The sequence below is a fragment of the Notolepis coatsorum genome (assembly GCF_963971535.1).
Source record: "Notolepis coatsorum genome assembly, chromosome: 2".
In the NCBI taxonomy this organism is placed as follows: domain Eukaryota; kingdom Metazoa; phylum Chordata; class Actinopteri; order Aulopiformes; family Paralepididae; genus Notolepis; species Notolepis coatsorum.
In genome coordinates this window covers 143794846-143866934 of record NC_140166.1, presented here as the reverse complement: position 1 = coordinate 143866934, position 72089 = coordinate 143794846, and the positions used below count along the sequence as shown (strand labels likewise).

Below are 72089 nucleotides of genomic sequence, written 5' to 3'. Positions count from 1 at the left end.
CGTTACTTCACAGGTATGATAGGGAGTGATCTTACGCAGTAGACACAGCAATGATGGATGTCCAGTCGTGATTCCAGGTTTAGGGGTGTTTATTGCTGAAGTTGCAGTTGTACATTCAATTTATTGCCAGTGTGGGTTCTGTAGGAATTATATGGTATTCTATATTTATTTGGTATTTCTTTCTGCTTCCGGTTGCTGAGCTGCTGAGCTTCTGTTACTGAGCTACTGGTACTGAGCTACTGTTACTGAGCTACTGGTAAGAACGGTGTGCTCCTCACTACCTGTGTCCTAGTTGATTACTGCACCTGTGACCCTAAATACCTAACCAGTGCTGTCAAATCTAAAACCCGCCACCAGGTGTCCAATAATAATATTACAAATAATAAATAATATGCCACCATCATAATGGCTCCTACACACCGGCCCCTAATTGTCTAAAGTGTAATGACAATTAATACTAAAATCATATTCAGGGAGCCATATTCAAAATCTACAATTTTCAATTTTCAATTTTTTTTTTTTTTTTTTTTACAATTTCATTGCCAATTTCTGAAGAAAATACATAAAATAAAAGATCTTCTTCAAATTTAGGTACTAAAAGCCTGTTCCTGTAGGCATGTTGTACATGCTGAAAGCCTGTTCCTGTAGGCATGTTGTACATGTTGAAAGCCTGTTCCTATAGGCATATTGTACATGTTGAAAGCCTGTTCCTGTAGGCATGTTGTACATGCTGAAAGCCTGTTCCTGTAGGCATGTTGTGCATGTTGAAAGCCTGTTCCTGTAGGCATATTGTACATGTTGAAAGCCTGTTCCTGTAGGCATGTTGTACATGCTGAAAGCCTGTTCCTGTAGGCATATTGTACATGTTGAAAGCCTGTTCCTGTAGGCATATTGTACATGTTGAAAGCCTGTTCCTATAGGCATGTTGTGCATGTTGAAAGCCTGTTCCTATAGGCATATTGTACATGTTGAAAGCCTGTTCCTGTAGGCATATTGTACATGTTGAAAGCCTGTTCCTGTAGGCATATTGTACATGTTGAAAGCCTGTTCCTGTAGGCGTTACTCCGCTTCTTTACACTTCAGTCTCTTGGAGCAGACATATCTTCATTATTGGTCTGGTCCTCTGATCCATCTTTTGCAGCTTAAGAAGCGGTCTGCAGTTGATGCTGAATCTGCAGGAGTTTCCTTTGTGCTCACATATCTCCATTGTTATATGTCAGTAACATCCCTTATAAAAGAGATCCTGCTTGCTACAAATGTTTGAAAACGTTTTAGTTTCATTGTTTATGTACTTAAGCACTGTAGTGCTATCCGTCCAGAAAATGGATTTGTCCAGTGGTAGCTGCACTATCTTCTTTTGTACTTGTGCTTTCCTTCTTTCCTCTATCAGACCCCTCTGTGTTGGTCAGATTGTCTTCTACTGGTTCATCCTCCACAGAATCCATTATCTCATACATAGCTTCCTCTTCTTCCTCCGTTTTGGATGCTTCCTTAGTTTCCTTGCTCTTACTTGTTGGTTTCTCCTCTTTTCCAGACATTCTATCATGTGTCTTTGTGGTGGTGTTCTTCTTTCCCCTCTCAGGGTGTTCCGTGGTTGGCTGGTCATCAACACAATCTACCACCTGAGAAGAAGCTTCTTCTTCCTGTTTTTTGACGCTCTCGTCATCTTTTTTAGAAGTGTTATCATCCTTCTCAAATGTTCTGTCCTTGTGCTTGTCCATGCCGCCATCTTTGTGCTTCATCCTTTCCTTCTTATTGTCTCTGTGTTTTGTGTCAGAGGAGTCCTTGTGGTTGCATTTCCACTTCTCCTCAGGCTCCTTCTCGGCTTTCCTTTTTCCGTCCGCCACTACACAACCTTCTTCTTGTGGTTTTCAGTCTTGATTTTCTTAGGATTGAAAGGTAAGTTTAGACAGTAATGTCCAGCTTTAATTCTTGCAGAGTGGTTTACAATATCAAGGAAGTTTACCTCTTTTGACATTTCCTCTGTTTCTTTACTGGCTCTTTCACTGAAATCCTGATTGTACTGTTTGACAAGTAACTCCAGAATAGATATTCTATTGACAGCAGCAGCAGGGCAGCCATTCTCATCCCTGATGGTGTTGTCTCCTCTTAAGGGACCATAGATGACCCACCCCAATAGGGTCCTCACAGCGTATGGTCCATCTGCCTGGCTATTGACCACCTCCCAGGGTTCCAGTACCCTTGAGGCGTTTGTGCCGATGAGGAGGTCAATGCCAGAGTCTATTTCAGGTATTGTGATATGGTTCAAATATGGCCATGGTGACCATAGTGAAGTCCTTTTGCTTTGGAATATTGTGTTGTGAAACTGGCATGGTTTTATGAGTGAACACATCAGGCAGTTGAATGAAGTTGTTTGTGTCCATCCTAGCTATTTCCAGACCGGTAATATGGTAGCTGGTCTCAGGCTTCACTTGGTTCATGGTACGGAGAAGAATATTCGTTTTTTGTCCAGGAATGTTTAGCCTTCTCATTAAGCTTTCAGTGCAGAATGTAGATGTGCTTCCATGATCCAAGAATGCATACGGTTCCAATACTGTGTCCCCCTTGTGGCTCTTTACCTGTACTGGTACTATGGAGAAGAGGGAGGTTTCATCACCGGCCCCAATATGACCACAGGTGTGAGGTGAGACGACAGCATTGTCTCCTATTGATTCCTGTGCCATTGGTTCAATGTGGAGTATATCGGGATGTTTTTGTTTACATGTACCACACGTTAAACGACTTTTGCAGTCTCTGCTTAAGTGTCCTCTTCTCAAACAGCCAAAACAGACTCCCTTTTCCTTTAAGAAGTCTATCTTCTCTCTGTGTTTTTTCTTCTTCATCTGTGGACACCGCTCCAATGTGTGATCACTTTTATTGCAGAACAGACAAGAATTATGAGAACTGATGAATACATTTCTTTTCACTCCATTTGACTCCACTGCTGTTTCCATGGGTGTTACTGTTGTTGCAAAACTGCTTCTTGGGCTTGACCTTTCTCTTGGTTTAATGATGGTTGAGGTTTTGACAGTTGAATTCTGTTTAGCATCCTGGATGTTTCCAAAAAGCGGGTCAGACAGTATTTTCACCTGTCTCTATGAAATTGACCAGGTCTGAGAAAATGTCCAAGCTCCTATAGCTCACATGCCCTGTTCCTCCATCTTTCTCTGATCTTGTATGGTAGTTTCATAAGGATGGTCCTCATGTTTGACACAACATTCATCTCCTCCATATAGGCTAGGTTTTCCATTGCATTGCAACAGCCTCTGAGGAAGAGAGACAATGCCTGCAATTATTTCACATCCTCCTGCTTGATTGCTGCCCAAGCAAAGGCCTTTTCCATGTATGCTGTTGCAATTTTGTGCTCATTCCCAAAATGCTCTTTGAGTAGATGTCTTGCCCTCTGATAGCCCTGTGAAGGAGGCAGATGTTGGCAGCTGCGGACCAGGTTTTTTGGATGTCCTCTTGTATATTGCTCTAGGAAGTGTAAGCAGTCACTGTCATCATCAGTTCTTTTCTCCACTCCTCCCTCAAATGCACTGATAAAACCTTCATATTTTAATGGATCACCATCATACACAGGAATGTCTCTTGGTGGTAGAGTGGAATACAGATTTTGCTTAACCAGTAAAGCAGTTATGTCATTCTGTCTTTGTAGCACATTGCAAATATCACCGACAGGAGGTGTAGTATGAATGACATAACCTTAAACATCCTTTTCCAAATGAATCTATATTTTCAGTTTGAACATGTTGGCTGGGGAGAGAATATTGCGTTAGAGGAGTCATAGAATGAGCTTTGGCAGGTTTATCACAAATATGCTGTTTAGGCCTCACAGCCTGTGGCAGGGAGGGAGGCTTTGTTTCCCTTTGAGCAGCAGCAGCTCCTTTTTGCCAGTCTGAGCTCCTCCCACTTGACACTCTTGAACTGTTCCTTGATCCCATCGTTTCAAGTACATGGGCCTTTGCATTTGCTGCTGCCAGCTGTGTTTCCATTTCCAGTTGTTCCAGTTGCATTCTGAATTGTTCTTGTTGTGCCTCCAGTTTATGTTTTTTGTATAAGGCAGCAGCCTTTTCCATTATAGCGGCCTTTTCGGCCTGAGCTAAAATACGAGCAGATGAGGTGGAAGATGTTTTTGATGCAATGGATTTGTGTGTGGATCTTGATTTTGAAGTATTTGATACACTGTCATGAGGTCCAATATCATCAGAATTTACATCACTCAGTCTTTCACCTTCAGTAGTGACATGTGTTTCCTTTTCAACAGTGACATGTATTTGCTGTTCCACTTCTGATAGCCACAGATGTACATCCTGTATAAAACCTTCTAGAATGTAAATTTTCGGTTGAAACCATTGGTTTTGCCTTTCAATTTCCTCTTCATGTAATGGTAAAATCATCTATGATGAATGGCTTTCCTTGGCTTCATCACACAGAGTGGTTAACTCATTCAAATGGCGTTTTACTGCATTTGCATTTTCATTTGACTTCATGAGCCCTTTAAAAACATCTCTTGATTTAGCAGCCCTTTTGACACACAAGCCTCTTGTCTTCTGACAGTTTTCAACCAACATCTCCAAGCCTTTGGCTGTATACTTGCAAACTCGTTTTTCCCTTTCAGGATCCTGTCCAACATTGCCATCTTGTGGCTGAGCATCACTATTGCCACCAGACATGTTCATTCACAGATTTCCAACAGCTTAATTCACAACTCACCCAGTAGAGCTGCGCAGGTGTTTCCAATCACCTCAATCAGCCGCCACGTTGGCTGTGAAACAATCTGTCCTTCTGAAGCCTTTGATGATGTCCTAGTTTCACTCATAGCTGTAGAGCGTCGTTCTTACTTGAATGTAACAGCAATTTTTCCTTTCCAATGTCCTGCTTTCTCTTGCCCGTAGGTATAATAGGGAGTGATCTTACGCAGTAGACACAGCAATGATGGATGTCCAGTCATGATTCCAGGTTTAGGGGTGTTTATTGCTGAAGTTGCAGTTGTACATTCAATTTATTGCCAGTGTGGGTTCTGTAGGAATTATATGGTATTCTATATTTATTTGGTATTTCTTTCTGCTTCCGGTTGCTGAGCTGCTGAGCTTCTGTTACTGAGCTACTGGTACTGAGCTACTGTTACTGAGCTACTGGTAAGAATGGTGTGCTCCTCACTACCTGTTAGTGTTGTCACGATACTGGAATTTCGACTTCGATACGATACCTTGCAAAGTATCGATACTTCGATACCATTTCGATACCAAAAAAATATATATATATATATATTTTTTTTTTTTTTTTTTTATAAACAAATTTAGCTTTTGTTGCTGGTTGATTTTCCTCAGCTTCTCTCTGGTACTATAAGAGAAGATAAATATAACACTTTTAAAACCCTTTGTTTATCTTTAGATCAAATGTCAAGTTAGACCGCGCTCTCAAGATACGACACTGGGTGCTGAAATCCCATTAAGTATTATATAAAAGAAGCAGTGAAGCCAGACCAGCACTCTCAGGTATCTTTAGATCACACATTTAAAAATAACTGTTCATCTCACTTCAATCATTTTTATTGCAGATGCAGAACATGGTATTTTCTCAAGCAGACAGATGTAAACACTGTAATCTGTGTTGCATGTACCTGACAAACTGAACTGTTTGTATTACAGTTAGTAACAGTTTTGTATTTTTATAAAGGGGAACTATCTTATAAATGGCCTTTTTCAGTGTTTAGCATTGTTTCCTAGCTATGTGGACTTATATTAATATGATCTATGTCTCTAATTATCATATTGGTGCATTCTTCCAATTCTCCTCTCACAATATTCACCCTCACTGAACTGAGTCATCTGAAAATGTGATGATTTGTGATGTCAGAAAGACACCGCTGCATGATAATGTTCAGGCGAGGCAGTAACTTACCATTGTGGTTGGAGCCCAGGCTCAAAACAGCTTAGGATCTTGAGGTAGAAAAATGCTGTTTTTGAGGACTTGATTAGAAATACAAAACAATGAATTAAAAAAAATAAAAAATTACAGAGGTGTTCCATAAACTCACAGGAATTGTGTAAAAGTGCCCAAATAGTGAAAGAAATAGTAAAATAGTTCCCAGATAACGAGAGAGAGAGAGAGAGAGAGAGAGAGAGAGGTAGAGAGAGGGGTAGAGAGAGAGAGAGAGAGAGAGAGAGGCTATGCTCGGAGCATTTTAGTAACGTTACATTTTCAACAAGATTGCTGCTATTTAAACACTTCATGGAAACGGGGTAACGTTAACCTTATGTCGACTGTAATATTGTATGACCTCGACATAACGTTTAAACGTTAACGTTACTCCGTTTCCATGCAGTAATTATAAGTGGCCAGCTAAGCTAAGGGAGCTAACGGCTAGGAGTAGCTAACGTTAGCTGATAGCTGCCTGTAACGTTACTAACAACTTATCAGCTGTTGATATTATGCGCCATCAGTAGACAACGTATCATGTATTAAACTAGAGTTAATGGTTTAATGCTTCAGTCACAGTGACGTTGAAAGAGCAGCTGTCACGAACCTCTCATTTCTTTATTGAGATCCGCGTTGGCACTGATCTCTAACACCGCTTGCAAATAGCATTGGGGCATCTTCTTTAGCTTGTCCTTCGTTGTTTACTTTAAACCCGAAGTACCTCCAAACAGCACTTCTGCTGTTTTCTTTATCCACAAGCACAAGTTGCGGATGCTCTGCATTTGCCATCTTCAGCTGCTAAAATGTTTGTCGGCTCTGTGAGGGGGAGGGCTGGAGGAGCCGGAGGGGCAAGCGTGCTCTGAACAGCGTGTCAACAACTTGCGGTAGAACACTCGCCAGCTGGTACCGATACTGCAGAAAGTATCGGTATTTCGGGAAATGAGTATCGAAACCATTTTAAATATTCAGTATCGATATGTATCGATACTTCGATATTTTTGACAACACTACTACCTGTGTCCTAGTTGATTACTGCACCTGTGACCCTAAATACCTAACCAGTGCTGTCAAATCTAAAACCCGCCACCAGGTGTCCAATAATAATATTACAAATAATAAATAATATGCCACCGTCATAATGGCTCCTACAACTCCTCTGGTTGGTTTCTGCTCTTCCCTCTGTGTGACTCCTCTGGTTGGGTTCTGCTCTTCTCTCTGGTTGGGTTCTGCTCTTCTCTGGTTGGGTTCTGCTCTTCTCTCTGTGTGACTGCTCTGGTTGGGTTCTGCTCTTATCTCTGTGTGACTGCTCTGGTTGGGTTCTGCACCTTCCCTCTGTGTGACTCCTCTGGTTGGGTTCTGCTCTTCTTCTCTCTGTGTGACTGTAGGGCTGGGAGGCCATTGAGTGGATCATTCAGAACCCGGAGAGAGAGAGGCACTAGCTCTGGTAACTAAACTGTTTCTCTCTGCTTCATCATCACATGCATCATGACGCTGCAGCCTTCCTTCAAGTCAGGACGTGTGTGTCTGTGTGTTAGGGACGTGCATGACTGACCAAAAAAATCATTTTTGAATAGTCTACTGTTCTTAAAACCATTTCACTGCCACACGATAGCCGGTTAACCCTTTCACTGTGACAATACAGAAGGTTAGCCCTTTTACTATCACACAACCGACGGCGATGCTCCATCATTAGCATCATTAGCTCCGCGGATGATGCTTTTTCCTTTTTCTTTTTTGCTTGCACACAAACGGTGCTGCCCAGGTTCTGATTTCATACAATACACACACCCACTAGGCTACTACAGCGAGCCCCACTCATTTCATATAGTGCAAATTAATTGTTCAAATGAAGACATCCAATATGATTAACCATTGTCTTACCTTAATGCAACAACAAAAAATGCGACGTTTCGCGCATCAATGATCTTTTCTGCTTTAAGTTTGTCTGTGAGATCACTTTCAATGTGAAGCTGCTTTGAAAACAATGTACATAGTAGCTCTAAAAAGTTTCCACGATTTGATTAACTCTGACTCAGTCTCATCATGCCCTTGGGCTCAGGTGATCCGTGTTATGCCCAGGCGGCATGTAACTTGGAATGGAGTTCCAGGTCTTGGCAGCTCTCACGGAGAGGGCTGATTTGCTAAATGTACTTGTCCTTAATGGAACAGCCAAGTCACCCGGTACAACAGTTCTGGTGAACCTGGAGGTGAAAAATCGGAAAGTGGGGGTGGGGCTAGACCATGGAGGATTTTGAAGACCAGACTGGCATCGGTTAGTTTGATGATGCGGCGTGATTGGTTACTGCCTGCAGTCTGGAATGTTAAACGGCCACCACACCTACTGCCATTGACACCTTGGTTGGCCGACCCTCGCGTATTGTTACCACCAGGGGCGTTTTTAGGCTTAGAAAACATTGGGGGCTTTTTTAAACACAGAAATACGCAATTTTAGAGTAATTAGAGATGAATACTGAAGAACTAGAATCATTAGAGGTTCTCAAAGTGAGGTCCATGTCCATGAGAGGGATCTGGGCAGTCCCCATAGAAAATTCAAAGTTAACAGGACCAAATCATCAGTTTCTTATTTATTTATTTAACCTTTATTTAGCCAGATAAAACATTGATCTGGTCCAAGAGGCCCCAACAGGAGTACAAATATACACATATATATACATATATATATAATATATATACATATACTGTACATACATACACACATATACACCAATAACAAAATAAAAACACAGTTAAGAATCATACACATAAGCAAATAAACAAACAAACAAACATATGCACAGCCTATGTACAAAAGAAATAAACAGTTCATCTCTAGTCTTCAAGTTTTCACTCAAATCAAAAGTATTACACAATTATCAAAACCTTACACTCAAGGAGCAAAACATATGCCCAGATTTGCACCCCTATAAGCACAATGTCAGCCTCACACTTTTTGCAAAACAATACACACAGTGATTTGCAAAACACTAAACACACTTGCATTACATTAGACACAGAATGTCAAATTACCACACATATGAGCCAATTGGTTAAACACAGCCATCAGATGCACAAACACACCATTGCTTAATTGTAGATACACCAATCAGGTTTAAGCACTATAAAAATGCAGCAGGTGAGTTCACCTGTCTTCAACCAAAATGGAAGGAGAGTGAAGTACTGTACACAGAGAACGTGAAAATATACAATACATTCACAAAACACTACACAAGACAACCAATGATGCAGACTGATGAAAATATACATTTTCTCCAATTTTCCCAAATCAGTCAACATGGAGAATCACAAAAAAAATGTTTGCCAGATCCAGCTAGGCAAAGAGATAATGTCTAGTATTTTCTGTACTCTATTTAAATTTGTTCAAAATTGTTTTTGTTTTACTGTAATTTTAACCTGTACTAGATACAGTATTTTATGTTTGTCTGATATTTGCTGAGCTTACAGTGTTATGCACATAGTAGCATGAGAACTGGGGCATGTTTTGTTGTGATTCTCCATGTTGAAATGTTGACTGATTTGGTTATATGGAGAGAAAATATATATTTGCATCAGTCTGCATCATTGATTTGGGTATATGGAGAGAAAATGTTTTTTTTTCATCAGTCTGCATCATTGATTTGGGTATACTGTATGTAGATAAATAAATTATATTTTCATCAGTCTACAGCATTGGTCTTGTGTAGTGTTTGGTGAATTGATTGTATATTTGCACATTCTCTGCGTACTTCACTTACAGTACTCTAATCACTGAGAAGTAGAATTGCTAAATGTGTTTTAGGTTAAGCACAGTAGTGTGTGTAACTGGTTCAAACAGAATTAAGTCATATGGTAACAAAATGTAGTTTTTATAAATTAGTGTATGGTTTTGACAAGTGTTTAATTTAGCAAAGGATCTGAGGTGTTCTGATAATTGTGTGTGTGGTTGTGCTAATTGTGTGTTTTGAAACACCGGGCCCCGTTTTCAAAATCATGCTTAAGCAATCGGAAAAAAACTGTATTGTGTGTTTCATTATATACATATGTTTCAGTCTTCTCATAAAAAAAAAGATTCGATTTTTGGGTCTTTTCCTGCCTTTGGTCCGCTTTGCATTCACATCTCAAATGAACCGCAGCAGGGTTCACTTGCAAGAGTGAATGAGCTTTCACACCACCCCAAACCAACCGGACTATGAACCAGGGTTCGATTAAAGCTTATTATAGTTTATCACAGTATCATGAGCATGTCTTTGTCAGTGGACATTGGACATGGGTATGGATGGCTCCAGGTGCTGCTGCGTTAAAGTGCACATCTTCAATACCTATCTGTACTATTTAAAAGCACAGTGCAGGACACACTCAAAGGTTATCGCACCTCAGAGATGGCAGTGGACATGTATGACAGGACAAAGGCCATATGTAATGGCCTTTGGATTGAGGAACATACTACCAGCCAAAGGAGGAAGCAGAAAAGGATGGACGAGTATGTAGGTGAGTCATCTTGTGGCACAAGCTCAGACCTCAGCTCAGGAGATCAGCTGAGACAGAGACTGTTCTATCCAGTCGTCGACAGAATGCTGCAAGAGCTTGAGAGCAGGTTCTCATGAGTTGGATAACAACTTATGAGAGGCATACAATGTTATCCAGCCTCAGAGCAGTTTCTCTCAGTGGAATTGCTGCAACCCCTCGCTACACATTACAATATCCAACTATTGCCAGAGGAGATCACAGTTGCAAAATCTTTCCTGGTCAGGACAGGCAGAGATGCAGTCCCTACTGCGTCCATGCTTTCTACAACGGAGTTCTGCGATTTGCGAATCTGATTGGCCACTTGCCCATTTCCGCGTCGAACAGCCTGCAAAGCACCTGGCGTTCTATCGCCATGCTCTAAGACAAACTCTAACCTTAACCAACTTCGAAAGAGTGCCTAAGCTTAACCGTCGAAAGAATCTATCGCCATGCTCTAAGACAAACTCTAACCTTAACCAACTTCGAAAGAGCGCCTAAGCTTAACCAGTGTAGACACTTGCGGTCCCACGATTGGGCGTACATGTCACATGACCAGAAATGAATCGCCGAACTCCGTTGTAGAAAGCATACAAGCGTCCCTACTATCCAAAGTGTCTTTTCCCTCCTGGATGATAATGATAATAATAATAATAATAATAATAATAATAATAATAATAATAATAATAATAATAATAATAATAATAATAATAATAATAATAATAATAATAATAATAATAATAATAATAATAATAATAATAATGCATTTGATTTATAAGGCGCCTTTCAGTCCACAAATCGGTGAATGAAAAAATTATAGGATCAAATGAAAACTACTTACTAAAAATGGATGTTTAAAAGTACTAAAAACCAACAAAAAATACCAAACACTAACAAACATTCAGCACAGACAATGGGGATGCTGACATCTAAAAAACAATCTTTTTTATTTTTTTATTTTTTTTTAAGCTCCGGGGCTAGGAGAAAAACATCCGGGGCTAAAGCCCCGTAAGCCCAGGGCTGCAGCAGCCCACACACACACAATATCGTAGCCTAGGCTGCCTATAATAATGCGCAGACTGGGGCTGCTGGTTTGGGTCGGCATAGCCTCGCCTGGCCTTACATACCCGCCGCCTATGCTTCTGTCGTGTGGCAGTGAAAGGGTTAAGACCGAATATTCGGAAAATTCAAATATATCACTTAAGCCTATAACATAACATACGATGTGTACCTTTTTCCTGTGGTCGATAAGTACTTTATTTACATATATTTTAAGTGAGATCTGTACTCTCTGTTACACAATACTGTCCTGACACCTTATTCTCTTTGCGTCCACAGAACCAAAGCAAGCCTTCAAGTCCTCTCCTCTCCCACAGTGACCGACCCAACCTGACCCGACCCGCTCCCCCGCCAAGGAGGACCTCTGTCCCTGACCCGCTCCCCCGCCAAGGAGGACCTCTGTCCCGCTCCGCTCCCCCGCCAAGGAGGACCTCTGTCCCGCTCCGCTCCCCCGCCAAGGAGGACCTCTGTCCCCGCTCCGCTCCCCTGCCAAGGAGGACCTCTGTCCCCGACCCGCTCCCCCGCCAAGGAGGACCTCTGTCCCGCTCCGCTCCCCCGCCAAGGAGGACCTCTGTCCCCGCTCCGCTCCCCTGCCAAGGAGGACCTCTGTCCCCGACCCGCTCCCCCGCCAAGGAGGACCTCTGTCCCGCTCCGCTCCCCCGTCAAGGAGGACCTCTGTCCCCAACCCGCTCCCCTGCCAAGGAGGACCTCTGTCCCCGACCCGCTCCCCCACCAAGGAGGACCTCTGTCCCCGACCCGCTCCCCCGCCAAGGAGGACCTCTGTCCCCGCTCCGCTCCCCTGCCAAGGAGGACCTCTGTCCCCGCTCCGCTCCCCTGCCAAGGAGGACCTCTGTCCCCGCTCCGCTCCCCCACCAAGGAGGACCTCTGTCCCGACCCACTCCCCCGCCAAGGAGGACCTCTGTCCCCAACCCGCTCCCCTGCCAAGGAGGACCTCTGTCCCCGACCCACTCCCCCACCAAGGAGGACCTCTGTCCCCGACCCACTCCCCCACCAAGGAGGACCTCTGTCCCCGCTCCGCTCCCCTGCCAAGGAGGACCTCTGTCCCCAACCCGCTCCCCCGCCAAGGAGGACCTCTGTCCCCGCTCCGCTCCCCCGCCAAGGAGGACCTCTGTCCCCGACCCACTCCCCCGCCAAGGAGGACCTCCGTCTGAACCTTTAATGGCTGAACCTTTAATGTGGAGTATAATATACTGGAGAGTTGGCTGAACCTTTAATGTGGAGTATAATATACTGCAGAGTTGGCTGAACCTTTAATGTGGAGTGTATAATATATACTGCAGAGTTGGCTGAACCTTTAATGTAGAGTATAATATACTGTAGAGTTGGCTGAACCTTTAATGTGGAGTGTATATATATATACTGTAGAGTTGTAGGAGCATTGTATATTTTATATTTATCAAGGCATGAGATTTAAGAATGTATGTTTGGCACCAACTCTGTGTCTAGTTGACCCATCTAGCCATCTCTGTACCCCCCCCCCCCCCCCCCCCCCACTGAAAAGAATACCATCCGCCTTTTAGCACGTCATTATATTAAAAACGTGTCCCAAAAGGCCCTACAAGTCAAGGATGCCGTCTAGTAGCCAAGCTTCCGCTAAGAGTTGTCGCATGAAGACCCTGAACAGGCTTCTGGATGGACCTATAGACCTGTTCGGTGTATACGTCAGACTCGGTGCGCGAGCGCGCATCAAGGGGGCAAAAGGAACATAATCCTGGTCAGAACAACGGGGCAGACTACAATATATTTTGCATTTGTTAGCCATGATGCTAGCGATCTAAACAATCGAGCTGGATTATGTAAAAGGTGAAAGACTCACACGCTCACAGCCATGCTGCTGATTTGGCAAAATGACATCCAGCCATTTTCGTTTGAAACAACCTTTATAGTCAGGGGAGTGTCGTGGTTTCTCCATAGAGCCCTTGTAACGGAGGTCCGTGAGTAATATCCACAGTCACGATGAACGTGCGTGTTGTGAAGTGACTGTGGCAGTAAGCGGTACTGCGAGTTAAACTCACTTCCCCATAACAGGGTTAAAGGACACATAGATACGGTACCCAGGAGTGAATTCACCTCTTAGTGCAGCGGTCAATGTTGTCACCCACGGCGTGGGAGACCCGTGTTCGAAACTCCCTCAGGGCATTGACATTTAACACAACGCAGAAGGAGTAACATACGATCGGTCACACCCTGTCGTACTTTTTTTTTTAGCACAGCAGCTCGCGCAGGTCCAGGGCAACTTGGTCACGTGACTCAGTTGGTGTTGCTGATTGGCTGGAACACGGTATGTTTGTAATGTATACAGCGGACAGGTCTATTAGCCTACAGCTCCTCCTCCGATGTCATGTTCTGGAGGATCCAGACTCATCGTCCCCCTAGACGCCAACAACACCTCAGTCCTTCCAAGTCAAGACCGCGGGCATTCTAGGATTTCACTTTCATGGATCCGTCCTGGAACACATTACGATGGGACGGACATACAGGAAAAACGCAACAGTAACCTCTATATACTTACATCAGAGGTTGTGACCCCTGGTGTGTGTGAAATCGATGCGTTCAACGCACTTTGTAAACATTTGGGCATTTTGAGAAATATATCTATTTTCCTATGGACCGACACCAGGCTAAAATACGATGTGATGTGACAGATACCTAGAGTATACTATTTAATGAAAAGATCATCTTATCAGTTAAATTATAGAATATAAAATGGGAGTTTGGCATAAAGTAACCGTCTGTACAAAGATTGTTTTCACGGATGTTCACTATATTGAGTAACTCTCTCCTGTCGGTCAGTATTAGCGAAAACACAAAACAAAGTCCTACTTGTACTTGGTCAGCAGAAGGTTGTACTGTATCCAGGTATTGTGTAGATACATGATACAACATGTACAACATGACACAGCATGATGCAACATGCAGCAATCGTCCTGACGCTGAACCTGAATTCATATTATTATTATTATTCCTCTGTCTTCACGCACTGGATACTTCCTCTGGTAAAGATGTCTCCTGAAGTTAAGATCACAGTGGTGTTGATGGTGCTTAATATCAGGGGTTGCCTTGCAAATATTGCACACAGGTGATGTTTTTGCATGATGAGTAATTATTTTTATTATTTTTTAAACAAGGGCAGAATCGATACACTGTAATGCAAGTGTGATTGTAGAGCGACCTCTTAGTGTAAATAGACCAGTGTAGCTAGTAGCTATACTGAAACAATGTAGCTTATTAAAGGTGCTGTAAGTGGTATTTTGTTAAAGCGAGTGGTCTAGATGTTAAAGTAATAGCTCTACATTCCAACAGCCATCACTGATATAGTGTCTGGTCAGTAACATGGGTCTCCCAGTCCCTCCTGCTCTGCAGTAAACAGCCATCACTGATATAGAGTGTGTGGTCAGTAACATGGGTCTCCCAGTCCCTCCTGCTCTGCAGTAAACAGCCATCACTGATATAGAGTGTGTGGTCAGTAACATGGGTCTCTCAGTCCCTCCACTCTGCAGTAAACAGCCATCACTGATATAGAGTGTCTGGTCAGTAACATGGGTCTCTCAGTCCCTCCACTCTGCAGTAAACAGCCATCACTGATATAGTGCCTGGTCAGTAACATGGGTCTCCCAGTCCCTCCACTCTGCAGTAAACAGCCATCACTGATATAGTGCCTGGTCAATAACATGGGTCTCCCAGTCCCTCCGCTCTGCAGTAAACAGCCATCACTGATATAGTGCCTGGTCAATAACATGGGTCTCCCAGTCCCTCCACTCTGCAGTAAACAGCCATCACTGGTATAGAGTGTCTGGTCAGTAACATGGGTCTCCCAGTCCCTCCGCTCTGCAGTAAACAGCCATCACTGATATAGAGTGTCTGGTCAGTAACATGGGTCTCCCAGTCCCTCCGCTCTGCAGTAAACAGCCATCACTGATACAGACTGTCTGGTCAGTAACATGGGTCTCCCAGTCCCTCCGCTCTGCAGTAAACAGCCATCACTGATATAGAGTGTCTGGTCAGTAACATGGGTCTCCCAGTCCCTCCGCTCTGCAGTAAACAGCCATCACTGATATAGAGTGTCTGGTCAGTAACATGGGTCTCCCAGTCCCTCCGCTCTGCAGTAAACAGCCATCACTGATATAGAGTGTCTGGTCAGTAACATGGGTCTCCCAGTCCCTCCGCTCTGCAGTAAACAGCCATCACTGATATAGAGTGTCTGGTCAGTAACATGGGTCTCCCAGTCCCTCCGCTCTGCAGTAAACAGCCATCACTGATATAGAGTGTCTGGTCAGTAACATGGGTCTCCCAGTCCCTCCGCTCTGCAGTAAACAGCCATCACTGATATAGAGTGTCTGGTCAGTAACATGGGTCTCCCAGTCCCTCCGCTCTGCAGTAAACAGCCATCACTGATACAGAGTGTCTGGTCAGTAACATGGGTCTCCCAGTCCCTCCGCTCTGCAGTAAACAGCCATCACTGATACAGAGTGTCTGGTCAGTAACATGGGTCTCCCAGTCCCTCCACTCTGCAGTAAACAGCCATCACTGATACAGAGTGTCTGGTCAGTAACATGGGTCTCCCAGTCCCTCCACTCTGCAGTAAACAGCCATCACTGATATAGAGTGTCTGGTCAGTAACATGGGTCTCCCAGTCCCTCCACTCTGCAGTAAACAGCCATCACTGATGGTCAGTAACATGGGTCTCCCAGAATGTAGAGCTACTTAACACTTATTTTAACCAAAATAAGACTACTTTCAGCACCTTTAATATTGAAAAGGAGGCGGCTGGGTGGCGCAGCAGACAAGGCGCTTGTCACCAACGCAAGAGACACTGGTATCGAATCCAGGTCAGCGTTGCCTCCGGCTTGGCCAGCCGTCACACTGGCTCGATTGGCAGAGTCAGCGGGAGGGAAGCCGGTGGGTGGGTCCGGGTCGTTGTAAACAGCGACTCCTACAGTTTGGTCGGGGCGCCTGCACAGCGAGGGAAGGATCTAGGAGAGGTAGTGTGACCCTTCCACACGTTACACTCTCCCAGTGAGAGTCCGCGCTGCCAGGTGAAAAGAAGTGGTGGGCTGGCTACACGTGTGTCGGAGGAAGCATGTGATAGTCTCCGCCCTCCCGGACCGACGGTAGGGGGTAGAGTGCGCAACGACCAGGAAGGGGAGTGGGAATTGGCATAACGACTAACATTGGGAGGGGAGAAAAACGGAAAAAGGAGGAAAAAAGATAATTAAAAAAGAATATATATATATATATATTGAAAAGGAATTATATTAGTAGTTATAATTATAGGGAACAGATTGAAATGTGCCACAAGCAGGTATTTCATTTATCCTGCTGTAAGAACGATGATGACCTTTTAAGTGAATAGTAACAATAATAATGTGATTATTAAATACAGTTATTATTCCCTGCAACTGGATCTATCGGTGACACACTGCGCTTTAAGAACCAAAAAGCAAAGGGAGAAAATTAAGTCTGCAGTATTCTCCTTCTTTTGTGTTGCTTTAGAAAGCTGTCTCCAATACTGTATAAGGACTTTGCATTGTTGGGCCTGACGTTAACTTTAGATAACTGGCCACTGCATCTGGTGGATTCAGAATATTGCCAGCGAATTACATTTCTCAGCAGTGGAGATAGATTTTTAGAAAGGTCTGACTCACTGATACACGTTGACTAAGGTCTGACTCACTGATACACGTTGACTAAGGTCTGACTCACTGATACACGTTGACTAAGGTCTGACTCACTGATACACGTTGACTAAGGTCTGACTCACTGATACACGTTGACTAAGGTCTGACTCACTGATACACGTTGACTAAGGTCTGACTCACTGATACACGTTGACTAAGGTCTGACTCACTGATACACGTTGACTAAGGTCTGACTCACTGATACACGTTGACTAAGGTCTGACTCACTGATACACGTTGACTAAGGTCTGACTCACTGATACACGTTGACTACTTGCAACTTTGCTAATATAATTGGCAGACGTGACCGACGGCCAGGGGTGTAGCTCCAGATTCTGGGCCCCATGAAAGAATGTATTTGTCGGCCCCCAGTGAAAGCGAGCGCGCATAAGCGCGCAAGCGGATTTTTTTTTTGCCATTTTTTTATTGATGAAAACGCATAATATGGTTTTTACCTATACATTCGGATCAGCAGTACAGCACCTGCACTGTTGGTGGGTGAGCCTAGTAAAGGATGTCGCATTGCGTTCATCTTCAATGAATGGACCAATGCAATAGTCTACCAAAGCCCCCCCTCTCTCTCTATATATCTCACACACACACACACACACACACACTTCAGAAACAAACATAGTATCAATGAGAGCATCAATAATACACCTGAGTGATGTCTAGTAAAAAAAAAAAAAAAAATTTTTTTTTGGGGCCCCCCCCAGTGCTGGGCCCTTGGAATCATCCTAAGCTACCCCCCCCCCCCCCAGCTACGCCCCTACCGACGGCCAGGAATAATGAGCATTTGGCTGCTGGCTGGTGTTGCTCTCCAGCCATGATGGTTGCCATGCGGCGGCATGATGCCAGTCATACAGACAAACTATGCTTCCAAATGTTTGACCTTTTCGTTAAAAGGAGTAAATGCTTGAGTTGAGTTGAGTAGATCGCAGCTCAATGAAGCGATGCACCTTGTTGCTAATGGTTTAACAAGACGCACTTAATGACACTGACAAAACCTGTTCTGTACTAACTATTATTTATTGCTTTACAATTTGTTCCTCACATTTTACCCATTCACTCACACATTTACACACCGATGGCGGAGGCGACCACCAACCATGCAAGTGTCTCGCTCAAGGACACTTAGACACGCTGCCCGGGAGGAGTGGGGATCGAACCGGGAACCTCCGGATTACCAGACAACTGTAAATTTTTTTTTTTTTATTGTTGATTTTATTTTGTTATATTTTGAAAACTAACTTTTTTGAATTTGTTTTTTTGAATTAGGGGTAGGTTGCTCTATAAGCCTTCGGCTTCAAACCTATCCTTTTTTTTGTTTATTTGTGAAAATGTTCGAAAAATTATTTGTTTGTTTATTTATTTGTAAACATTCGAAATAAAATAATTCATTCATTCATTCATTCAACAGCAGTATTATAGGCCTACAGCAGTATTGTACAGCCAGTAACTATACTTTTGCTCACACAATATCTTGAATGAATGAGTTTATTTATTTCAAACATAAATTGAAAATAAATTATAATAAAAAACAAGTAATAAACAGATTAAAAAACAAACAAGCAGTTCATGTATAATATTGTAAAATAGCTTAGACATAGCCTACTTGCATAGAATAGTCATGTATAATAATGTATAAGTAAAAAAAAAAAAACATCTTCCATCTATGAATCACAGTAAAATAGACACTGTCTCTTTAAAGCGACTCCTCCCCTGGACAGCTAGCTCCCACCCCGTGACGCGTTCAGAGTTTACTCTACAACCAGGAAGCACCTCCCACCCACACGAGTTTCAGTTTACTCTTCCTGAGAAAACAAAACTTAGAGTGTCGTTGTCTTTGTCTTTGTAGAATAAAATGGCGCAGCAAGGAGTTGATATGTACCAGGACCAGTTCTGCTGTTCTATCTGTCTGGATCCACTGAAGGATCCGGTAACTATTCCCTGTGGACACAGCTACTGTATGGGCTGTATTAAAGACTGCTGGGATCACGGTGATCAGACGGGGATCTACAAATGTCCCCAGTGCAGGGAGACTTTTACTCCGAGGCCTTTTCTGAAGAAAAACAACATGCTGGCTGAAGTGATAGAACAACTAATGAAGACAGGACTGTTGTCTTCTGCTCCTCCTGATCACTGTTATGCTGGACCTGGAGACGTGGTCTGTGATTTCTGCACTGGGAGAAAGCAGAAAGCCCTCAAGTCCTGCCTGGTATGTCTGGCTTCTTACTGTGAAACTCACCTCCAGTCTCACTATCAATCTGATACCTTTAAGAAACACAAGCTGGTCAAAGCCTCCACACGGCTTCAGGAGAACACCTGCTCTCGTCATGACAGGATTCTGGATGTTTTCTGTCGTACTGATCAGCAGTGCATCTGTTATCTGTGTTCCATGGATGAACATAAAGGCCATGATACAGTCTCAGCTGCAGCAGAAAGTATGGAGAGACAGAAAGAGCTTGGCATGAGTCAGCAGAAAATCCACCAGAGAGTCCAGGAGAGAGAGAAGCAACTGAAAGAGGCCCAACAGGCTGTTGCTTCTCTCAATCGCTCTGCTGATAAAGCAGTGGAGGACAGTGGGAGAGTCTTCACTGAGCTGATACGCTCCTTGGAGACAAGGCGCTCTGAGCTGGAGAAGGTCATCAGAGCCCGACAGAGGACCACAGTGACTCAGGCTGAAGAAGTGCAGAAGAGACTGGAGCAGGAGATAGCGGACCTGAGGAGAAGAGCCACTGAGCTGGAGCAGCTCTCACACACAGAGGACCACATCCACTTTCTACAGAGTTACCCCCCCCTCTCCAGTCCCTGTGAGTCTACAGACTCACCCAGCATTGGTGTCCTTCCTCTCCTGTACTTTGCAGATGTGACTGAGGTCGTGTCTGAGCTGAGAGACAAACTAGAGGACGTTCTGAAAGAGCAGTGGCCCAGAATCTCAACAACAGTGAATACTGTTCATCTTTTACTGCCACCAGAGCCCAAGACCAGAGCTGACTTCTTACAATATTCCTCTCGGATCACACTGGACCCAAACACAACAAACACACGTCTGTCTTTGTCTGAGGGGAACAGAAAAGCAAAACGGATGAAGCAAGAGCAGTCATATCCTGATCACCCAGAAAGATTTATTGAATGGCGTCAGGTTCTGGGTAGAGAAGGTCTGACTGGCCGCTGTTACTGGGAGGTGGAGTGGAGTGGTAGAGGGGTTTCTGTAGCAGCCTCCTACAAAGACATCAGTAGAACAGGCCCTGTAGAGAACTGTGGCTTTGGATTCAATTCCAAATCCTGGGCTTTAGAGTGCAGACAAAGTAATTACCTCTTCAGACACAATGACAAGAGAATAACAGTATCGGGCCCCCGGTCCTCCAGAATAGGAGTGTACCTGGATCACAGCGCAGGTACTCTGTCCTTCTACAGCGTCTCTGCCACCATGACCCTCCTGCACAGAGTCAACACCACATTCAGGCTGAGGTTACACCTTTCGTATCATCTTCGTATTGTTTTCTTATACGCATCGCCGCGTATCGCCGCGACGTCATGCGCCTCGAGTCACACTTTCGTTTTTTTTTTCGTTTTGTCACCAGAGCACACTGATGTAGTACACTGCCAAAGCAGTAGGTGGCAGTAGGTGGCAAACATGAAGGCAATTTCAACCAATCAGAACGAATGTGCCAATACACTTCCTGGAAGCTCCAGCAAAGAAAATGTCAACAAGGCAGGCGCCTATGCCGCGCCACCATCTTGCTCAATGCAGCAATTCTTTTTTCAGCAAAGCCTAATAAAAGTGCAATAAACAAAACGGATACATTCACTGTGTGTTCTGCCTGTCATTTGTTGATGAAACAAAACTAACATCAACACAAGTGACCACCAAGAGCGGATAGTTTAGGCTAAAAAACGATCGGTAGCATTGTACATTGTAGCATTGTTAGCTGCATGCTAACGTCAATGGAGTATGCCATTATAACAATATAGCATTGTGGCTAGAAGCTAACGTTAGCTCACGCTACTTAGCCAGCATCAAAACTGATGATATCGCGAGCTATCAGTAGTTAGATAACATTAGAGACAACGCTGTGTGTATTAAACAAAGGTGAATAGATGACTGGGCCATTTTGTTTAATGCTTCTTAAGTTGAAAGAGGAACTCTGAGCTAACAGGGTCTGAATCCTGATAGCTCACGTTAGCCAGCTGCTCATGCCATCGGTAATGCTAGCAGAATGAATGGATGTAAACTTTATTTAACATATTGCATATGGGTACAATACAATACGGCTCAATACAAACAATTGTTAAGGGAATGCAGACTGTTGTAGCTTGGACTGGGGTCCTTATAACAATAACTTGACAACACATGGTAGCTGAAGCTATTTTGGGACACGGAGCTCTGTCCCAAACACACACACACACACACTCTGCTGTCACCGGAAGGGCACGCAGATGGTATCTACTGCGCATGGGCGTTTTCGCAACAACGGCTAGCGTGCTGACTACACGCTGTTTGTCGACTCGTTTTTTTGCGTATCTCCAAACGCAAACACAATTTTGCGTTTCAGCCGTATCCACAAAAAAACGCCAAAAAACGTGTTTCTGTGTAGATAGGACATGATACGTCGTCAAAAACGTATAAAAAAACGCCAGGAATACACTAGTCTAACCTCAGCCTCACTCAGCCTCTCTATCCTGGACTTTGGCTTCTATATTGCTCTGGGGAGGCCGAGTTCTGTGAGCTGAAGTAGAGATCAGTGACATTCAATGATTCACAGCTCCTCTAGGCCTAACAAAAATAATAGTTGGTTTCAGGTTGGTTGTCAGTTTGGCCATGGGTAGGTAGGGAATTTTTTTTTTTTTTTTTTTTTTTTTTATTCTTTCCCACGGCGACTATGGATAGGGAATTTCTTTATTTAATTAACCCTTTCACTGCCACACGACAGAAGGTTAGCCCTTTACTATCACACAACCGACGGCGATGCTCCATCATTAGCATCATTAGCTCCGCGGATGCGGAGCTAATGATGCTAATGATGGAGCATCGCCGTCGGTTGTGTGATAGTAAAGGGCTAACCTTCTGTATTGTCACAGTGAAAGGGTTAACCGGCTGTCGTGTGGCAGTGAAAGGGTTAAAATGTTCACAACAACATGGATGCATGTACTCTGCCAGCATGTTTAATATCCATAATACTAAATGTTTGACTAAGATTTCTATGAAACTTTATTCTTAAAAAAAAAAAAAAAAACGGATTTTTTTTTTTTAATATATAATTTTTTTTTAAAACTCATAAAATATATTGGGTCGCACCTAAATCGGCCCTAACCAGGGCTTGGGATTTAAATTGATCTTGAATATGCTGAGTTGTGAAAGATGAGGTAATTAGGAGTTACATTCATTCACTCAGCCACTCTATCGTTTTTCTGAGGGACACACACACATACACTATGTTTTGCTTTGTTTCTAGTTTCTAGCCTACCGGCGTCTATACTTTTACCAACTAACTTGCATTTGTCCGCGATCTGATTGGCCGCTGACGTTTCTGTGACATCTGCGCCAATCGTGTGACGCCTGTTTATCACTGGTTAAGCTTAGGCACTCTTTCGAAGGTGGTTAAGGTTAGAGTTTGTCTTAGAGCAGGGCGATAGAACACCAGCCCTGATTCCAAACTCTAACCGTAACCAACTTTGAAAGAGTCGCCTAAGCTTAACCAGTGATATAACTAGGCGTTAGGTAGTTTGCAGGCTGTTAGAGGCGGAAATAGGCGCAGAAACAGGCGTCACGCGATTGGCGCACATGTCAAATGACCAGAAACGTCAGTGGCCAATCGGATTGCGGAAAAATGCAAGTTAGTTGGTAAAAGAATAGACGCGGATCACCGGGGTAAAGTTTGTTTGATTCCTATCTTCAATACCTCTGTCCCTTTGCATGCGGGGGAGTCAAACATTTTATTTTCATACTCAGGGTAGGCTGGACAACAATATGCAACCATTGTATTTGTATTTGATCACCTTTGGTCATTTTGAATTACTGTGGGATTTGGGTCTGTCTCTCCTCTCTCTGTTCCAGGGGGGGTTGGTAACAATGTGGGGGCCGGACCTCCATGGAGGAGGTTGATTCAACCTATAACCTTCTCCTTCACCTCTTATCTCTGGGCAGCCGGGACACTTCATACGGGACACTCTATCTTCAAGGTCTTCGGTTGAACCCACAGCCAGGATGTGTGGGGCATGGGTCAGTCGTAAATGCAACAATTTTGTTTTTAGAACAGAGTCATCTGCGTTATCAAAAGAGCTCAAGGAGAGAGAGAGAGAGAGAGAGAGATGTTCTTCTGGTGGCAGACTTTCAGGGAAACGGACCTAGATAGGAGCTGGTTTAGGAAGAATGACCATTCATTGAATATTGTGCATTTTGTCTTTTGTTCTTGTATTCTTACTAAATAAACGTGGACATCTAAACCCAGAAGGACCCGTGTGGATATTTGCTTGAAACTTGCCGTTTCACCGACTGAACCTCAATATAGAACTTTGAAAACAACGCAAAGGAATTTACTTGAACTCACTATTTCCATGTGCTACACGAGATATGCTGTCGAAATCTAACATTTCCATTGTACAGTGATACAGGTATAAAGACAGTATGGTAGTAAGTCATACTGGCCAGCAGCGTAACTAGTAAGAGTAGGTAAGGGATATGTACATATATATATATATATATATATATATATATATCTACAGATATGTAAAGAAGACTTTCGTCTAGTTTACATCAGGGTCCTCCATTTTCAATTAATTAAGATATTTGACATACAAGACATACAAATATACAGTAGTGTAAGAAAAAGAGATCATAAAAAAATATATACATCCGAAGAGGAAGAAACTGTACATTGGAGGGGGTTGAGTAGGTATATAGTCTGTCGTACTCTAATATTGTACAAATGTAAACAAAACAAAAAAAACATTTACAGCCAAGAATACAAATACAATTACCTATTGTCTACTATGTCTAGTGTTAATCCTTGTATCGAGAGCTCAGTCAATCAACTACAGAATGAAAATGTATCTCCATTCTTAGGCTTCTTCTTATTTTTGGTGGTGGGGCATGTGTTTACATTTGGATCACTGATTGCTAGTGTCGGCCAATAACGAATGAACAAATTATTTTGAATGAATGCATTTTAAATTGAATTCGGTGTGTAGCGATCAGTCTGAGTTCCCTGAAATGAGCCATGCTGCCTGTTATTATTCTCATGACTTCCCTCTCCTCAGCCCACTCACTCAGGTCCAGGAGGAGGTAGTCATGTCTGGCTGCTATGCCATTGAGCCAAACTGAAGCCAAGGCTTCACTAAATTGGATTCAGGAGGAGTCTCTGGGAGCTCAATCTGAGGGGAATTCTTTTTTTTAAACCCCCCCAGAACTCAAAAGACTAAGTTACATACATTTACTTGAAATGAACTAGTCAATAAGAATACTCTGACTGCCCTGCACTACTGATTGGTCTTTTAAAGGGCTATACGGGTAACAAAAACAGGTGCACCATAACAACACCATACTGGGATGATCCCTCTCATGGATTAAAGGCAGTGGTGGAAGAAGTACACAGTTCCTTTACTTAAGTAAAAGTAGAAATACCCAGATAAATGAGTACTCTGGTCAAAGGAAAGGTCCTCCATTCAAATTCTACTTAAGTAAAAGTAGAGATGTATTTTCTATTGAATGTACTTGAGTATCTAAAGTAAAAGTACACATTCTACATGACGTTTGTGTATTCCAGTGCTTGGGAGCATTCAAGCCTTGATCCATTGACCTCTACAGGTTATGTTAAAGTGGGATGTGGTCCAGTTATGCTGCTCTGATTAAAGGTCATGTTAAAGTGGTATGTGGTCCAGCTATGCTGCTCTGAGGTTATGTTAAAGCGGGATGTGGTCCAGTTATGCTGCTCTGATTATGTCCTCTTGAAGTTGTCAGGCTTCAAACATTTTGCCATGTTTTCTATGCAAAATCTTATATATTTCCTTTGAAATGTAGTGGAGTAAAGTATAAAGTTCCCTAAAATGAAAATAGTCACGTCAAGTACAAGTAGCTTGACATTGTACTTAAGTACAGTACTTGAGTCGACATACTTAGTTACTTTCCACCACTGATTAATGTATTTAACATTCAACATACTGCGCATACTGTTGAATGGCTGCAGTGAATTGCGCGATGAAATATTGCGGATGATTAACTCCAAACAAAGAGGTGTGCCAATGTGCCAAAAAAAGAGTTCTAAACAAAAACATGTATATAGCCCATTTCTCTAAGGATACTGGTGTTGTACATCATTTATATCACTAGGGGGCAGACTTAACCTTTATAAGAGCCATAGGCCTTGGCTCAATCTCTCCTATAGGCTCTGAAGTGTCATCACATTTCCTTCCATCAGTCTGATCACTTTGCCCAATAAAGGGTAATGTTGGGGGTTGGAAGTGTTATATCTTTGGTGTGTGTTTGTGTGTGGAGGTTAGAGCTAGGTAAGTCATCTCTTTAATAACCTCTGTCAATGAGTGAAGGGGAAAGCCAGGACATTATGGCCAGTGATATGACATGCCCAGGTCTGAAAATTAGGGTATTGTATACTGTATATGTGTGTATTTTTAAAGCTTTAAATATACTGAATATGATATATATCTGATATATACTGAATAATGATGTATACTGTATATGATATATATCTGATATATACTGTAAATAATATATATCTGATATATACTGTATGATATATATTTCCTCATGTCATTTTATTTATGGTAGGTTATGTTTAATTCTAGTTTAAAGTGTTATTTAATTTAAGCCAATTTAATTTAAGTTTCTCCTGGTAATAAAGCTTTCTGGTTCACAAGGGGAACAAGGCTTTTGGAACTCTTTGACTAAATGAGTTCCAAGCAGCTCCTACAGCATGAGTTCATATTCACGTAAACCACTAGGATGGATTTAGATCTAGATATATAATCAAAGAGATGAATAATCTAAAGCAGGGGTTCTCAAAGTGTTGATGACTGAGGGACAATTTATGGACAAACACTGGACTGAGGACCCAAGATGATAATAATAACCAAACCAAAATATTCTCTTGAACTGCCTCTTTTTTTTTCAACATACAAACAGTTCAACATACAAAATTATAAAGACATAGTATCAAAAAGAAATTAAAATAAAAAAACAAATAGACAAAAATGAGAAAAGAAAAAAAGGGTGACATGGGTCCTTCGGTCCATTCTATATTTACATTGTTTATTTACATTTCAATTTATTTTCTTGTTTCCTTTTCATTCTTCTGTGATGTCGTTCTTTTTCTTCCTATATTCCTCCCACTTTTCCCATTTTGACTCAGATTTCTCCTCTTGCAGCCTCAGCATATGTGTGATTCTCTCCATTTCCTGTATCCCCTCTATTATTTCTGTCCATTGTTCCTTCGTCTGTGCTTCTACTCTGTACCACAGTTTAGTCAAAGCTTTCTTGGCTGCTACTAATAGTATCTTAATCAAGTATTTGTCTTCCCCCTGAGAACTGCCTCTTCTTACTGACTGACTCCTGAGATGCCTAGTTGCCAGGCAACCAGTAGCCTAGATTTCAACAAGCTGTCATTCCTGACTTGTCAGTTTCAGCCAGGGGGGGCGCTGTTTTACCTTCTTAACCTCCTGAGACCCAGTGGAAAAAAAGTGTTGTCACTTGTAATTTTTTTGTGATAATTTAAGTGTTCGGGTGCTCAAGAACACATTTCAAAGACTTCTTTTTAACTTCACTCTATTAATATTTTACTAAATGTGCACTGTAGTGCACAACCGGACTTCATTGATCGAAAAACAATAAGAATCTTACATAGGAATTATGAAAATTACATCCACATTCACAGTCTTTTCACTGGTGTGACAAAGATGAAAAGAAAACGTCAAATTAGATTCTTCTGAATTGTCCCAGAGCATCCAGAAGACTGATGGTCTTTATCAACTTCATCTTGTCACACTCCCAGGTCAGGTCAGACCTGGGAGAGAGAACGCCACAGCACTCCCAGGTCAGGTCAGACCTGGGAGTGCTGTGGCGTTCTCTCTCCCAGGTCTGACCTGACCTGGGAGTGTGACACATCTGGCTCTTCATCAATCAAAATATAACATTCAAAAACATTTTAAACAAATAAATGACTTGCCGTCACACAATATCGCCCTGCTCTAAGACAAACTCTAACCTTAACCAACTTTGAAAGAGTGCCTAAGCTTTTAAATAGTTTATTTCTCAGTTTACTATAGACAAGAACAGACAAACAAAAAGGAGGAGACAGAACAAAAATAAACACATAACAAAACTAAAAAACTAAAACGACTGCCAGACAGGAAAATAAAATAACATTGTGACTTAACTCAAAGCATTAAAGTGTGTTGTATAGCCAGGTGTTACAAGGTGTAGGTCAAACATGAGATATACAGGGGTGAGTCTCTGCAGAATGCAGTTATTTGTCCTTCAGATAGTCAATGAATGGGCTCCATATGTCCGAAAACCTGTTGTGCTCTTTGGATCTGTAATAGCGGATCTTCTCCATCTGTATGATTGTGATAATTTCATTGAGCCATTTCTGGAAACACGGGGGTGTAGGTGATTTCCAATCGGTTAGAATAATTTTTTTTGCATTAGTGTCTGTTGTTCCTCCCTCGTGTACCTTAAGGCAGTCTCTGAACACCCAAAGAGTGCCAACTCTGGATCAGGGGGAATGTCCTTTCCATAGACCCTGGAAAACCACTGGAATATTTCACCCCAGAATTTTTGTAAATGAGGACAGAGCCAAAGGAGATGTGTTAAAGAGCCCTCTGCAACTTTACACCTGTCACATAATGAAGAAAGAGATGGATAAATTCTGTGTAGTTTGGTCTTTAAATAGTGGAGTCTATGGATGACTTTAAATTGAATCAATTTGTACCTAGCATTGATTGAGCAAGTTTGGATTCTAGTCAAACCTTCATTCCATATGCTCTCAGACACCTCTAGATTCAACTCAGTGGACCAGGCATCTCTCAGATGGTCGTGGAAAACAGGGACATAAAGCAAGATATCAGGTGTCTGGAGGAAGCTTCAGGAGATCATAGAATGGGCAATTCTCTGGCATGGTTTCAAAATGTGGAATTTTTTCTTTGACATAGTGTCTGATTTGGAGATATCGAAAAAAGTGTTAGGGATGTTAAATTTTGTTTTCAGTTGGTCGAATGATGCAAACTGTTTGACAACTAGCCATAACAACAGACTTTTACTAGTATGCAATTTGCTACTAAGGAATCTACCTTGACTATATTACTACCTACTATGCTAATAGTCTATACTACCTACTATGTTAATATGGCTATACTACTACCTACTATGCTAATATGTCTATATTACTACTATGCTAATATGTCTATACTACTAGAGTTGTGCCCTTCCTGCTGACTTGTCCTACAGAACTTGTAAGTCGCTTTGGATAAAAACATTCAGCTAAATTACTAATGTAATGTAAATGTCTGCATCACAGACAGTAATAGATGCAAACAGAGATCGTTTTACTTTTCAGTTATTTATTCATTCAACAGAACATATAGAAAGAAAACACATTGCACAGCATGTAAATCCTCATCACTCTCTAGCAGGGGTGTAAAAAGTACCCAGAAATTATACTTAAGTGAAAGTATGGGTACCGTCTCAAAATCTTACTCTAGTAAAAGTCAGAGTATCTGGCTAAAAATACACTTGAGTAAAAGTAAAAAAGTTTCTACTTTTAAATGTACTTAAGTACTAAAAAGTTAAAGTAAAAACTTTTTTTTCTGTCTATTCTTCTGATAGCAGGTGTTTAATCAAAGATCCCCGCTTTCTAGTCTTGCACAAGGACCAATCAGCATGGGTATGGGCGGGTTTAATTTTCCATTGATGGGGATTTGATTGGCCGTTTAAAAAAGAAAAGTGCGGCCGCAGGATTAATAACGTTAATGTTAGTTCGGCCAGAGAAACAAATATACTAATTAAAATTGTTGGACCTGCGAGATTTGCACTTTGTAGGTCTGCATTTTAAATGTAAGGAGTAAAAAGTATGTTTTTTTTCTCTGAAATGTAATTGAGTAAAAGTACAAGTATACAAACCTAATAATACTTGAGTATTGTAACAAAGTACAATTACTCAAGTACTTTACACCCCTGCTCTCTACAAATCTACATGATTGGAATCAGAATTGCACCAGTCTGGAAATAGTTCCCCCCCCCCCCCCCCCCCTAGGTCTAGGTCTCCTGGATACAAAAGTGCCGTCACTCGCCAGAAACCAATAAATAATAATAATAAAATAAAAAAACACAAAGCCCTTTTTTGGTATCAAACCAGCATCATGCAGGTGGCCGTAGTAAATCAAAAGGTTTCAGTCGAGTCGTATTTCAAAGCTGCAACTCTTTAACATAATCCCACTACTCTCTCGTCGTTAGTGACAAAACTAACCATCAGGGTTCTGAAAAACATCCCAAACAAAGTGTTGAACCGCTAGAGACCGCGTGGTTACCGTGGTTACGTCCCTGCGATGAGGCACTGCATGGTTACCGTGGCTATGTTCCCGCACCTCCCGCCGGGGGCCATATTTGGTAAAACTGCATATTATCGTTTTAGCTTTAGTCGCCGCCGGCAGAAGTTTAACACACATATTCAATACAAAATAAAAACAAGAAATCCTTTGAAAATATCAAACGTATAAAAGTGAAAAAGGACAAAAGGATAAAATAGAAAAGATTGGACATATTAAGAATATCACGCCGTCCACCCAAGTGATGAGTTATATGTTCCTTCTATCATCGCTACCCGTCTCGGTATTTGTCCTTTGTCTCATTACCGGTATTTGTCCTTTGTCTCATTACCGGTATTTGTCCTTTGTCTCATTACCGGTATTTGTCCTTTGTCTCATTACCGGTATTTGTCCTTTGTCTCATTACCGGTATTTGTCCTTCGTCCGTCTCACAGAAACTCTTCCCCTACTTCCTGGTTGTCGTCCAACAGCCAAAACCAACAGAGCATTATTGCTCACCTTCACAGAAAATCCAACAAAAACAGCCTACCGGCTCTATTTCAAGTACATCACAGGTTTCAACCACATCAAATAAAGTAGGCCTGAACTGTTGGCCTCCTACATCCCTGGTGTGGAAAAGAAAACATCTAAAAAGAATCATAATAATAAAAAAATAAACTTCAAATCAAAATCCGAAACTTTCCAAAAGAAAAGACGACCATTGTATCCCTGGTACGATTACATCCGGCTCAGAGAAGAGGCTTGTTTACTCCCGTGGCATTCCGTCGAGTTCCCTCCAAACCAGGACCAACGTACCACCGAGTTCCCTCCAAACCAGGACCAACATACCGCCGAGTTCCCTCCAAACCAGGACCAACGTACCGCCGAGTTCCCTCCAAACCAGGATCAACGTACCGCCGAGTTCCCTCCAAACCAGGACCAGCGTTCCCTCAGACAACAGAATGTTCCGTTCCCAGTGGCGTACCGTCAAGTTCGACCCCCTCCTTGTCTAAGTATACATTCAGGAATCCATTGCACTACTATTCACAATAACAGCTATGTACATCTCTGTGTACGTCTCTATGTACATCTCTGTGTACGTCTCTATGTACATATCTCTCTACAGTATGTACATCTCTCTATGTGCAGTATGTACAGGGAGCAGCAGGGGGCAGCAGAGAGCAGCAGGTCTCAGAAGTGGAACAGGTTAATGAAGCCTTGAGGAGAAACTGATATGGTGCAGCTCTCTGGGTTGTTGGCTGTGCAGGGGTGGTTTGTGTCCTAGAGAGAGAGAGAGAGAGAGAGAGAAAGAGAGAGAGACAGATAGAGAGACACAGCGAGAGAGAGAGACAGATAGAGAGACAGAGAGAGAGACAGAGAAATACAGAGAGAGAGACATAGAGAGAGAGAGACAGAGAGAGAGAGGAATACGGAGACAGAGAGAGGGAGAGAGATCAGGGTTAAAGGTTTGTCATAAGATTCTTGATCTATCTATTCTAAATAATTGCTTGAATACATATAATATCTTTGCAATTAATTTTATTTTCATTGTACTGTACTTGTGCTGTATGATGACAATGCATTTGAATCTAATCTAATCCTATTATCCATGTGTGTGTGTGTGTGTGTGTGTGTGTGTGTGTGTGTGTGTGTGTGTTAGGGCTGTCTTAAATACTTCGAAGCTTCGTTCGATGGGCATGGGATTCGAATATGAAAATAAAATTCGATTATAAAAAATGTTTAAATAAATATATGAATATTATTATTATAATTTTTTTTGTGCAAAATCAACTCTGCCTCTCTTTGTTAATTACAACAAGCAATGCTGTTTGTTATTTAAGATGAGGTCGCACTGACAGATTTGTGTTCATTGTGCTGCTTTTATAAAGCCTCAAATGACGGCTTAAAAGGTTTAAACTTTACAGCACTGACAAAGTTGAACAAAGTGCTGTACAAGTCCCACAACATTAAAAAATTTATAATTTCAAAGCTTCGAATTAAAATCGAATCTCGGCCCCGAAGCTTCGAATTCCAAAGTGTGTGTGTGTGTGTACCTTCCAGACAGGATGTGGCAGTGTGTGTGTGTGTGTGTGTACCTTCCAGACAGGATGTGGCAGTGTGTGTGTGTGTGTGTGTACCTTCCAGACAGGATGTGGCAGTGTGTGTGTGTGTGTGTACCTTCCAGAACAGGATGTGGCAGTGTGTGTGTGTGTACCTTCCAGAACAGGATGTGGCAGTGTGTGTGTACCTTCCAGAACAGGATGTGGCAGTGTGTGTGTGTGTGTACCTTCCAGAACAGGATGTGGCAGTGTGTGTGTGTGTGTGTACCTTCCAGAACAGGATGTGGCAGTGTGTGTGTGTGTGTGTGTACCTTCCAGACAGGATGTGGCAGTGTGTGTGTGTGTGTGTGTACCTTCCAGACAGGATGTGGCAGTGTGTGTGTGTGTGTGTGTACCTTCCAGAACAGGATGTGGCAGTGTGTGTGTGTGTGTGTACCTTCCAGAACAGGATGTGGCAGTGTGTGTGTGTGTGTGTACCTTCCAGAACAGGATGTGGCAGTGTGTGTGTGTGTGTGTGTGTGTGTGTGTGTACCTTCCAGAACAGGATGTGGCAGTGTGTGTGTACCTTCCAGAACAGGATGTGGCAGTGTGTGTGTGTGTGTGTGTGTACCTTCCAGAACAGGATATGGCAGTGTGTGTGTGTGTACCTTCCAGAACAGGATGTGGCAGTGTGTGTGTGTGTGTGTGTGTGTGTGTGTGTGTGTGTGTGTGTGTGTGTGTGTGTGTGTGTGTGTGTACCTTCCAGAACAGGATGTGGCAGTGTGTGTGTGTGTGTGTGTGTGTGTGTGTGTGTGTGTACCTTCCAGAACAGGATGTGGCAGTGTGTGCAGAAGTGCAGGGTGTCACTGTACTGCTCTCTGTGAGCGTAGCAGCGACTCAGCTTGAAGTACATCCTCTTCCACTCCAGCAGCCCTGCTGACACCATGAGACGCTTCCGGATCTGTGGGGGAAACCAGACCACTGTCAGGGCTCTCTACTGAGGGTAACCTTCTGTAGTGTGGTAGTGAAAGGGTTAAGCTTCTGTAGTGTGGTAGTGAAAGGGTTAACCGTATGTAGTGTAGTAGTGAAAGGGTTAACCTTCTGTAGTGTGGTAGTGAAAGGGTTAAGCTTCTGTAGTGTGGTAGTGAAAGGGTTAACCGTCTGTAGTGTAGTAGTGAAAGGGTTAACCTTCTGTAGTGTGGTAGTGAAAGGGTTAAGCTTCTGTAGTGTGGTAGTGAAAGGGTTAACCGTCTGTAGTGTAGTAGTGAAAGGGTTAAGCCTTGATCTCGTGACGAGAGGGGAAATGTTTTTGTTTATTTATCCGTGCCACGTGCTGATTGGCTCTGCGATGCAGAATACTTGTGACTGGTGTTTTCCGACACATTGTCTCGCTGACCCGGGGTCTGCTCTCTCAGCTCTGTCTGGACTGCCTGTGAGGCGGTGCTCTGGGGACGCGCTGACCCGGGGTCTGCTCTCTCAGCTCTGTCTGGACTGCCTGTGAGGCGTGCGTGAGGCGCCTAGCTCATCTGAGATCAGTGGAGCTTCAGTCCTACTAGAGCAGGGGTCAGCAACCTTTTTGACATGGAGTGCCTGTTTGAAATATAGTTGTAACTAGTGTGCCTCAACAATATTCCATGCATCGTAAAAAAATTTCTTCTCATAATCACGTCTTTTTAATGATAATTTTTACATTATTACATCATTATTGTTATTGTTATTATTAACAATATTATTATGATGATTGTATCAACCCTAAATCTGAGTTGGGGGGGGGGGGGGGGGGAATGCAGACAAACAGCTGCATACATTTTTGGACACATCACACACCATCGGTATGTGTACTGTACATGTGCTGTCATAGCTCCACCTACAGGCCTAATGGAGAACACCAGGAGAACGCCAGGATGTGAATGGAGGGTGAATGTGAGGTATATCGTGTAAATAAGTTTTGATTGATCGCAAGACTACACTGTAAAAAAATTTATAATAATAAGTTACCAGAACTTACAAATATTGAGTTCAGTTACTGTGCATTAAGGTTTTCAGTTTTCAATCCATAATAAGTTAACAGAAAAATAAGTACACAACCACATTATTTCAACCTAATAAAACTATGTTTATTGTCATTGTTTTAAGAACACAAGTTGACTTGGTAATACTCACATTTTGAGTAAAAAAAAAAAGGCTTTTAACACTTTGATTGCCTAAGGCTAAATTCATGATATACCATAGGTTGCCAGCTCTATTTGTCTATGTAGAAGTTCCCCTTCTTTGCAGGGCTATACATTTTTAAATTCTATTGCTAAATTGCCATTATTAGGGCCCATTCAATGTCCTATATGTATTGTTCAGGGTGTATGAACGTTAAACTTTTTCATTCACATATTCATACTAAAATATGATCTAAAGTATAAGTATGTTTTCATCTCTTTCTGCAGCTTTCTCCAGAACGTGATTTATAGCCCCAAATGCATTATATTGATGATCAAATACAGTTTGATAGCAATCGGCACGATATAAAAAAATCCAACTGGACGGACTTCTGGAAGTTACTACACGTAATCTGATGTTGACCGGATGGCCGAGGGGGCGTTTATAATTCCGTGGGCAGCGTTATACCATTCATCTAATGTGGGTCAAATGTTCATCATAGCAGTTAGTATCGTACACATTGAAAAATAACGCTGAATCTTAACGTATCTTCCTCGCGCCGTTGGGCGATGAGCGTGGAACAGACATTTTCCTATTATGGGATATAGAAATATCCGGTCCATTTCCAGGTTGTATAATAATATATACGTCCAAATCATGTTGTTTTTTCGAGTTATTTGCAGCGATCGATGTTCACTGTGTGAAGACTGAGTCTCTCTAACACTAGCGAGTGCCCGGACCACATATGGAGTGAGTCCTACCGGGTTAAAGGTAACATCCGTTTTTTCGATCTGCCGATCGGCCACCAGATGGCGGTCTTGAACCGCTAGAGGATTGAGAGGAGATCACACTTGTGTCTCAGGGCCCCGGAAAGGAAATATGATTCCGATCACAGATTTTTGAAATATTGATATCAAAGACGAGTTACGGCGTCTTCGGCAACTTGAGCATGGCGGGGAAGGACGCCTAAAAGCGTCTTCCGGCAGTTAAAGTGTTAATTTAATATGTGCAATGTTCAATGAAATAAATAATACAATTTGTTGATTAATCCCACTGGTCACAATGGTGGCCGTAATAATGTTTTTGTTATAAGGCTCTGCAAATGTTACTGAATGATGTAGCAATGTATTTCCAGCTAAATTGAAATAATAAACAAATAAGGGGTCTCAATTAAATATGTGGTAGTAAAAAGAACCTGTGGGAGGATTTCAACAAGATAAATGCGACAACAGTGCAAAATATTTCACTATAATATTAAAAAATAAATTATAATAATATTTTTTTTTCTTTTTTTTAATGCTGCCCCCTGTGCCTATGAAAATGCCCCCGCGTGCCTATGCAGGCACGCGTGCCTAGGGTTGCCTACCCCTGTACTAGAGACTCATACCAGAATGGACTCTCACCACTGGACTATTTTGTGTTTACTTTTATATTACAATTTTATATTACTTTATTTATATTACTTTATTATTATATTTTATATTACTATATTGTATTTGTACTGTGAAGCTATGCATCCCCCACCACGTTGTACCCCCCCCCCCCCCCCCCTGCTGCTTTGACACCCGAATTTCCCCAAGGGGATCAATAAAGGATTATCTTATCTTATCCCACCTGTCTGTCTGCCTCCTACCTGTCTGTCTGTGAAGTGGTACTGGCAGAGCCTCTTCCAGATCAGCCGGTCCTCCGCCAGCGCCCCGAGGTCGGGGGTCACCTGACCCAGACACACCAGGTCCCGGCCGTCGGTCAGCCGCTCCATGATGTTGACCTGCAGGCTGGCGGGCAGGTCCAGCAGGGTCAGGCCTTCAGAGGGCGGCTGCAGGAGACGAGACCATCAGACTGTACAGTGGTTCTCAAACTACGGGTCACGACCCAAAATTGGGGTCGCGGCTAATAATCCAATAATATAAATCTAATACATAATCTAAAAATGCTAAATGCTAAATATATGATCTGATGAGAAGAGACGTCGTAAGGTACCGTGTGTGGCGTGTAGTGCAGAACAATATAGTATTTTCTCATTTCAAACCTTTATTTAAACTGGCAAAAGGCAACAGACGGACGGACAGACAGACAGACAGACGGACGGACAGACAGACAGACAGACAGACAGACAGACAGACAGACAGACAGACAGACAGACGGACAGACAGACAGACAGACAGACGTACCCCGGAGATGTGGATGTGGTCCAGCTGTTGTTGCCACTGCAGTATGTTCTCCATGCGCTGGGACCACACGTTGATGTTCCCCACCAGGACGGACTTGCCCATGTCCTGCACCAGCGAGCAGAGCGACACGTAGAGCGTCTGCAGCAGCTCCTTGATGGGACGCACGTTCTGCTGGTCGTCCAGGACTGAGAGGCCAAACAGACAGAGAGACAGAACAGGACCGAGTGAGTGACTCAGAGCTCAAAAGTAGAACGAATAAAGTAGGTCAACTGCAGCTCCGCTGAGCGTTTAGCGTTTGGTTTCCTTCTCTTTAAATATCACGTCTACATGTTATCATCGGTCTAGAGTTTACATTTACATTTAGTCATTTAGCTGAACGCTTTTATCCAAAGCGACTTACAAGTTCTGTACGACAAGCCATCAGGAAGGAAGGGCACAACTCTATCAGCTGAGTAACAATGTTCATCAAAGTGTTGAGTGCTACAGTGTAGGTTAGTATATTAGGACAAGTGCATGACAGTAAGGTTAGTTAGGGTTAGATTTTTTTTTATTATTATTATTATTATTATTTCAGGTAATGGTTGAAGAAGTGCGTCTTTAGTCGACGGCGAAAGATCATGGCGGCAGTTCATTCCACCAAACCTTTGGTTTCTTCTCTTTAAATATCAGGTCTACATGTTATTATCGGTCTAGAGTTTGGTTTCTTCTCTTTAAATATCAGGTCTACATGTTATTATCGGTCTAGAGTTTGGTTTCTTCTCTTTAAATATCAGGTCTACATGTGATTATCGGTCTAGAGTTTGGTTTCTTCTCTTTAAATATCAGGTCTACATGTTATTATCGGTCTAGGGTTTGGTTTCTTCTCTTTAAATATCAGGTCTACATGTTATTATCGGTCTAGAGTTTGGTTTCTTCTCTTTAAATATCAGGTCTACATGTTATTATCGGTCTAGAGTTTGGTTTCTTCTCTTTAAATATCAGGTCTACATGTTATTATCGGTCTTGAATCAACCTTCCAGTAAAATAAATGAAAAAGTGTGCCTGGTTACTAAGTGGCCAAAACAGCGAAATATTTATTATCCGTCGTTGAAAAGCGTGTTATTAAACTAAATGTGTTCAGGGTTGCTCGTCTGCGACTCCTAATCCAACCTAAAAACAAGCTGAACCTGTGAGAGGACATTTGGTTTATGTTATCGCTGGCAGAGAGCTTTGTTTACCGCCTGTCCAGTGCACCGCTAGAGAGAGAGAGAGAGAGAGACAGACAGACAGAGAGAGAAAGACAGACAGAGAGACAGACAGGGAGAGCGAGAGAGAGAGACAGACATACAGTCAGACAGACAGAGACACAGACAGACAGAGAGAGACAGAGAGACAGACACGGAGAGCGAGACAGACAGAGACACAGACAGACAGACAGAGAGAGACAGACAGAGAGAGACAGAGAGACAGACAGACAGACAGAGAGAGACAGAGAGACAGACAGGGAGAGCGAGAGAGACCCTCACCTTTCTGTACCACTCTCTCCAGGATATTCATGTAATTCTTCTGAGCCACTCCACTGAGGGAGGGGAGCTGGGACTTAGCTATCAGCTCCAGTAGCTAGAGAGAGAGAGAGAGAGAGAGAGAGAGAGAGCGAGAGAGAGAGAGAGAGAGAGAGAGAGAGAGAGAGAGCGTAAAAGCAGAGAAAGGAGAGAGAAACAACATACATTTTTCAGTTTCAGTTTGTCTGGTCTCTTCATTACTGACAACTTGTTATTCTGCATTCTTAACAGAACGCTCACACTTCTGATGAAAAATACTCTAATGATAACACTAGGGGGGGGGGGTGAGGGCAGGGGGGGGGCGAGGGGCAGGGGGAGGTGTGTCTCATCCTCAGAGGAGCAGCTACTGAGACATGTGTCTTAGATTGATTGATTGATTGATCTTGTTTACATCAGGGTCCCCCAGTTTCAATTCATCATGACATTTATGACATACACAACATGCAGATAAACAGTACTGTTACATCCAGACATTTATGACATACAAGATATACAAATACAGTACTGTTTAATAGACAGAGTTTCTAAAAGAGAATATACATTTGCGGGGGAAGAAACTGTACATTGGAGGGGGGAGGGTGGATATTTACAGGGGCCAGTTTCCCGTAGTTAGTCTTTGAGAGCGGTTTTGAAGGTGGGTAGTGATTCACATTCCTTTACAGCTGTGGGTAGGGCGTTCCACATTATTGTGGCATAATTGCGAAACGTGTTTAGTCCCTTGTTTGAGCCGAATCTGGGTTGAACATGATTTGTGGAACTCCAGAGGACGTGTGTTTGACAGAAGTAACAACAGGTTCTTCAATAACAACAACAGACCGACTCCCTTTGGTCACTGGATCCCTTTGGCGTTTGAAGCATTTGACCTGTCAAGTCAAGTCAAGTCAAGTCAAGTCAAGTCAAGTCAAGTCAAGAGTTTTATTTGTCACGGCATACAAGTATACAATGAAATGTGGGTGGTCTGTGTGCATGCATGTGTGTGTGTGTGTGTGTGTGTGGTGTGTGTGTGTGTGTGCACGTCTGTACATGCATCTGTTATTGTGTGTGTGTGTGCGCACGTCTGTACATGCGCTTAGGGAGAGCCCCCTGGTCTCGATTCACTACTGGGAGAATGAATCCGAGCGTTGGCAGCGCACGCAGACGCTCAAACCTCGTAAATAAATGATACACGGGTCGGTTCCAAGGCCTCGTTTCCTGTGTGCAGATCGGTTTAGCTCAAGGAAGTTCGATGACAACCCACTTGAATTTACGGCGCTTGTGACCTGAATAAGGTCACCTTTCCTTTGTCAGTAAACCAACGACACTTCACCTCCTATCTTCTGGATTCCTTCCTCTCTCCTCTCCTCTCTTCTGGATTCCTTCCTCTCTCCTCTCCTCTCTTCTGGATTCCTTCCTCTCTCCTCTCCTCTCTTCTGGATTCCTTTCTCTCTCTCCTCTCCTCTCTCCTGGATTCCTTCCTCTTTACCTCTCCTCTCTTCTGGATTTCTTCCTCTCTCCTCTCTGCTGGATTCCTTCCTCTCTCCTCTCCTCTCTGCTGGATTCCTTCTCCTCTCCTCTCTTCTCTCTGTCTTCTCTCTTGTATTTTATCACCATTGTCGAACGCGCTCATATATTTTGTCAGTAAAACCAACAACGCTTCAACACTCCCCTTCCTTCCTCTCCTTCCCCGACACCTCCTCTCCTCCTCCCTCTACCCCCCCCCCCCCCCCCCCTGAACTCGAACACCACGTTTAACGGCCCCGTCAACAGCGTCTCTCTCTGCTCTCTGACGGAGGACAGTGCTCGTCTCAGTGTCTACATTTAGCCACCGTGACCGACTGAACTCGGCTCACGGAGACACGTTTTCCACGAACACAATGGGGCAATATAACTGGGGATGGGTACCGAAAGGGTTAAAGCTTTGATTATTTGCCGACAAATTACTACTGAAGCTCCAAAGCCCAAAAGAAACACGTCGTCGAAAACCAAAAAACGTCGACTATCGCATAGACACAAGACGATCGTCCCCGACGCCAAGAGCGGACGGCTAATCCGATGGTCCCTTCCTCGCAGATGAAACCTCTTCCCCTGGTTCTGGTTCTGGAGAGAGGCGTGTGCCTCTCTCTTCTCTAACCCAGAGAGAACCCCATCTGTGTAACTGAGACCAAGCTAAACATACCCAGCATCACTGTGCCTCACTGCATCACTGCGCACAGGGTGACGGCACAGCCTGGCACAATCTTCCTGGACACTTTACACTTATTAATGTACTTATTTCTGTATATTTTTTGGCTGGATAGTTGTATATTTAAGATTTTAGAATGTATAACCCGGGACCGTATTTTATTCTTTATTCTATTTTATTCTTATTTTTTTATATTATTCGTATTCTTATTTTAGTCCTATTGACTACCTAGATGTTTATTGTTGTTCAATGTGAACGATCTGTAGTGCCGAATTTCCCCTCTGGATTATTAAAGGATTTCTATTCTATTCTATTCTATTCTATTCCAACGGCACCAGACGAGGTTAGACTGGTGACCAGGGACTAGGGTTACAGTCCTATTGTCCGCCCAGGCTCATGATACTACACTCACTACCTGCAGCCTGCGCTGAAAGGTCAGTCCAAAGAGGGACATTTACGTATGAGGATGTTTTATTTATGTGTTCCTTAAAGCAGACAGTAGAAAAGTTAAGTAATTTATGTAAAATGATGTGACAGGCTTGAAGAACGGGGGAGTGGGTTTCAGTGACACACCGTCTGATGTAAGGGTCAAGGGTCAACTGAGAGATTGTGCAACGGCATGTATCAAGAGAGCGGACGATACAATGCAGACGGGCCGGGCAACGTGCTGGCCATCTCTCCAACGAGGAGGACAGTGGTTACATAGTCTGGAGTACACAGAATGAGAGTAGAGTAGAGTAGAGCAGAATACAGTAGAGAAGGAGACTGAAGAGAGAGAAGAGAAGAGAAGAGAAGAGGAGGAGAAGAGAGAAGAGGAGAGAAGAGAAGCAAAGAGAAGAGAAGAGAAGAGAAGAGAAGAGAAGAGAAGAGAAGAGAAGAGAAGAGGAGAGGAGAGGAGAGGAGAGGAGAGGGAGAGGAGAGGAGAGGAGAGGAGAGGAGAGGAGAGGAGAGGAGAGGAGAGGAGAGTACTGAGGTGAATGAGGCCCATGGGGGGACAACAGTAATCTGACTCCCAGGTCTGATTTCATAAAGTCCTGTCTGAGGGGCACACCTCACAGCACAGCTGCCCCCCCCCCCCCCAAGCTGGCTAGTGGCTGCCTCGTCGCCACCTCCCTCCCTCCCTCCCTCCCTCCCTCTCATCACTACTGTCCTTCACACTGACTCTTTCCATGCCAGGACCACATGGTTCCCTTGTCCTACGATTATCCCCACCCCCACCCCACCCCCCCGATCACATGTGGCGCTGCTAGGTTAGTGGGTTGAATTCCTGAATGGGTCCTGTAGGTCCTGAATGATTATAATAAAATAATAATACAATTATATAGTATATAGAAGTATAATATAGAATAATACATTATATAAATATATAGATAAATGTGTGTATGTGTGTGTGTGTGTGTGTGTGTGTGTGTGTGTGTGTGTGTGTGTGTATATAAATGAATTAACCTAAATATGCAATTTAACTGATAGATACACAATTTATTTATGTATGTTAATTTAATTGTGTTGATTGTGTTTTTATTTCTGCAAAATAAGTATGCACATTTTGTTTGGTTTGGTAAACATTGCACTTAAGTCTATCAGTGTACTGTATGTGTGTAGGGGCAGGGACAAATAAGAATGTTCTTATTCCTGTTCCTTTCGACCATGGAATTCAGTGGAGCATATTAATATGTACTGTTGGACTGTAATAATTCCATGTACGAATAAATAAAAATGAAATGAAATGAAATTCCAATACGAACTTGTGTTGTATAATGTCACCGTTCTCTCCTATCGGCAACTCCAGAGCACAGGTCATTGACAGGGCGTTGGAAACTTTACTTAAAATACCCTACTGCCCCGCGCCGCTCTTTGAAGCATGTGCATTTCAGTTTGTTGTGAGGTCGCTGAATGGAACGGACTACAAGTGGAAACACTAAACAGAGCAACAATAGCACAGTTCAGAAATAGATACTGAGGAGCACTGAACGACAAATACAGAACTGAGGAACTATAGATAGTTGCTCGCAGGGAACGTTTTGATTTCTTCAAAACAAATACGAATTGTTGTCTTGTTTGAAAACTTTTTTTTTTTTGGGGATATTGTAAGAAAGGGGCAGGACTAGAGAAGCTTCCGTCTGCCTCTTCTCCAACTCATCCTTGTTGTTTTTTCTGTGGATGAAGACAGACTCATTTGTTTACATTTGGTCTTTACTGCGATTTGTATGTTTGTTGTGTTTGAGATAAATAAATATCAAATCAAATCAAATGATATATATATATATAACATGGGGGCCGACAGGAAAATCATCCCACAATATACTAAATCTATTAATTTGCTTGATTAAAAGATTACTGTTCTGTATGGCTGTTATAATGCAAGGCACTGGTCCAACCTGAAGGACTGTTGCTGCTAACTGTGTCTCTTAATAACTGTCTCCTAATAACTGTGTCTCCTAATAACTGTCTCTTAATAACTGTCTCCTAATAACTGTGTCTCTTAATAACTGTGTCTCCTAATAACTGTGTCTCCTAATAACTGTGTCTCCTAATAACTGTGTCTCCTAATAACTGTGTCTCCTAATAACTGCTGTATATCAACACAGGCACAGTATGAGATCCAAGACCACCCAACATCAACAACATAACAAAAACACTTACTCCTCTCCTCCACTCACACTCTGTCACCCCCCTCCCCATCTGGAGAGCACCGATAAGAGCCACGCAGAGGCCTACACCCACTGTACTGTAACCCCTTCACCACCAGCCTTCTGTTCCATGACAACCATCTGACACTCATAGAGAAAGAGAGGAGAGGAGATGAGATGAGATGAGGAGAAGAGAGGACAGGAGAAGATAAGAGAAGAGGGGATTGGAGAGGAGAAGAGAGGAGAGGAGAAGAGAGGACAGGAGAGGAGAGGAGAAGAGAAGAGGAGGTGATGAGAAAAGAGGACAGAGCAGAGGAGAAGAGAGGAGAAGAGAAGAAGAGAGGACAGGAGAGGAGAGGAGAAGAGGAGAGGACAGGAAAGCAGATGATAAGAGAGGAGAGGACAGGAGAAGATAAGAGAAGAGAGGATTGGAGAGGAGAAGAGAGGACAGGAGAGGAGAGGGGAGGAGAAGAGAGGAGAAGAGAAGAGAAGATAGGAGAGGAGAGGAGAGGAGAGGAGAGGAGAGGAGAGGAGAGGAGAGGAGAGGAGAGGAGAGGAGAGGAGAGGAGAGGAGAGGAGAAAGACAAAAGTAGAGAACTCACTCTGACAACGTAGTTAAATCTCCTAGTGTCCTTGATGGCGCTGCAGAAGTCCAGGCGGTTGAAGGCCTCTCCAAGAGTACAATACCCATGGCGCTGGGGGGGGGGGGGGAGATTATTACAGTATCAGATATCCTGTAGTGTTTTCCTTGCATGTACCCACTGGTGTTGACATAAAAAATTGATATTTAAAAAGGGACTCCATGATATTTTGAACGGTTTGCTGGGGTTGCCACTTCAATTAAATTGTTTATAATTGTTAGCATTCCTCATTCAGATCAATGGGAATCAACTATCTGTAAGCTATCTTATTAGCTTGAGGCTAGCTTATTAGCTTGAGGCTAGCTTATTAGCTTGAGGCTAGCGGAACCCATTGGTTTCAGATAGAAATACCAACAACGCTCACGAGCCTTTCGGGGCAGCTAATGAGGAAAAACACTCTTTCCCAATAATGAGTAAGTAGGTCACTTGAGTTAAAAATGTTCAAAACATTAAGGTATTTAATTTATTCCTTTAAGCTAAAGGTGAGTCGGTAGATTGTTACCTCTTTGGTGCTTCCTTTGTGAACATAAATCCATTTCTCTGTGTGGAAGTCTGTGAGAGAAAGAGGAGAAGATCAGAGTCTGCTGCATTCATTAAGCAGCATGTGTTACCTGACTTTTTCCATGTGTATAATTAATATATACACTGGCTACAATTTCATAATATAAAAAACACAATATACTTTTATATTATTAAACTGTACCTACGATCCATCCTGAATGTGATATCTCAGTGGGCTATTGTGAATAATAATTCAACCATAACAAAGCAATATTATTGTGTTATATAATATACTATTCCATACACAGTCTCTCTTCTTTACAGTACATTCCTGCCTGCCTCCCTACTCCCAATTTATGATAACATTTCATAAAACGGGGAACATAATGTAATGAAACGTGATCCTTCATGCATTATGGAACAGTATTATTGTACCCCCTCAGTGTAACAGCTGTTCTCCCAACTCAAGTTTAACATTTCATATTTCATGAATGCAGACACATAATCTGACAAACCATTGGCCTTCATCTGTTCTATAATAATAATAATAATATGCCTGCATATAATCCTTTTTAAATACCTGTAGATACTATTATACAGTATATATCTGTACATATCCCTTGCCTACTCTTACTAGTTACACTGCTGGCCAGTATGATTTACTACCATAGTGTCTGTACATGTATCACTGTACATATTAATACTAGTAGTAGTTTTTAGTAGTAGTAGTTCTATTCAGTCATCACACACAATACAATATGCACAATCATTAAACAATCTTTGATTTACCAATCATTGATTTAATACTACAACTCTGTTAATGCATCTGATAAACACTGTATTACTCACTAGTACTAATTTATATATTTTATACCCAGTTCAATCACCTGTACATTGTATATTACTGTTTACTGTTACATTTGCACTCTGGTTGGATGCCGGACTTCTTTTCATTGTACAGTACTTGTGCTGCATGATGACAATACATTTTAATCTAATCTAATAATAACAACAACCGCTGGGTCTGTGATGATGTCTGTGGCTGGGATGGTGTTTGTGGCTGGGTCTGTGATGGTGTCTGTGGCTGGGATGGTGTTTGTGGCTGGGTCTGTGATGGTGTCTGTGGCTGGGTCTGTGATGGTGTCTGTGGCTGGGTCTGTGATGGTGTCTGTGGCTGGGATGGTGTTTGTGGCTGGGTCTGTGATGGTGTCTGTGGCTGGGTCTGTGATGGTGTCTGTGGCTGGGATGGTGTTTGTGGCTGGGATGGTGTTTGTGGCTGGGTCTGTGATGGTGTCTGTGGCTGGGTCTGTGATGGTGTCTGTGGCTGTGATGGTGTTTGTGGCTGTGATGGTGTCTGTGGCTGGGTCTGTGATGGTGTCTGTGGCTGGGATGGTGTTTGTGGCTGTGATGGTGTTTGTGGCTGGGTCTGTGATGGTGTCTGTGGCTGGGATGGTGTTTGTGGCTGTGATGGTGTTTGTGGCTGGGTCTGTGATGGTGTTTGTGGCTGTGATGGTGTTTGTGGCTGTGATGGTGTTTGTGGCTGTGATGGTGTTTGTGGCTGGGTCTGTGATGGTGTTTGTGGCTGTGATGGTGTTTGTGGCTGTGATGGTGTTTGTGGCTGTGATGGTGTTTGTGGCTGGGTCTGTGATGGTGTTTGTGGCTGTGATGGTGTTTGTGGCTGTGATGGTGTTTGTGGCTGTGATGGTGTTTGTGGCTGGGTCTGTGATGGTGTTTGTGGCTGTGATGGTGTTTGTGGCTGTGATGGTGTTTGTGGCTGTGATGGTGTTTGTGGCTGTGATGGTGTTTGTGGCTGGGTCTGTGATGGTGTTTGTGGCTGTGATGGTGTTTGTGGCTGGGTCTGGGATGGTGTTTGTGGCTGTGATGGTGTTTGTGGCTGTGATGGTGTCTGTGGCTGGGTCTGTGATGGTGTCTGTGGCTGTGATGGTGTTTGTGGCTGTGATGGTGTTTGTGGCTGTGATGGTGTCAAGATACAAGAGTTTTATTTGTCACGGCATACAGGTATACAGTGAAATGCGGGGGGTCCCGCCCACAACGATGTGCATAATACAATAGTAATATATAATAAGAATCCAACCAATAGAACAACATTGTGCAATAAACAAGTAAACAAAGTAGGGCATATCGGTATCTGGACATGAGTTATTTACAGAGCATGGTAGGACATGCTAAGGTCCTACGATAGTGCAGTACACTGTTAGCTACGGGGGATGAGGCACTGGGTCTTTATGTACACTGCTATACAATGCTATATTATACAATCTTAAGCTCTACTATACTACTCTTAAAGTGACCTTTCCTTCTGTAAAGTGACCTTACGTGTGACTAGCGTGTGGCTGGGATGGTGTTTGTGGCTGGGTCTGTGATGGTGTCTGTGGGGCTGTCAGGGTGTCTGTGGCTGGGTCTGTGGTCTCTGTGACAGTGTCTGTGAGGGTGTCTGTGGCTGGGTCTGTAGCTGGGTCTGTGATGGTGTCTGTGGGGCTGTCAGGGTGTCTGTGGCTGGGTCTGTAGCTGGGTCTGTGATGGTGTCTGTGGGGCTGTCAGGGTGTCTGTGGCTGGGTCTGTAGCTGGGTCTGTGATGGTGTCTGTGGGGCTGTCAGGGTGTCTGTGGCTGGGTCTGTAGCTGGGTCTGTGATGGTGTCTGTGAGGGTGTCTGTGTGTCTGTGGCTGGGTCTGTAGCTGGGTCTGTGATGGTGTCTGTGAGGGTGTCTGTGTGTCTGTGGCTGGGTCTGTAGCTGGGTCTGTGATGGTGTCTGTGAGGGTGTCTGTGTGTCTGTGGCTGGGTCTGTAGCTGGGTCTGTGGTTTCTGTGACAGCGTCTGTGAGGATGTGTGTGAGGGTGTCTGTGTGTCTGTGACTCACAGGGGACCTTGGCGTTGCTGTTCATCTGGTCCTTCTTCCTCTTCTTCAGGTCGCAGGTCAGGTCGTAGGTCAGGGAGATCAGCAGGTTCTCCTTGTTGTGATCCTCCTCCTCCTCGTCTTTGCAGAATCTGGACACAAACGAGACACACAGGCAGAGGATCTGTATTTCGGTATTCAATAATATCACCAAATATTCAATAACAGGTGGAACTGTTTAAGTCTCCTGGTTCCCCGCTGCAGCCGCGGCAAAAGATCTCACCAAGCTGCAGCGGGTGATTCGCTCCGCGGAGAGGGTGATCGGCTGTCCCCTGCCCTCCCTCAGGTCCCTGCATGACTCCAGGGCGCTGAAGAGGGCGAGGAAGATCATGGCCGACCCATCCCACCCACCCCGGTCACAGCCTCTTCACCCTGCTCCCCTCTGGGAGAAGGCTGAGGATCCCAAAGGCTGTGAAAGCTCGTCAGAAACTGACATTCTTCCCCTCAGCCGCTATAGGCTGATCAATGCCTCAGGAACTCTGCACTTTACTTTACACTTTGGTATATATATTTATTCAAATGATTAATCCTTCACTGCACTGTCTTTGTCCTGCGTCTGTTGTTGCTGTTGTTATGTGAAAAGAAAATGTATGGAAAAATGCATACTATGTAACGCTGAGACAATAACCAATGTGGTTAATAGTACAATTATGGCTTATTAAAGGAATCTGAATCTGAAGTCTTGCAGTGTTGCCTTGACTCCAACACGGATGTGTTCTGTATGTCTGAGAAAACCAGTCACCCAAAGTCATATTCAACATCACGCATCACATTCAAGTAAACTTCAACCTTCATTTGAGTAGACTATACATTGTATAATCAGTTTAATCACCTGTACATTGTATATTACTGTTACATTTGCACTCTGGTTGGATGCCAAACTTATTTGTGTTGTTACTGTATACTTGTGCCGTTATGATGACAATACATTTGAATCTAAATACATGTAATCATTATGGAAGCGAGACAAGCTGAACACATGCCTCTTAATCCAGTCACTGTGTGGCTATAAATAGAGAGCCGTGAGGAGGACGCTGGCTCAGAATGTCAGCGACAATAACAAAGAGTTACTGAGAGAGAGAGAGAGAGAGAGAGAGAGAGAGAGAGAGAGAGAGAGAGAGAGAGAGAGAGAGAGAGAGAGAGAGAGAGAGAGAGAGAGATAGGTGGAAACAGAGAGAGAGAGAGAGAGAGAGAGAGAGAGGGAGAGAGGTGGAAACAGAGAGAGAGAGAGAGAGAGAGAGAGAGAGAGAGAGAGAGAGAGAGAGAGAGAGAGAGAGAGAGAGAGAGGGGGGAGGTGGAAACAAAGCGATAGAGACCATCACCGTGATAGTATAACTGTGATGATGGTGAACATTGTTTTGATAACTGATAAAACGTTCACTTTTTTCCTCTCTCACTCATGGCCACATAACGGTGTCTTTATGCAATGTTTTAGATTAGATTCAAATGTACAGCACAAGTACAGTACAACAAAATAAAGTCTGGAATCCAACCAGATAAAAAGTCTCTCTCTCTCTCTCTCTCTCTCTCTCTCTCTCTCTCTCTCTCTCTCCCCCCCCCCCAGAAGAAACCATGATCAGTGAGACAAACCTCTCGCCGGTGACATTGTTGTTCTTCTCGTCGCTTGACGACCTCTTCCATCCCTGCTGAGTCTTGACCCAGCTCTGCCCGGGAGACCTCCAGTCCTGACCGAGGAAAGGCATCCAAATAATCACGACGATGATCCGAGGAATCAAAAAAGAAAGGGTGTGTATAAAAACGTGTCCCCAGCAGCAGGAGATCCTGTGTCTCTGAGTGTCTCTTCTTCTTTGACGCGTTACTTGTGTTGTTGTTGTCTACTGTCTTCATCCCACAGCTGCTCTTATATCCTCCAACCAGGCCCCGCCCCCTATCTGTAAACTCCCCCACGACACGTGGCTTTGTTTATGATCTTAAACTTATGATCTCCAGTGTTGCGAAACTTCTCAGGGACTGAGAGCTCTGGCTTTTTTCACGTGACGTGACCTACTCGATTTATTTATTTATTTATTTATTTATTTATTTATTTATTTATTTATTTATTTATTTATTTATTTATTTATTTATTTATTTATTTATTTATTTATTTATTTATTTATTTATTTATTTATTTATTTATTTATTTATTTATTTATAAGGCCATTGATTATTATTACCGTTCTGTAGGAAAACAGATTAATTTACTTTAGTATGTCGTGCCAGAGTTGGGGCGCCTTGTGTTTACTGCACCTTGTGTCATATACTGTTTACTTTGACTCTTATACTCTATATTCAGATTCAACATTAACCCTTTCACTGCCACACGGCAGAAGGTTATTAACCCTTTACTATAGGTAGTGTGATAGTAAAGGGTTAACCTTCTGTCGTGTGGCAGTGAAAGGGTTAACCGGCTGTCGTGTTGTCGCCGTGAAAGGGTTAACAGTTTGTTAGTGCGGCAGTGAAAGGGTTAAGTATTGCCTTTATTTATTGTAACATATAACCGATAAGGCGTACAGACCCTCGTCCATCTGCACCTTTGTTTACACAGTTTAATTTTTCTCATAGTTTTATATTCAGAGTTAATTATTGAAGAAATACACTCAGGGATAAACTCTTCAATTATATTGTTTACGCTGTTTATTTTTTCTTTCAGATCCAATTGTATTGCCAATATTTATGTCTTTTCTACTATTACCCTGCCCATATCTGTACCTCCCCTCCCCCATGCTTATGACAATGTCCCCAACGGGATCAATAAAGGAATATTGTATCTTATCTTGTTTTATCTTATCTTATCTTATCTTATCTTATCTTAATTTACTTTTGTTCCCTCGTTCTCCACCTAGCCTATTCGTGGCTTTTTAAATCAAGTTTGTGAGTATTGGTTATTAGTTCATCATCAACACTGTCTTTGAAGTTGTGATTAGTATTAATTTATTCATTTTTATTAACAGATTGCAGAAATACAGTACAGCTCAATACACACAATTGTTAAGGGGATGCAGACCAGAGGAAGACTTTCGTCTTGTTTACATCAGGGTCCCCCATTTTCAATTCATCATATATATATATGTATATATGTAGGCTAATATGCAATAGCCCAGAGTATCACACCAGGGTAAATATTTACAAGAGCTCTGATCTAGAGTCACATTCTGTCTCTTAGTTTGAATCATGAAGACATGTGTTCAGTGACGACACATCAACCCATCCACACACACTGCACACACATCCACACGCACACACTCACTTTAAAAACTCACATTTAACTTAGACACTTCAAACACTTTTAACACTAAACCATATTTGATCTATTTATTAAAAGAGATTTGCACTACATCCATACTTCAATTACCTCATTCTTGCATTTTTGTACCTCATTGTCTGCATTTTTACTTCATTGTACTTTCACTTTACCTCGGTTGTACTTTAGTTTGTATATTGTATATTTGTATATTTGTATAGTGTTGGGACTTTATTCCTCTTTTCTTTTTGTCTTTTTACTGTATGCAGCACATTCTCAAGGGGCTCATACAGAACCAAGCATTGTAAGGTACAAGTTTCAAGTTTCTTTAATAGTTCTCATAGTAAAATACAGAATATCTTTCCATGAAATGCTTTTTTCTGTATGAGCTCCTGAGAGTGTGCTAGATAAAATAGATAAAACATATAAAATAGACAAAGTCAAGAGTACGTAAACAAAAAGTGATATACATGTACATGTAAATATTGACCTTGGTGTGATACTGGGCTATTGCATATAGCCTACATACTGTATATACATACTAAATACAACTTCAAAGACAGTGTTGATGATAACCAATACCCAAATATACATGTACGTTATATGTGACAAATAAAAACAAACTTGAAACTTGAAACTTGAAGCTTGTCGATATGAACCCGGACAGATTTCCTGAGAAGTCCCCTTGGTTCCTACTCACCAGAGGCTTTTATAAATAGACCCGGTTGTCCTCACGATTCTGGGAGCCGGCTTGTGGCCTCGTGGCTTCAGTCTGCATTATGTCAAAATAGCCCCCAGACAACAGCAATAGCCTGAAGCAACAGTCTTCACCTCAACTGTCGCCTGTTTACAGAATAGTAGATGCATCAAAGGAACACAGCAACTTTTTGGGAAATTTGCTTATTTGCCATCTACCCTGGAGTTAGACAAGCAGATACATACCCTTTTCTTCTCTGTGCATGCATTAGGCTTAGGGAACAGCCGCACCGTTAGCCTAGCTTAGCGTCATTCACTGGAAGTAGGTGTGCCGGTGTAGCCTAGTTCCCAACAGTCACAAAATACACTCCAAATACAACTCCAAAACGTTCCTGTAAACATGTTGTGACCTGTGTATTTACCACGTGGAGAATTTTTATTTTTAAATCTTTTTGACATTTTCGTTTTCTAAGCAGATTATACTTCGGAACTATTTTTTGCCGAACCACTGCTGCCTGGGCGCAGTGATTTCATCACCTCAAAAGCCCTGTTGCTTGTCAGAGTGACAAGCTACAGAAGATGGCCACAAACAATATTAAGAGTGATGAAGAGGACGAAACGGAACATTAAATTGGCTCGGAATAAAACTAGTTTTTACTTGTACTTTTAAAAGTAAAAAAAGTAAAAGTACATTTAAAAGTAGAAACTGTTTTACTTTTACTCAAGTGTGTTTTTAGCCAGATACTCTGACTTTTACTTGAATACGGTTTTTAGACGGTAGGCCTACCCATACTTTCACTGAAGTAAAAAAAAAATTAAAAGAATTAATAAAAAAAGATATATAAAAATCTAACCCTAACTAACCTTACTGTCATGCACTTGTCCTAATATACTAACCTACACTGTAGCACTCAACACTTTGATGAACATTGTTACTCAGCTGATGTAAAGTATGTAAATGTAAAGTATAATTTCTGGGTACTTTTTACACCCCTGGTTACTAGTAAATACATCCAGGATGTTTGTCTGTACTACTGACTTACCCTGCTGGCTCATCAAAGAGCACCTTGATCCTCACAGGGTCAGTCAAGTCAAGTCAAGAGTTTTATTTGTCACAGCATACAAGTATACAGTGAAATGCGGGGGGTCTTGCCGGCAACAATTGTGCATAATACAATAATAATAATAATATAATAAGAATCCAATAGAACGACATTGTGCAATAATACAAGTAATCAAAGTAGGGCATATCGGTATATCTACATGAGTTTTTACAGAGCATGGTAAGACATGCTAGGTCCTGTGGTAGTGCAATACACTGTTAGCTACGGATGAGGCACTGGGGCTTTATGTACACTGCTATACAATGCTATATTATACAATCTCAAGTTATACTATACTATTCTTAAAGTGACCTTTTCTTAAATGTGAGCGTGTGCAGCATTAGTGTGTGTGTGCTCATGTTAAACTTAATCGCGTTTGGAGGTGGGTGTTCTGCGTCTGCCCCCCCCCCCCCCCCCCCCCCCCGTGCCAAACAAGCAAGTGCCTCTTGTTCGCGCGTGAGCCCGTTATAATTACACTACTGTCGCTATTTTACAATGAACTATAATGAATTACGGGTCATACAGAACACGCCAGTGTTGAAACTAATGCACGGAAGCTTATTTCCACGTTGTAGTCTTCATATTCTACCGCTGGGCGCCAGGTACGCATGCTCTGAGCTGTGCGTAGATATACGCACAAAGTCAAGCTAGCGTTCAAATTGATAAGTCCCACACTTTGCTTAATAATAATAATAATAATAATGGATTGGATTTATATGAAATGATTGTACGCACCATTGATAAATGAGGGCCCTGGTTACTAAAAACACATGATTTCTGACTCCGACACGGAGCCTCTGCCAACGCAGGAAGCTCGGCCGCAGAGACGATACGTCGCGGCGTCACGAGTGAACAGAGGTCACAGAGGTCACAGAGAACAGAGGTCACAGAGGTCACAGAGAACAGAGGTCACAGAGAACAGAGGTCACAGAGGTCACAGAGGTCACAGAGAACAGAGGTCTGGAGAGATCCACAGCCGCACGCCACACCACGACAAGAGAGTCAACATGTCTGCACTGACCGCACGGCAACCTCCTGTTGCCCAATCACGTTGCCCAACCATGTTGCCCAATCACGTTGCTTAAAAGGTCACCCTGTATGTCGCCACCCTGAGGGGGAAAGCCCTTGTCCAGTGGTGGAAGAAGTACACAGTTCCTTTAAGTAAAAGTAGAAATACCAGGGCGCCCGAGTGGCGAACCACGTAATGTGCTGCGTCGCAACACGGCCGTCCCGGGTTCGACTCCCGGACCCGGCGACCTTTGCCGAATGTCTTCCCCAGTCTGTCTCCTATTCCTCTCTCTCTCTCTACCGGACTGCCCGGTAGTAAAAACCAATAAAAAATAAATAATCTACCAAAAACATAATAATAAAAAAGATTAAGTAGAAATATCCACATAAATGACTACTCTAATAAAAGTAAAAGTCCTCCATTCAAATTTTACTTAAGTAAAAGTAGAGAAGTATTTGCTATTGAATGTACTTACGTATCTAAAGTAAAAGTATGCATTATACATGACGTTTGTGTATTCCAGTGCTTGGGAGCATTCAACTCTTGATCCACTGACCTCTAAAGGTGCTGTTAAAGTGATATGTGGTCCAGTTATGCTGCTCTGATTAAAGGTGATGTTAAAGTGGTATGTGGTCCAGTTATGCTGCTCTGATTAAAGGTTATGTTAAAGTGGTATGTGGTCCAGTTATGCTGCTCTGATTAAAGGTGATTTTAAAGTGGTACGTGGTCCAGTTATGCTGCTTTGATTAAAGGTGCTGTTTACATTTACATTTACATTTAGTCATTTAGCTGACGCTTTTATCCAAAGCGACTTACAAGTTCTGTATGACAAGTCATCAGGAAGGGTACAACTCTATCAGCTGAGTAACAATGTTCATCAAAGTGTTGCGTGTTACAGTGTAGGTTAGTTTATTAGGACAAGTGCATGACAGTAAGGTTAGTTAGGGTTAGATAATTTAATTATTTTTCATTATTTCAGATAATGGTTGAAGAAGTGCGTCTTTAGTCGACGGCGAAAGATTGGACGGGATTCGGCTGTCCTAACTGGGGTGGGTAGTTCATTCCACCATTGTGGGGCAAGGACTGAGAATAGGCGGCTTCTCTTTGATGACCCTCCCGGATCTTGGATAGGAGTAGGTCTGAGGCGGCCAGAAGATGCAGAGCGTAGGGGTATTGAGGGTGTGTAGTTAGAGACCATTGACCGGAGGTAGGCGGGAGCGGTACGCACGGTATGCTAGGTCGAGGGCCTTGAAGCGGATACGTGCAGCAATGGGGAGCCAGTGCAGGTCCCTAAGAAGTGGGGTGACATGGGCCGACTTCGGTAGGTTTGCTGTTAAAGTGGTATGTGGTCCAGTCATGCTGCTTTGATTAAATATGCTGTTAAAGTGGTATGTGGTCCAGTCATGCTGCTCTGATTAAAGGTGATGTTAAAGTAGTATGTGGTCCAGTTATGCTGCTTTGATTAAAGGTGCTGTTAAAGTGGTATGTGGTCCAGTCATGCTGCTCTGATTAAAGGTGATGTTAAAGTGGTATGTGGTGCAGTTATGCTGCTTTGATTAAAGGTTATGTTAAGGTGGTATGTGGTCCAGTTATGCTGCTCTGATTAAAGGTTATGTTAAAGTGGTATGTGGTCCAGTTATGCTGCTTTGATTAAAGGTTATGTTAAAGTGGTATGTGGTCCAGTTATGCTGCTTTGATTAAAGGTGATGTTAAAGTGGTATGTGGTCCAGTCATGCTGCTCTGATTAAAGATGCTGTTAAAGTGGTATGTGGTCCAGTCATGCTGCTCTGATTAAAGGTGATGTTAAAGTGGTATGTGGTCCAGTTATTCTGCTTTGATTAAAGGTGCTGTTAAAGTGGTATGTGGTCCAGTCATGCTGCTCTGATTAAAGGTGATGTTAAAGTGGTATGTGGTGCAGTTATGCTGCTTTGATTAAAGGTTATGTTAAGGTGGTATGTGGTCCAGTTATGCTGCTCTGATTAAAGGTTATGTTAAAGTGGTATGTGGTCCAGTTATGCTGCTTTTATTAAAGGTTATGTTAAAGTGGTATGTGGTCCAGTTATGCTGCTCTGATTAAAGGTTATGTTGAAGTGGTATGTGGTCCAGTCATGCTGCTCTGATTAAAGGTGATGTTAAAGTGGTATGTGGTCCAGTTATGCTGCTTTGATTAAAGGTTATGGTAAGGTGGTATGTGGTCCAGTTATGCTGCTCTGATTAAACGGTATGTTAAAGTGGTATGTGGTCCAGTTATGCTGCTTTGATTAAATGTTATGTTAAAGTGGTATGTGGTCCAGTTATTCTGCTCTGATTAAAGGTTATGTTAAAGTGGTATGTGGTCCAGTTATGCTGCTCTGATTAAAGGTTATGTTAAAGTGGTATGTGGTCCAGTTATGCTGCTCTGATCAAAGGTGATGTTAAAGTGGTATGTGGTCCAGTTATGCTGCTTTGATTAAAGGTTATGTTAAAGTGGTATGTGGTCCAGTTATGCTGCTCTGATTAAAGGTGATGTTAAAGTGGTATGTGGTCCAGTTATGCTGCTCTGATTAAAGGTTATGTTAAAGTGGTATGTGGTCCAGTTATGCTGCTCTGATTAAAGGTTATGTTAAAGTGGTATGTGGTCCAGTTATGCTGCTCTGATTAAAGGTTATGTTAAAGTGGTATGTGGTCCAGTTATGCTGCTTTGATTAAAGGTTATGTTAAAGTGGTATGTGGTCCAGTTATGCTGCTCTGATTAAAGGTTATGTTAAAGTGGTATGTGGTCCAGTTATGCTGCTCTGATTAAAAGTTATGTTAAAGTGGTATGTGGTCCAGTTATGCTGCTCTGATAAAAAGTTATGTTAAAGTGGTATGTGGTCCAGTTATGCTGCTCTGATTAAAGGTTATGTTAAAGTGGTATGTGGTCCAGTTATGCTGCTCTGATTAAAGGTTATGTTAAAGTGGTATGTGGTCCAGTTATGTTGCTCTGATTAAAGGTGATGTTAAAGTGGTATGTGGTCCAGTTATGCTGCTCTGATCAAAGGTGATGTTAAAGTGGTATGTGGTCCAGTTATGCTGCTCTGATTAAAGGTTATGTTAAAGTGGTATGTGGTCCAGTTATGCTGCTCTGATTAAAGGTTATGTTAAAGTGGTATGTGGTCCAGTTATGCTGCTCTGATTAAAGGTTATGTTAAAGTGGTATGTGGTCCAGTTATGCTGCTCTGATTAAAGGTGATGTTAAAGTGGTATGTGGTCAAGTTATCCTGCTCTGATTATGTCATCTTGAAGTTGACAGGCTTCAAATGTGAAAGTAAAGTACAGTATATGTAGGTGCCGTAATGGTAGTCTCAGTATTCTTTATTTGTGTTGTATTATTAGTTGTACTGTCACTTTAGGTGGTGGGCGTGTTCACAGGGATGTGGCGGTTATGGGAGTGTTCTTATGGAATTTCATTCACCTTCTCACAAGTTGACAGTTTACGGAAAGAGGAGGTGAGAGTAGGAGCGCATCATTTATTTTGACCGCAAGAGCGCCAGCACGCAAGAACGCAAGATAGTTTATAGGAACGTGAACTTGAACGCAATATAGTATCATTAGAACGCATCAGTATCAGTATATTAGTGTATGTAATTAAGTGTATTTTGTTTGTTTCATGAAGCGAAGGAATAAAAGCTTGAAAAGTATTTTCTGGACGTGGAACGGAGTTATTTCACTACGCGTGTCAATTGTTTGTACTCCTCTGTTTAGCCCCTCGGCACGACCTGTCTATGACAGTCTACTGCCGCAATAGTATATAATCTTCATAAATTTTTGCGGCAAGGTGGCACAGTGGTTAGCACTGCTGCCTCACAGCAAGAAGGTCCTGGGTTCGAACCCCAGCAGGGGCCTTTCTGTATGTTCGTGTGGGTTTCCTCCAGTTACTCTGGTTTCCTCCTACACCATAAAGACATGCATGGTAGGCAGGGACTACAGATGGAAACTAGCTCATTAGCTAATTCTGGCACATTTACATTGATGTGGAAACTGAAACTAACTTAACTTGCCTTGTTTTCTATGTAAAATATTGTAAAAAGTGCAATATTTCCTTTGAAATGTAGTGGAATAAAAGTATAAAGTTCCCTGAAATGAAAACGACTCACGTAAAGTACAAGTAGCTCGGAACAGTACTCGAGTAAAAAACCCTCCACAACACCACCACTGACTGGTATCTGCATCTGAAGTTCACTAGAGTCCGACTCGCCTGAGAAGTGTTTCTGTTGCCGGTGATGTTTATTCAGCCCTAGAGTGTTTAGCAGGCAGCACCGGTGTATTTGTGTGTGTGTGTGTGTGTGTGTGTGTGTGTGTGTGTGTGTGTGTGTGTGTGTGTGTCTGTGTGTGTGTGTGTCTGTGTGTGTGTGTGTGTGTGTGTGTGTGTGTGTGTGTGTGTGTGTCTGTGTGTGTGTGTGTGTGTGTGTGTGTGTGTGTGTGTGTGTGTGTGTGTCGTCTGCAAACTTCACTATGGAGTTGGAGCTGAACTTGGCCACACAATCGTGTGTGTAGAGTGAGTACAGCAGGGGGCTCAGAACACAGCCCTGGGGGGACCCGATGCTCAGGGTGATGGTGTTCGAGGTCTGACCCCCCACCCTGACCGCCTGGGGTCTTTCACTCAGAAAGTCCAGTACCCAGGCGCTCAGAGCGGAGCTCAGACCCAGCTCGATCAGCTTGTCCACCAGTCTGGTGGGGACTATGGTGTTGAACGCTGAGCTGTAGTCAATGAACAACAGTCTCACATAGGCCCCCTTCTGGCGGTCAAGGTGAGAGAGGGTGCTGTGCAGTACTTGGGAGACCGCGTCGTCAGTGGACCTGTTTGTCCTGTATGCAAATTGCATAGGGTCCATATCACTGGGGAGGGAGGCACAAATGTGATCCTTGACCAGCCTCTCGAAACATTTCATGGCCACAGAGGTGAGTGCCACCGGTCTGTAGTCATTGAGACATGTTGGGGAGGGTTTCTTCGGTACAGGGATGATGGTAGACATCTTGAAGCAGGCAGGGACCACTGACTCCGCCAGGGATTGATTAAATATGGCGGTGAACACAGGGGCTAGCTGGTTGGCACAGGACTTAAGTATGCGTCCTGTTATACCATCTGGGCCAGCCGCTTTCCTGGTGTTCACCTGCATAAATGCTCTTCTCACACTGTGTTCCGACAACAAGAGAGCGTCCCCGCCCCCCCGCGGTTGCCCCCCCCCCCCCCCCTCCACAACAGCCGGCGCGCCAGTGACGTCACTAGCCGCTGAGCTAGCGGCGCCACTGTCTACACCAAACCGAGCGTAGAAAGAGTTGAGTTTGTCCACGAGAGAGGCGCCGTCGCTCCCCATTGAGGGGGCGCTGACTTTGTAGTCAGTTATTGTCCTCAGTCCCCGCCATAAGCCTCTTGTGTCGTTTTGTGCCATTTGTGTCTCCAGTTTATCAACATATGTCCGTTTTGCAAGTTTTACAGCCTTGCGCAGAGTATAGACTGTAGCCATGTTTCCTGACTCTCTGCCCAGGTTGTAAGCAGTGGTGCGAGAGTTCAGAGCTGCTCTGATAGTACTGTCCACCCACGGTTTCTGTTTTGGGAAAACCACCTTTTTCATGGGGACAATACTGTCAGCGAGTGTTGTTATGAAGCATACAACGCTGTCCGCGAACTCGCTGACGTCACTGGCGCTTCCTTGAAACATATTCCAGTCCGTGTCCGCGAGCGCGTCCTGAAGCGTGGCCTCTGATTGGTCGGTCCATTTTTTTGTCTCACAAACTTTGTTTGTCTTTGTTTGTCTTTGTTTGTAAGCGGGAATAACAAGATGGAGTCGTGGTTGGATGAGCTTGTAGCCCCCGTCAATGGTGGAGCCGCTACAGCCTTGTAGCCGGCTCTGAACGGGGTGTAACAGTGGTCAAGTGTGTTTCCTCCCCTTGTGGAGCAGGCGATGTGTTGAAAAAAGGACGGCATCACTTTTTTCAAATTGGCCTGATTGAAATCACCAGCTACGATCGTCATGCGTCTGGATGTTTGATTTGATGTTTGTTGAGATGGTCGTGTAGCTCCGCCAGCGCCTTGCCGGTGTTCGCTTGTGGAGGGATATATACAGCGGTCATGATGACCGCGGTAAACTCACGGGGGAGGTGGAACGGACGGCACAGAATTGAAAGATGTTCCATGTCTGGGGAGCATGAGCGTGAGAGAACATGCACCTCTTTGGGGTTAACCCAGCCATTGTTCGTGAGGAGACAGACCCCACCGCCGACGCTCTTGCCGGAGGCTGCCGTGCGATCCGCTCGTAGGACGGTGAAGGAGTCCGAGGGAGAGATGCTATGGTCCGGAGTCGCTGGCTTGAGCCATGTTTCCGTAAAACACATGATGTTAGCGTCTCTCACCTCACGTTGGAAGCGGACCCTCGCTCTCAGATCATCCATCCTCCCCTCCAACGAACATGCATTCGCCAGAAAGATGGATGGAATTGCTGGGCGGTAAGCAGATATTTTTAACCTCAGCCTGATACCTCCACGTTTCCCTCTGTGTCTCTTCCTGCCGGTTCCTTTGTCTTTGTTGTCGTTGTCGTTGTCCCGCCTGATCTCCGTTGGCCATTCTAGGCATAAAGTGTCTCCAAACTCCTCTTTGAGTCCTGTGATGTTTTAATAAAAAAAAGTAGAAAAAACAAACATAATAGCTAAAATTGTGCACAATCGTCGCGGAGCTAAACCAGAGGCGACTGACCGGGGTCGCGCCATATTCAACAGCGGTGTGTGTGTGTGTGTGTGTGTGTGTGTGTGTGTGTGTGTGTGTGTGTGTGTGTGTGTGTGTGTGTGTGTGTGTGTGTGTGTGTGTGTGTGTGTGTGTGTGTGTGTGTGAATAAATTCATCACAACACACCCTGACGTCTAGTCACCTGCTCTTCCAGGAAGCAGCCTGTTCCTCATCAGGTTCCCAGGTTATCACACGACTTTTACTCAAGTGTGTTTTTAGCCAGATACTCTGACTTTTACTCGAGTTCGATTTTGAGACGGTACCCATACTTTCACTTACGTTTTTTTTTTATCCACTTTTTCTCCTCCTGTTTTTCTGTATTTTCCTCCCATCCCAATTTAGTCGTTATGCCAATTCCCCCCTCCCCTTCCTGGTCGTTGCGCGCATGTGCCCCCCACGGGTCGGTCTAGGGAGCCCTGAAGTCTATCACATGCTTCCTCCTACACATGCGGAGACAGCCAGCAGCCTCTTTTTACCTGGCAGCGAGGACTCTCATTGGTGAAGTGTATACGCGTGGGAGGTCACACTACCTTGACCATCTCCCTCCCTCGCTGTGCAGGCGCCCTCACCGACCTGTAGGAGTCGCTGTTTACAATGACCAGAATACCACCCACCAGCTTCCCTCCCGCTGACTCTGCCAATTGAGTCAGTATGACGGCAGGGCCAAGCCGGAGGCACCACTGACAGCCGGATTCGATACCAGTGTCTCTGCGGTGGTAGACAGACGCTTAGTCCGCTGTGCTACCCGGCCGCCCCATACTTTCACTTAAGTATAATTTCTGGGTACTTTTTACACCCCTGCTACTGACCCTGTTGGGTGTTTGTTGTGATTCACTGAAGAGAGGAGTTCAGAACGACCGGCTCCCTCCTAAGCAGCACATCACCGGGCCGCTCCAGCGTCCACACAGAGGGAGGGGCCGAAACCCGAGCCCGGGGACAGGTGGGGCCGCACGCCTCACGATGTCCCAGTGACCCGTGACCCACGACTGTCCCAATACATAGGAAAGGTCAAAGGTCAATCACATGTCAGCTCAGGAGACTGTCAACAAGACATATTGGTTATAAAAATGTACTGTGGGAAACACCCTGCATATAACCCATATAACTCTGTATGATAGCATACACAATAATGCTGTATATACCGTATATATATATATAATATATTTGTTATAATCCTTTTTGAAACTAAATAACACTACTGGCTGCTGACCAGTATGACTTATACCATAGTGTCTTTATACCTGTATCACTGTACATATTAGTACTACAACTCTGTACATACCTGAATATAATCATCACACAACCACATATCTGTAGATAGTAGACACTATATCTATATCTGTACATATCCCTTACCTACTCTTACTAGTTACGCTGCTGGCCAGTATGACTTACTACCATAGTGTCTTTATACCTGTATCACTGTACATAATAATACTACAACTCTGTACATACATCTGATTAGCACCATAACTCAGTAGTACTAATTGATATATTTTATATTGAGTTTAATCACATGTACATTGTTTATTTATTTAACCTTTACTTGACCAGGTAGTCACTTGAGATCGATGATCTCTTTTTCGAGCAAGACCAATTGTATATTACTGTTGCACTTTACTGTTACATTTGCACTCTGGTTGGATACCAAACATTTCCATTGTACTGTACTTGTGCTGTATGGTGACAATACGTTTGTTTAATCTAATCTAATCTATACTAATTTAATCTAATCTAATCTAATCTAATCTAATCTAATCTATACTAATTTAATCTAATCGAATCTATTCTAATCTAATCGGATCCATCCTGTGTCGGGACTTGCTTCCTGAGGCGAGAGGATCTCCACGATGAACCACTGTATAGGAAAACCTTTTACTTTTATCTTGTCATTGTGAGAACTGAGAACTCACATTGTTAGTGTTTACAACCGCTGTTGCTCCCTGGGAGTCTATTAACCCGTTCACTACCACACTACAGAAGGTTAATGTCTATTTCCAGAGTGGGGCAAAGCAGAGAGTAGGGGAAGATGACTTTGGAAAGTCCCGACAGCAGGCGGCGTGGGCCGGACTGTGTGGGAGGCTAGCTGAGTGACCCGACAGCAGGCTGCGTGGGCCGGACTGTGTGGGAGGCTAGCTGAGTGACCCGACAGCAGGCTGCGTGGGCCGGACTGTGTGGGAAGCTAGCTGAGTGACCCGACAGCAGGCTGCGTGGGCCGGACTGTGTGGGAAGCTGAGTGACCCGACAGCAGGCCGCGTGGGCCGGACTGTGTGGGAAGCTGAGTGACCCGACAGCAGGCCGCGTGGGCCGGACTGTGTGGGAAGCTGAGTGACCCGACAGCAGGCGGCGTGGGCCGGACTGTGTGGGAGGCTAGCTGAGTGACCCGACAGCAGGCTGCGTGGGCCGGACTGTGTGGGAAGCTGAGTGACCCGACAGCAGGCTGCGTGGGCCGGACTGTGTGGGAAGCTAGCTGAGTGACCCGACAGCAGGCTGCGTGGGCCGGACTGTGTGGGGAGCTGAGTGACCCGACAGCAGGCTGCGTGGGCCGGACTGTGTGGGAAGCTGAGTGACCCGACAGCAGGCAGCGTGGGCCGGACTGTGTGGGAAGCTGAGTGACCCGAGCCTCCAAATAGTTCTCATTCTATTTATTCAATGAATCATGAGTCAAGTCAAGTCAAGTCAAGAGTTTTAATTGTCACGGCATACAAGTATACAATGAAATGCGGGTGGTCTTGCCCGCAACAATGTGCAATACAGTGGTACAACATATAATAGAATCCAATAAAAAAACAACATTGTGCAATAAACAGGTAACAGGTAACAGGTAACATGGTGTGACATCTCGGTATCTGTACATAGTTATTTACAGAGCATATAGGACATGCTAGGTAGCTTTGGTAGTGCAATACACTGTTCCTGTTATTCTAATTTAAAGTGGCCTTTCCTTTTGGCCATAAGTGTGCGGCATGAGTGTGTGCCCGCTCATGTTAAAGTGTTACAAGAGTCACATGCGATCAGTGTTAAGTGTAGGTAGCATGGAAATAGAAGCAGCTCTTTATCACATACCTGCATATATAATCCTCCTATAAACCTGCTTATACACCTGCATATAACCCATGTAACTCTGTATGATAGCAATAATGTACAATAATGCTGTATATAGCGTATATATATACATTCTTACCGTATATATATATATACACACATCTGTCTGTACATACCTGCATATAATTTTTGAGTTGTGATATGGTATGGTCTAACAGTGTCGGAGGAAGCACACACACACACACACACACACGCACACACACACACACACACACACACATACACACACACACACACACACACACACACACACACACACACACACACACACACACACACACACACACACACACACACACACACACACACACACACACACACACACACACACACACACACGCACACACACACACACCCCACACACACCTGTTGCTGTTGCTAGACTAGTTTCATCACCGCTCTCTGTTGTGAAACTTAGGTTCATCAGTTCATGCTCTCTCTCTCTCTCTCTCTCTCTCTCTCTCTCTCTCTCTCTCTATCTCTCTCTCTCTCTCTCTCTCTCTTCATGTGGAGTGACGTTCCTCCTGCTGTTTGTTGCTAAAAATAACACCAGATCACCTATAGCTTTTTCCACCCCCCCCCCCCCCCCCCCAAACAGAAAGCAACAGGGACAGCCTTTGGCATGGTGACCTTTTGGTCTGACCTTATGCAAGTTCAGTCCTGCGTTAAGGACTAGTCACACTGTGTTGGTCACGAATCAGTCATCATGAATTCACGTCAGAACCACAGAGCCTTTCCTGCTTGTCACCATGTTGTGTTTCAGTGAAGCACATTGTCTGTTTCACTCTATGAGAGTTGATTTAATTTAAACACCAGCTCTGTTTGGGTGCAACGCTTTTATTAGTCGCGTTGCGCGGCTGTCCACTCTCTGTGTCTCTGGTCGGGCAGACATGGAAATCATGTTTAAAACAGTGAGAAGGGTGAGGCCGGGTAGTGCAGCGGACTAAGCGTCTGTCTACCACCACAGAGCCAGTGGGATCGAATCCAGCTGTGGTGCCTCCGGCTTGTCGGTCGTCCATGCTGACACAATTGGCAGTGTCAGCGGGTGAGAAACCCGGCGAGGGTGGGTCCTGGTTGTTGTAAACAGCAACTCCTACAGTTCGGTCGGGGCGCCTGCACAGCGAGGGAAGGATCTGGGAGAGGTAGTGTGACCTTCCACACATTACACTCTCCCAGGGAGAGTCTGCGCTGCCAGGTGAAAAGAAGCGGTGGGCTGGGTACACATGTATCGGAGGAAGCATGTGATAGTCTCCGCCCTCCCAGACCGACGGTAGGGGGTAGAGTGCGCAACGACCAGGAAGGGGATTGGGAATTGGCATAACGACTAACGTAAGGTTATGTATATAACCAAGTTCTATGAATACTGGTGACGCTCAGCGTCATCTGCACTAACCTCACTTCGTGCACAGCACTGAATAAAAATCCACAATGTACCTTTACATACCAGCATCCATCTGGCCACACCCCTATCCGCTACCTTCATAAGCAGGTGTGTGGTCACCTACTCGCCTCCTTCCCAAATTTTCACCACAAGGCGAGATCAAGGGCCGCAGTGGCGTCCCAACGCTGAGCGTCACCAGTATTCATAGAACTTGGTTATATACATAACCTTACGTTCTATATCATACTGGCTCCGCTCAGCGTCATCTGCACTACAGGAGCTGAGCGGGAGCCAGAAGCTCGACAAATGTACCCCGCTGAGGCCCCCCACAACCATCAGACCGGAGAGGACCGAGCCCGCCGACCCTCCCTAATGGAGGATACCCTCCCTATTGGAGGACGGGAGGGAAACCGTGTGAAGAGAAACTCGAGCAACTCAACGCACAGGGTGAGCAGACCGTGGCTTGACCCCACGACTACGCACAACCCGCATGCCACCAGGGAACGAACGGAAGGAACAACCCTCGTTACTGCCCCCAAAATCATGGGGTCAAGAGCAAACTCAACCCTGTGTCAAGGCCGTAGCAGCGGAGGGCGAAGGAAGACCCAGACCCACTGAAGGGACTGGATCCCCCGGAAAAAGGGGGCCCGGAGAGGTCAATGTCGCCAAAGCATCAAGACCTCACCAGGCGGTCACTTAGTGACACCGCCCCCCACATCGCCAGCCTATTCGGACAGGGCCCCTCCAAGAGCGGGCCCTTCCCCCCACTAGTACGCCGCCTGGCACACTGACCCTGCAACACAGGCAGTCAGCATGGCCGTAACTTGAAGCACTCAAAAGGCTATACTACAGCGGAAGCAGGCAGCGCACCGGGGAGACGACCCCAGAGGGGTCGATCCCTTAAACCAGGCAGCAGGCGTTAGACCCGAGCGTGGAACACTGCGGACGAGACAGGCGCCAAAGGGGTCAACTGAAAACAGCACCCCGGCGGAAGGGGCGTATGCTGGCATTGTTGCGCACCATGACAAAGCCTCCACCAAAAAAAACCCACCCAGAGGGGTCGAGGCAGAGAAGGCTGACACGATTGGCAGACGTCATGAACGTGCAGGGGCACACTCAACTGGGTAACCCGGGAGTTGACTCTGCTCCAACACACCAGGGAATCAACCACCCTCTTGGTACCACATGCAGTGGTTGTTCCTATAACCCCTCAAGAAAAAACTCCAAAAACACACCTGCGGGTATACACTGGCTATACCGCAGTACAAGTGTTTCACTCTTCAAAAAAGGGTTATTCCAGGCCTACGGGTCGACGAAACATTACTTCGGACCGGGCCCGGCGGCTCGGGAAGCACACAGGGTCACCAGAGGAGGTCCAAAAGACCACCCCAACAGCCCCCTCGTCGCCATGCGTGAGAGAGGAGCGAAAAGAAAGGAGATCCAGCCCCTTGATGATAGTGCCAGGTACAACATGTACCCAACAAAGGGTCTCCATAACGCCCAACCCTGTGACACCCGGGCCGACCCGGCATTTTTCCCCCCGAAAAAAGCACAAGTCCCTCAGGGTACCAGAACAGCAGATCTGCGTCCCCGGCGGACAACGGGTTAACTGACCTGGACCAGCGTGACCAGAACCAGTCCCGTGCCCTAATCACGCCGACATCCCCACTCCAAGAGAGGGGGTAGGTACCCGTGTCGATCTAAAACATGAAAAGAGGGCGCCAAGTTCAAGTTCAGAGGGCGCCAAGTTCAGCGACCTCGTCGAATTTGTCAACCTAGAAGCCCAGGAAGCCCTACACCCGCTCTTTGGCAACCTCACAGAGGGAAACCGGAGTCAAACTAGGGCTCACAAGGACGAAAGGACCTCCAGAAATGGCGACGCGCGGGGAAGCTTCACCACCGCCGTGACAGCAGTTCAGCACCCGGCAGAGGCTAATGCGCGCCCCGAGGGTGATACCCTCCGCGCCTTCTTCAACCCTTGCCTCTTCTGCCAAGGAGAACAGCATGCCATGGAGCAATGCACCAAGCTGAAGAAGGCTCTTCACAAGGAGAAGATAGAGTTTCTCCAGAGTAAAGGCCTATGTTTCAGCTGTCTGCAACGGGGTCACCTAAGCAAGAACTGCCCCACGAAGAGTCGCTGCAGAGTCTGCCAGCTCACCCATCCTACGGTTCTACATATTAATAACCAAGCGGCCTACGAGGAAGACGACCATTTTTAGATAGACCCAGCACCCAGGTCTGTCTTCTCCAAGAGGCGGCATGAGGCTGTGGTAAAGACCGTCCTCCTTCGGTGTGCCACGTACTAGTGACCTCTGGCACCACTCAACTGACCCGGTTACTGGTTTTGTAATTGCGTAGACCCAATTAGGGGCCGGTGTAACGGCCATCTGAGTGTTTTGATTATTATTATTATTATTATTATTTCGAATGTTTAATATTGATTGGATTTAGATAAAGTCATTGAACCGTCGTATTTGTCATGATAGAGCCTACTGGCACCTAGAATCTTCTAGAACGTTGGGGGGCGATGTCATGGTAGATTAGAATATGCTAGAGCGTAAAACATTCCGGACTTACCGTATGACATCATGATAGAAGGCTCTGGAACATTCGTGAAGGCTCTGAATGATGTCATAAACCGAACATTCTAGATTCTTTGGTTGCCTATATAAATCGAGCACGCCTGCGGATTGGAAGGTCTGGCCTGGAAGGAGGTGTGTAATGAATTGGCTGAGGGGGCTGCGAGGGACAAGGCTGCGAGGGACAAAGCAGCCCAGGATAAGATAGCAGGGGGCAAGGAGGGTCCCGCGGAGGGGGGCTCAGGCAGGAAGTAGCAGCAGTAGCTGCACTCCAATGGACAATGTAGTTGATGACGGGGTCCAGTAGAAGAAGAAAAAGAAGGTGAAGAAGGAGAAGAAGAAGAGCCCATAAAAAGAATTGCGGAGGGCAGTAATACGCCACGATGCGTCTACTCTGCCGGAAATTCAAATAAGAAGAAGAAGATCATCAAAAGAAGTGTGGAGGGCAGTAATACGCCACGATGCGTCTACTCTGCCGGAAATTCAAAAGAAGAAGAAGAAGAAGAAGATCAAGGTGGAGGGATATGGGTCAAGGAGTGATAGGGTGAAGATGTGTAGACTGAGGCTGGGGCACTGTGGGTTGAACAGTAGCTTGTGCATTGTGGGCAAACATCCAGATGGGGTGTGTGAATGTGGAGAGACTGAAACTGTCGGGCATGTCTTCCTAAAATGTGAAAGGTATAGGAAAGAGAGGGAAATCTTTTATAAAAGTCTGGAAGAGCTGGGAGTCTCTTCCTTCTCTCTTAAATCATTCTTTGGCATGGATAATGAGAACCACCAGTTGATCACAGAGGCAGTGCTGACATTTCTGCATGCTTCAGAGTTGTACCAGAGGATATAGCGTTAGGGTATGTATTAGTATTGGACAGGCAAGAGGAGCAGAGAAGAAGGAGAAAGTGTGAGTTGAAGAGGCCTAAAGATGGAACACCACTAGTGTAGTATAAGAAATGAGGAGGGAAGAAATACGCCAAGAAAGAAGAAGAAGAAGAAGAAGAAGAGATCATCAAAAGAAGTGTGGAGGGCAGTAATACGCCACGATGCGTCTACTCTGCCGGAAATTCAAAAGAAGAAGAAGAAGCAAGGGCTTTTGAATCTTCGACCAGACTTGAGAGGACCGAACAGAGGACTGAAGCCAGGAGCCCACCAGTGGATTTGCGGTTCCCACATTGCGAAGGAGTCTTCATGTGTCGAGTCGGCGGTGAATTTGGAGACTGGGAAAATACAGTTTTCTTACCTTGTAGTAGTATTGACCGGAATACTTAGGAAAATATATCTTAGGATCACTTCTGTAAAAGAGACTTATCAAATAAACCATTGGGATAACTTTACACTGTGGACCTTGCCTTTCTTTACCCAAGAGCGTACTACTCACGAGTAAGTCATTTGACCAGTGGAAGGGAGCCCCGGCCGTCACAGCTTGCAAATAGCATTGGGGCATTTTTAGCTTGTCCTTCGTTGTTTACTTCAAACCCGAAGTACCTCCAAACAGCACTTCTGCTGTTTTCTTTATCCACAAGCACAAGTTGCGGAGGCTCTGCATTTGCCATCTTCAGCTAAAATGTCTGAAGACGGCTCTGTGAGGGGGAGGGCTGGACTCGGAGGAGGCGGAGGGGCAAGCGCGCTCTGAACAGCGTGTCAACAACTTGCTGTAGAACACTCGCCAGCTGGTACCGATACTGCAGAAAGTATCGGTATTTCGGGAAATGAGTATCGAAGCCGTGTTAAATATTCAGTATCGATATGTATCGATACTTCGATATTTTTGACAACACTACTACAGAGGAACGCCGTTTTTCATAACGAGAGAAGACACAAGTCCTCGATTATGTAATGTGACCAAACAACCTTTTCTTTAGGAAAAAAAAAATTCTCAAGCGGAAGCACAACCCCAGCAACTTAAGCTGAGTGTTACATCGTATCCCCACAAACACAGTGACACAATATATTGTAAACAACATGTCTGAGAGGAGGGGGGGGAAGCCCCAGGGAACCGGGGGGTCACCCCTCCTATCTTACCATTGATACGACCAAGTTGAACAGGTACCCCTGTTAATATGTGAACATGCTGTTCATTGTCATCACAGGCTGAGAAAAAGATTCATTCCTCAATCACATGTCACTAAGCATAGCTTCACAGGTTAACTAACCCTCTTAGTTGTGAGTTCACCCACGTTACAACGTTACATGAACACACATGTTCTCATCACAACTAACCAGTTCATTTTTACACATGTAAAAAACAACGCCGATTTACTATGGAGAGAGAAGCTATACCAGTGACAAGACAATTCACACACAACATGCCTCGTATCCTCAATGTATTGCAGCAACACATGTTTTGGAAACATCGTTATTACAAAACATTTAGAAGGGAAGAAAAGAAGAAGTGTTTAAAGTCCGGTCAGGAATCCTACCTTCACCCTTAGCGCAGGCCGAGAGGACTGCAACACTGGTCAACGGGACACCGAGTCGAACCCAGCATCTCCTGCGTTGGTGACGAGGGTATGTCCGCTACGCCACCCAGCCGCCGTTCTCCATGTTGACGAAGTCCTCGCTGTCATGGCACCCGGGTGTAGGGTCGACTAACATCCTCTGTCAAAGATGACGTCGTAGTCAGTGTTTAAGGCATGTTATAGTCACAGTAATGTTCAACAGTGTAGCATTAAGCTAACAGCCGCCCGACTGAAAGCAACAAGCTAACGTTTACTAGCCTAGTGAACACAACGAGCTAGCGCCGCAGCTAACAGCTGACTGGCTAACACAGTAGGCCACAACTAGCACGCCAGCTAAGCAGCTATCACCTGAACTGTAAACAACGATATAATAAGCCACACTTCAGACAGGCCGCCGCCTGAGTCCCTCCCCATCCTAAGAGGGAAGAGAAAAAGAAATGTCAAACACAGTTTCAACTGTGATTTACCAGACATACAGCGGAGCCGGCACAATTCCCATCCGGGCTGCAGCCGACTTGAGCATGGAACTCCCGATAACAAAGATCCATGCCCACTTTTCCTCGTGCCTTAGGGTGTACTTTCACATTCATGTGAAAGATGGGGCCTGCACGGGACAGAGAAGCATCCGCTTGTCCAGAGAATCCTGGGTTCAACCAGGTCTCGGTCGCGGCCCACTAGGTTGACCATCATGGGCGTCAGACCAAGATCCTCCGTCCGCCGCTTAAGAAGCCGAGCAGAGGACCCCAGTCCGGGGCCGGCTTTCGTAAAATTGTCAGCTAACCACCATAGCGTTAACAGACGTGGTAACATTAACTGTGTATTTCATAAATCCATATGTCTATAACTAGAAATATATGCAAAGAGCCTGGTGTGCCGTTTGGAACAACTGAGTTTCAGTTGTCAGTGCTAAATGAGGAACCATGCTAGAAACAGCTGCACCAGCAGACCAGCCCAACAGTCACTCAACCCCCCACTCAAGCAATGGCTAATCTATAGAACAAACAACACCCCCCTAGCAGAAGAGAGCTGGTCTCATTCATTCGCAGGAGCACTCATTCAGGGGTACTACGACTATGCTTGCACCTCATGGTACCAAAGCACCTCAAAGGCGCTAAAAACAAAATTACAAACATCTCAAAACAAACTGGTCAGACTACTGCTTGACCTTACTCCTAGAACCCACCTCACCCCTGCCCACTTTGACAACCTAGGATGGCTTAGAGTAGATGACAGAGTACAGCAACTTGCAATGGGCCTGGTCTACAAGATACACTACACGACCAAGGTACCCATGTACATGGCAAAATACTTCCCAAAGGTCAGTGAATACCACGATCACAACACCAGAGGGAGCTCCACAAATCATGTTAAACCCAGATTCGGCTCAAATAAGGGACTAAACACGTTTCGCAATTATGCCACATCAATGTGGAACGCCCTACCCAAAGCTGTAAAGGAATGTGGATCACTACCCACTTTCAAAACCTCTCTCAAGAGACACCTACGGGAGACTGCAATGCAACACTGGCCCCTGTAAATATCCTAACCCAACCCCCTCCAATGTACAGTCATTTACCTAGTATGGTCTTGTCAATAGTCCAATGTACAATTTTGTTTGTTTGTACAGAGTCCCCCCCCCCCCCCCTCAATGTACAGTTTTGCTTGTTTATACAATGTGCCCCCCCCCCCCACCCACCTCCAATGTAAATTACCCAGTATGGTTGTCAATATCCCAGTGTACCCAACCCCCCCCCACCCAACCTCCTCCAATGTACAGTTTCTACGTCAAATGTATATACTCCCTTTTCTTGACTCCTTCTGTATCACAAACAGTACTGTATTTGCAAATCTGGTATGTCATAAATGTATAGATGTAGCAGTACTGACTATCTGTATGTCATGTATGTCATATATGTCCTGATGAATTGAAAATGGGGGACCCTGGTGTAAACAAGACGAAAGTCTTTCTCTGGTCTGCATCCCCTTAACAATTGTGTGTATTGAGCTGTACTGTATTGTACCCATTCTGCAATCTGTTAATAAAGTTTTCAATCAATCAATCAGTCTGGAACAGAGGGCAGACCAGCCCATACTTGTAATGTACTTACAGAATGTTAGACTGAAACTAATTCAACCAATATCATATTAATCTATCTGAAGTAGTAGATACAAATATTTGAATATCATTGAGAATGTCAATCTGGTTATGAAGGTAATAGAGTGTCATTTCACTCTCGTTGTAAACCATATAAGCTTTAAATCATAGTTGTAATACAAAGTGTCAGTCTGGTAAATAAGGGTTGGTGCTGGCTCTTGTGGACTATTTGGTATTGACCTAGAAGCAATGACTGTACTGGGTTAATGCTAGATAGTCCATAGATTCATTACACAAACCATGTATATGGGGAAATCAAATAATATAAAGGGAATGTTAAAATGTCTGATTCATCCCAGAGGGGAGAAAAGGGGCCTCCCTCCTTATCAGTAAAGGAGGGGGCCACAAGCAGACCCCTCTGTTTACTGAAGGACAACACACCCCGAGGAGAGACAGGGGGGCGGGACGCCCCCCTAGAAGATCATCTGATTGGGACCCAAGGAACAGAGAAGACTCCATATATAGAAACAAGAAACCTAATTGGACCAAAACGTATTATTAGACTGTTATTATTGGTGGAAATCAGAGTATTTAAGAGAGAGCGCGGTGTTTGAGAGGCAGGCCAGACAGATGCACCCCACCCCAGGGGGTCTTTCTGGTCTCCACCACTTCCACAGACTGCCCTCTTGCCGCGACGTGAGTAAACTGTATGGAGTAATCACTGTTTGTGATATATAGAGTAAGATGCCTATCTTAGACCAGGTTTAACCATGTGGTGGCAAAAGTAAGGTAGTCTATTCCATTGATAAACATTTTTATGTGCAGACTTGTTTTGATGTGAGAGCCACCGTGAATGGGCTATGATTATGTAAACCTCATCAATCCTGTTGTACAATCATGTCTTATGAAAAATGATGAATAATCCGTGTATGTAACTGATGCATTTTCACCTTTGGGCCTCTCGGCAATAAATACATGAGTTTGAATTCGAACTCTGACTGCACGTTTATTCCTTGCTGGCGATATTTGAAGTCAGATGAGGAGACCATTCTATCACTTATGATCTCTCCCTCCTTCCAGATAACAACCTCATTGTACTGTGATTATCCTTGGGGTATGTGCTTAAAATATACCACACAGACAACTAGCGCTCGCAAGCAAAACAGTACTCGCCCAACACGGAAGCAAACCGGTTTCTCACAACAGCCGGTGCTTC

At 44.0% G+C, this 72089-nt stretch overlaps 3 protein-coding genes across 3 annotated transcripts in view; 2 read left to right on the top strand and 1 right to left on the bottom strand.

Annotated features, from left to right (window-relative positions):
* The window catches only part of prelid3a (PRELI domain containing 3A), a gene marked incomplete at its 5' end in the record, with an annotated part of 38926 nt that extends 26983 nt beyond the window's left edge, over positions 1-11943 (top strand). The window contains 2 exons of the mRNA XM_084307662.1: positions 7311-7369; positions 11764-11943. Of these exons, the coding sequence (XP_084163788.1) occupies positions 7311-7364 (54 nt within the window). The 3' untranslated portion in view covers positions 7365-7369; positions 11764-11943. The remainder of the gene's footprint in view (positions 1-7310; positions 7370-11763) is intronic.
* Positions 11944-19047: 7104 nt separating this feature from the next.
* On the top strand, positions 19048-24510 carry LOC311223551 (tripartite motif-containing protein 16-like; the record flags this gene model as incomplete). Its single annotated transcript, XM_084308331.1, has 2 exons — positions 19048-20657; positions 24447-24510. The coding sequence occupies 2 exons, from the start codon at positions 19048-19050 to the stop codon at positions 24508-24510; spliced, it is 1674 nt and encodes a 557-aa protein (XP_084164457.1).
* A 4942-nt stretch (positions 24511-29452) lies between these two features.
* On the bottom strand, positions 29453-48287 carry fbxo32 (F-box protein 32). The gene is made up of 9 exons (XM_084308795.1): positions 48061-48287; positions 46435-46562; positions 43557-43606; positions 43016-43108; positions 37587-37680; positions 36082-36266; positions 35544-35726; positions 32580-32720; positions 29453-31001 (listed from the first exon to the last, which is right to left on the bottom strand). Exons 1-9 carry the CDS (start codon positions 48171-48173, stop codon positions 30912-30914), a joined length of 1077 nt encoding a protein of 358 aa, XP_084164921.1. The 5' UTR covers positions 48174-48287; the 3' UTR covers positions 29453-30911.
* Between the last annotated feature and the right edge of the window lie 23802 nt (positions 48288-72089).

Bases quoted from the DNA above. Each gene is read 5' to 3' on its own strand.
- fbxo32 (XM_084308795.1), bottom strand. From the start codon at position 48,173: ATGCCTTTCCTCGGTCAGGACTGGAGGTCTCCCGGGCAGAGCTGGGTC. The intron at 43,607-46,434 runs GTGAGTCACAGA...TTTCTCTCACAG, and splicing joins CAGCAACGCCAAGGTCCCCT to ACTTCCACACAGAGAAATGG. The intron at 32,721-35,543 runs GTAGGAGGCAGA...TTTCCCCCACAG, and splicing joins ACCACTTCACAGACAGACAG to ATCCGGAAGCGTCTCATGGT.